A 72,089-nucleotide genomic window follows, 5' to 3' on the forward strand; every position below is an offset into this window, starting at 1 on the left:
AAGAAACTGAACTGACAGAAGAATAAGATTTGGACTTCAGAATCGGACAAGACCCTGGATTGGATTTGGATGAAAAGTAGACAGAGGAACCGGTGGATGTGAACCAAGGAAGAAGATACCCTCTAAGAGAGAGAAGCCCCCCCCAGAGATTTCCGGATGCAGAGCATGTGCTGCTGACCGACGAGGGGGAGCCGGAAAGCTTCGAAGAAGCAAAGAAAGACACCCACAATCGCAACTGGTTAAGTGCCAATGCAGGATGAGATGGATTCCCTGCATGAAACCCACACATATGAATTGATGGAGCTGCCAAAAGGAAAGAGAGCACTTCGGAACAAGTGGGTGTACAAGCTGGAACCGGGAGATGCAGGAAATCCACCAAGGTACAAAGCCCGCATTCTGGTGAAGGGCTTCCAACAGAAGAAAGGAGTGGATTTTGATGAAATATTTGCCCCAGTAGTAAAGCTGACATCCATCCGGGCCGTGTTGAGCATAGAGGCAAGCATGGACCTTGAGGTAGAGCAACTAGACGTCAAGACGGCGTTCCTACATGGCAACCTCGAAGAAGAGATCTACATGTAACAACCGGAAAGGTTCATCAAGAAAGGGAAGGAGCACCTGGTATGCCGATTGAAGAAGAGCTTATACAGACTGAAGCAAGCTCCTTGACAATGGTATTGGAAGTTTGACTCCTTCAGGACCAACCAAGGATACCACAAGACGCAGGCCGACAACTGCGTATTTGTGAAGAAGTTCGATGGAGGAGACTTCTTGATACTACTGTTGTATGTGGATGACATGTTGATCGTCAAACGGGACCGTATCAAAATCGGAATGCTGAAGAAGTATTTGAGCCAATCATTCGCAATGAAAGATATGGGTCCAGCGAGACAGATCCTAGGGATGCACATAATCCGGAACCGGTCGAAGAAGTAGTTGTGGCTGTCACAGGTAAAGTATGTGACAAAGGTGCTTAAACGGTTCAACATGTTGGATGTTAAGCTAGTCAAGTCGACACTTCCGGGAAACTGCAAGTTGTTTGGGAAGTAGAGCCCGAAGACAGAGGTAGAGAAGTTAGAGATGATGAAGATACCATACGTCTCTATTGTCGGAAGCTTGATGTACGCAATGGTGTGTACCCGGCTGGATATCGAATATGCAGTCGGAGTGGTTAGCCGGTTCATGAGCAATCCGAGATGAGAACACTGGACCACGGTCAAGTGGATACTCCGATTCTTGAAAGGAACCTCGAGTATTTGTCTCCGACTTGGCTCAGGGAAACCCCAACTTGAAGGATTCACGGATTCGGATATGTCGGCTGATGCGGATACTAGTCGGTCTACATTTGGATATGTCATGACTTATGCAAGGGGAGCCGTTGTCGTAGTGTGAATCACACACTACGTGAAATATGTAAAATACTATATTTGATTTAAAGTACATATAATAAATAAAATAAAATATTAAAAATATTTATTACGTGCATAAGGCAAAATTCAAATCCTATACCTCTACATAGACAAACCCCAACCTTACCATTGAACTAACTTATCCTTATTGTTTTAAATATAGATTTAATACCTATAAGACCTTTATTTACGCCTACCTTTATTAAAAAGGTAAGTCATGCATTTTTAGAGTACGTGAATGTAAACCAATAAAATATTACTCATGCACATCTAGCGTGCATGAGCACTATATTTAGCAAATAAAAGCAAGGTTAAAAAAAAAAGCATCACATGCACATTTAGTGTGCATGAACACTTTTAGGGAAAGCAGGAAGCCATGCTTAGCCTCTCCCATCCTTATATAAGGAGGAGAGAAATATGTATAAGGTTGTTGATTATTTACAAGGGTTGATTAATATAATATATTCGTGGGATTCACAAATTTGCTAACTATTTTTCTCTCTTAATCTGAGTACTCACTAATACACTATACTCGTGGGATTCACGAGTTTTTTTCATATCTTTCTTTCTTACAATATATTTCATATTCTTAATTGCCTTAGAATTTTCTTTTCTCCTAGTCCAAAACCTTAGTGGTTCCCACCCGACTCACGCAACGATCCAGAGCCGAAAGGCACGACACATTTGGTGAACCCGACGTGAACACGGGTGGCAAGGAGATGGAAAATAAACCGGAGGCTAATAACATGATGATGATGTTCGAGCGGATGCTTCAAGAACAACGTGCGATGTCGGAGATAGCGGCGACAGTAGAGCGGCTCATGCAACGGATCGAGCAATTCAACGGAAAGGACGTATCACGCTATCTTTGGGACTACAAGGGGGAAATGCTATGGTGCGGGATTTCGGAAGGACTGCAAGTGACATCCTTCAACCGGGTGGCTACCGACGGGCTTCAACAAAGTATCCACGGGCTACGACAACAAAATTTGACGTGGGAAGCGTTTGAAGAGGCGCTAAAGACCACGTTCGCTATCGAGGACTCCTCCAAGGCAACGCGGAGAGGATTCGTGGATTGGGTGGAAATGCCGGACAAGGGGATGAAGGTCCTCGATGTATTTTCGGCATTCGAAAGTCAGTTCGAGAGGTTGTATGCGAGAGATCAAGCTATCCTCGCACCGGACAAAGTTATCATGTTCTTACGAGCCGTAGATGTCCGGGACCAAAAGGATCTTGGAGTGCTTCTAGAGGACACGACTACCGAGAGTGACCTCACCGAAACATGGGAAAGCGTGCGGGATATTGTCGCGTGATACACAAAGAGGGGGAAATGGCTTGCCAACGAAGAAAAGAGGGTTTCAGAACCAATTCCGAAACCGAGATCCGGATCAAAAGACCATCAACCGCGGGCTCGGGAAGCTACGACCGAGAAGGGAATCGACGCAACTACGGTGGAGCATTTGTTGAAGGAGATGGAGAATCTAAAAATCGCGATGGTGAAGAAGTCGGATGACCGTCCCACAAGTTCCAAGTATATGGACCGTCGGTGCATATGGTGCGATAGCACCGAACATGATCGGAGGGATTGCGACAAGCACAAGGAAGCGCTACGATGGGATCTTATCTACTACGAGGGAAATCGGATTCATACGATGGACTCTCGGAAGCCACTCCGATCGAACTTCCGAAAAGGCGAAATGAAGAAGGTCCTAGAGGAGGAAATAGCGGCGAAGAGCAATTACACGACAACCGCGGGAATACGTGTCGGGGAGTCATCGGGAGTAAAGGTGTCTTTTTGGCCGGAAGTGGTAGAAAACACCGAGAAAATCGACTCCAACGAGATCCGAAGCACTGCAGAAGGCATCCGGGAAGCTATGGGATGGGAGTGCCCTGTCGATAAGAATAGCGTATACGCCCTATGTCAATTACATGAGGTGTATGTGGACAAGAAGCGACGATGCATGGAGGATGCGGCCAGACCATCGAAGACACCGGAGAGCTGGAACTCCGACAGAAGAGGGAAAGGAAAAACGATTCCGACATTCAAACTCGCTTCGGACATCGAGCAACGGACGGACATAAAGAAAGTGTTTGAGGAGAGAATGCTCGACAGCCGGGTAGATTTTTCGCTTTGGGAACTACTCGGAATAGCAAAAAAGGAGTTCCATGATCTTCTTGTGGAACTCGTGAAAAGAAAAAGACAAACTACGGAGGAAAATGCGCCGATGGTGAATGCAAATACCGTTTTGATGAACGACACCGAAGTGGAGCACGAGCTTCCGAATTCCCACTATACAAAGCCACACTGGACGCATGCAACTACCGAGACTCCGGTCCGAATCGACAACATCAAAGAGCCTGTGCTATCATTGATTGATCACGGATCGGAGATCAATTTGATGTCTAAGGAGTTCTACCGGAAGGGGAAGTGGCCTATTAACACCAATCATGGATGGAAGATCCAGGCGGCCACTAAAGCAACAGAAGATCTATTTACGGCTTGTCCGGATGTGACAGTGAAGATCGGGGATGTCGAGATCGACCAAAATTTCTTCGTACAAGAAGAGGTCTCACACTCCGTGATCCTCGGGCAACCCTTTATCACGGTTTCACGGATGGAGACGAAGGTGCTCAATAGCGGTGCGGCTTTTGCACGAATTCTGAGCCAAAACGGAGGGAAATCCGTCCAATTCCTAACGGTGCCGACAAATCATGAAAGGAACAAGAGAGAGCTCTTGTCCCAAACAAGAATGGATTTTTAGAGCGAACTGTTGCGGAGTGGGGAAGTGATAGTCTGAGAAGCCCTGATACCCCACATAGGAAGAAAACTCTCGGAGCAAAACAAGTACGAATCGGTCCGGATGGGGCATCCACGTACACGACCGTAACCGGAGGAATGAAGAAAGAATACCGAAAAGTGGAGGATAAGTTACGGTCGGCATCAATAATAAAAGAAGACGAAGAAATCGTGGGAATAATCGAAGAAGTGTTCTATGGGAGCACGCTACAACAGCTTGAAGAGCTCACGGAAGATACAAGCCAGGGAAACCGGGTAATTCTGGTTGAATTGGTCGAGATGTACGAGATCATTGCGAAAATGGGGCTGGATGCGCTCCGCAAAGAAGAAGCAATGGTAAGTACGAAATACAAGACTGTGGAGAAGAAGGTGAAACTGGTCGTGGGACCACTACCCGCCGATAGTGAACAAAAGAGGAAAGAAGTCTCAGGAGATCCGACACTTCAGAAGTCCGTGGATATCGGACATGTCTTCACGGATGAGACCCGGAAGAAACTTCCCGATCGGTGGAGGTGGTTTCCTCTTACAAAAAGAAGAAGAACGGTTTCGTGAGATGTTAGAGCAACATGGCAAAGCGTTCACATTCACATCAAGGGAGATAGGATGCATTGATCCGAAGATAGTGGAGCCGATGGTGATCTTCACGATTGACCATGTGCCGTGGAACCTGCCGATTCCGATGCCACGGGCGCATATTCCGAAAGTCATCGACTTGCTCAAGGAGAAGGTGGTGATGGGGATTCTAGAGCCATCAAACTCTCCATACTCAAATCGATGGTTTACGGTTCCGAAGAAGAATGGATAACTCCGATTTATCCAAGACTTGCAACCGGTGAATAAGGTCACGATCCGGAACTCGGGAGTCGGTTCGATAGTGGACGAATTTGCGGAAGCTTTTGCCGGACGCACGATATACTCCATCGGAGACCTATACTCCCGGGTATGACCAATTCCAACTAGCCGTGGAGAGCCGAGACATCACCACCATGCGGACACTGATAGGGTTAGTCCGAATGTGCACACTACCACAAGGAGCGACAAACTCAATTGCACATATGATGAACGCGATGAACAAGGTGCTTCGAGATTGCATCCTGGAGATAACGATGTCGTTCCTAGATGACATTCTGATGAAAGGATGCGTGGTAGAAGAAAAAGATGAAACTATGGATGATCGAGGATGCCGAAAGTTCGTAGTCGACCATATTCGCGATTGCAAGAAAGTGCTACGAAAGTGCTTCGAAAGTTAGAAGATGTGCACCTAACACTTTCCGGGGAGAAATCGACATTTGGGAAAGAGGAGATATTGGTAGTCAGACATCTATGTGGGCCCTACGGCCGAAGATCGTCACCGACCAAGATTGATGCGATTCAAGCTATGAAAGAAATATGCAAGTCACAATCCAAAGTCCAAAGGTTTCTCGGAGCATGTGCATTCTACCACATATGGATTCCACACTATGCACATATTGCCGACCCACTCTATCACTTGTTGCGGAAGGGTAAGAAGTTCGAATGGAAACCGGAGCATACCAAAGCCGTGAAGAAGCTCAAGAAATCACTACGGAGGGCAAAAGCACTAAAGAAGCCGAACTATGACCGACCGATCATAGTAATGGTTGACACAAGTCCAACCGGAATCGGATGGGTCATCAATCAAGCTGATCCGGATGGTTCGCGATATCCGATCCGATTCGAAGCAAAGGCTCTCAACGAAAGGCAATGTGGGTATGCACAAGTCAAAAGAGAATTATGGGGAGTCGTGTCGACAATCAAATCGGATCGAGATCATTTGATCGGAGCCGAAGTAGTGATCGAAATAGATTGTCTTCCGATACTTGGGATGATGCGGTGTTGCATGATACCAGATGTGGCTATGCTAAGATGGATTGCATATGTTAAGTCGCTTAGCGGATATGCTATCAAGGGCTCGGTTCGGAGACGACATAGCCGATAATCACGAAGTTTCTGAAGACTACTTTGCTTCGGAGCACATATGCCGAGTAAACGTAATCCGAGAATTTCGAGAAGAAGAATACGAGGGAGAAAGCTTGACGATCAGGAAGATGCTACAAGAGATCGAGGTGTCAATGAACAATAAAGAAAAGAGAGCCGAGATCCGAAGTAAGAAGTGACAAGTCCGAAAGTTCTTCTTGAAAAATGGATTAATATGGAAGGAGCCGAAAAGACCGGATGGCATACCACTTCGGGTAGTCGGGACGAAAGGGCAACGAAACTGGATAATATCCGACTTTCATGAATCCGATTGGGCTGGACATCGAGGAACATGGGCAACTTTTGTGAAAATCAAACAAAAATATTGGTGGAAGAATATGTACAAAGGTGTAGCGGAGTTCACGGGAAGCTGCGAGAAGTGTCAAGTCTACTCCGGGGTTCGACACCGAGATGAATTACATCCGACATTTTCACCAACAATCAACTTCAAGTGGATGGTCGACATTGTAGCCATGCCAACCGGGATCGGACAAAAGAAGTACTTGGTGTTAGCTCGGGAAGATCTCACAAACCAAGTAGAAGGTTGAGCACTACGAAGGAAAACGTGTTTTGCGGTATGCCAATTTCTTTTGGAGGAGGTGTTTTGCAGGTACGGGTTCGTAGGACAAGTGATTGCGGATCAGGGAGAACTTGACTCTGACAAAGCTAGGGGATTCTTCGCCAAACATGGAGTTCGGTTAACACTGACAACGGCATACAATCCGGAAGCCAACGGGAAAATCAAACGAGGACATAGTCTGATCGTCAAAGCACTTGCGAAGGCATGTGATGGAAGGGTGAAGGATTGGCCACAGATGCTTCCGTATGCACTATGGGCGGATCGGACGATGCATAGCTCCGTAACCGGTTACATGCCGACAGAACTCATGACCGGACAAGCACCGGTAATGCCAACGGAAACCATGATCACGACATGGAAAGTGCTACTGTGGAAGGAAGAGATGAGCTAGGAAGAACTACTAGCGGTTCGGATATGACAACTAGAGGGAAGATTGGAAGACATAGCGGAAGCAATACGTCGACAACAAGAAGTACGATTCCGGAATAAAAGCCGGTTCGACACAGCACCGACTACGACCAGGGAAGATTGAAGAAGGAGATTGGGTGATTGTCTAAGACAGTAGTTTGGATCATCAACATACAACGATGCAAAAGTTTGTGAAAAGGTGGTTCGGGCTATACGAGGTTTGGAAAGTTTTCGACAACGGAACTTACCGACTATGTGAGTTGGATGGAACGATGCTATGAGTGCCTATAGCCGGGAAACGGGTGAAGATTTTCAAGAAGCAGACTGATGAAGGACCCTATGTGATCCTAGACAAGACCGACAAGGAGGAGCAATCAGACGAAGATCGCGATGATGCGGTGATGCGGTGATCGCGGTATATCGGAGGATGTGCGGGTTCAGAGGGGGCAAGTGTCGTAATGTGAATCACACACTATGTGAAATATGTAAAATACTATATCTAATTTAAAGTACGCATAATAAATAAAATAAAATATTAAAATTATTTATTACATGCATAGGGCAAGATTCAAACCCTGTACCTCCATGTAGACAAACCCCAACCTTACCATTAAACTAACTTATCCTTAATGTTTTAAATATAGATTTAATACCTATAAGACCTTTATTTACGCCTACCTGTATTAAAAAGGTAAGTCATGCATTTTTAGAGTACGTGAATACTTTATTTATAAGAAAAGTGTAAACCAATAAAATATTGCTCATGCACATCTAGCGTGCATGAACACTATATTTAGCAAATAAAAGCAAGGTTAAAAAAAAAAGCATCACATGCACATTTAGTGTGCACGAACACTTTTAGGGAAAGTAGGAAGCCATGCTTAGCCTCTCCCATCCTTATATAAGGAGGAGAGAAATATGTATAAGGTTGTTGATTATTTACAAGGGTTGATTAATATAATATATTCGTGGGATTCACGAATTTGCTAACTATTTTTCTCTCTTAATCTGAGTACTCACTAATACACTATACTCGTGGGATTCACGAGTTTTTTTCATATCTTTCTTTCTTACAATATATTTCATATTCTTAATTGCCTTAGAATTTTCTTTTCTCCTAGTCCAAAACCTTAGTGGTTCCCGCCCGACTCACGCAACGATCCGGAGCCGAAAGGCACGTCACCATATCGTGGCAATCGAGGTTGCAGAAGTTCGTTGCACTATCGACAACGAAAGCGGAGTACATGGCGGTCGTAGAAGCCGGTAAAGAGGTAATCTGGATGAAGGACTTCATCGGAGAGCTAGGGATCTGACTGGAGGAATTCCGGCTCTACTATGACAGTCAAAGTGCCATCCACCTTGCAAAGAACGTGGCGTACCACTCCAGGACAAAGAACATCTAGTGTAGATACCACTAGCTCCGGGAGAGTAGAAGATCAGGACTTCGCGCTGTTGAAGATCCACATGGAGGAGAACGGGTCAGACATGCTGACCAAAGTGTTGTTAGCCAACAAGCTTGCCGTGTGCAAGAGACGGATCGTATTGGCAAGACATCCCATGCCGGAGTGAAGGGGGAGCTTGTTAGGAATTTAGTCTCTCCAGATGGGATTCAGATGAGATCTGGAAACTGGATCGGATGGATCTGGTATGAACCGGATCCAGGGACATATCTGTAAATATGTGGTTGACATATTTGTAAATAGCCCTAAAGTCATATAAGTATAAATATGACTTAAGGCAATCACTTTGGTTGTCATTATTACTATTGTATAGACACACACAGAGAGCGTGAGAGAGAGAGAGAGAGAGAGAGAGAGAGAGAGAGAGAGAGAGAGAGAGCGAGATACAGAAAGTTTTTTTGTTTTAACTGATGGCTGGCGAAGACATAGGTCTTGAGGTCATTGCCTCTGAGTCTCACATTGTATCATCTTCTTATAGTGATAGTTGGGGTCTGTGGGCTCCCGTGGTTTTTCCGTATTAGGGTTTTCCACGTTAACATCATGTGTCCTTTTTTGTTGTCTGTGTAAGTGTATTAATATCCTTTTCTTTTTTTCTTCCATAGAGTGTTTAAGGCTCGGTCGTGGTCGAGCACAATTTTCGCACAAGGGGCCAATGGGTCGAGGGGCGCCAACACCGTGACAACAAGGGAGATGATAAGGGCCGAAGGAGCAGACAAGCCAACCAAGAAGGTCGAGGTGCACAGAACCGGACACATCAGGAAAAGTAGGACCGGACCGGACGAGGAGCGGGAGCCAAGCGGGAGGACGTCAGGGGGAACCGGAGGAGAGGACCGGCTACCACAGATATAGACACGGCAATCCGACCTCAAGTTGAGCTTGAGGGCAGCGTTGAGCTGACAAGCTCAACCGGATCCGGATCGGTTGAATAAGCCAGAGCCGGATTGGTATCTGGATTGAAGAACTGTATCGGTGTCCGGAACCAGGAGCCAGGTCGGAGTGCTGGATTGTAATCCAGATCGGATTGTAAATGGTAGGAAGTTAGAGGCCTACGAATCTAGCCTAATACGTAGGCATATTTTTAGGAGTCAGTGTCAGTACACAACAACAAAATAGGACATTAGCGATGGAAAAACATGTTGCTAATTGTGTTACTTTCATACTATTGCGTTGCACTAAGATGTTATTTACACATCATCACATGATGTTTCTTGACACATCACATAATGACATTGTCACAAAGTTACACGCATTCTTGTGAAACTTGAACAAGACCACCATGGAACTCAACTAGAGAGGATGGTTGGGTTGAGATGTTGCTATCGGAGTGCTCAAAGATGTGGATTTCCACACTCATTTTTCTTTCGAAGAGTTGAATTTCACTTTTCCGAAATTCTTATGCATGTGTAGAACTTTCGTGTACATATTTGTGTGAGTATTATGTTATATATATGTATATGTTTGTAACTAAGTAGAGAAGTGTGTATATGTATTTGTAGGATTAGATGTGCAAGTATGCTAATGTGTGTGGATGAATGTTTAAAGTTTGTTATAAGGCTTTCAATATACATATGTGCGTATTTGAATGTTGGAAGGGGCAATGGGTATTTAGGAAAACTAGCCTTGTCCTCTTCTCTTGGATTGTGGGATAGATAGTTTTTTTAAGTTTGAATGGGAAACAAAGGAACTAAGAGGAAAAGGGAAGAGAGAAGACATTAGAGGTAGAGAAGGTTCCATGAGGAGAAAGTTCGAGGTGAAGGTTCAAGATGGAGAAGGTTGGAGGAGGTGACAGATGGAGGAAGTAAAGACTCTAGGAAGTGAAGTTTTGAAGTGGAGAAGGTTCGAGGAGGAGGAGAAGGTTCGAGGAGATGGAGATGGAAAAGGTTAAAGGAGGAGAAAAAGGTTCCAATTTATCACTCGGTGGTCGGAATCACAACCTGAAATATCCAACACAAACCTCCCAATAAATTCTTCACTTCGACAGTATGAGTTTATCAATGTGGTGATTTGAGAACTTGTCTTTTTGCCAAATTGTGAAAATTTATGTTCCAAGCTCAGATTTCGAAGCCAAAAAGAAGAATAAATCAAAGGATTAATTTGAATGATATACAACATGATTATCTCAACTCTCTCACATGGAGTGGCTTACAAGGAGTAGATAGATAAAGAAGTTAGAGATGTAGGATTTGCGAGAAGAGTTTTAGAGAGATATCCTTGAGATTTTGTTTAGAGGACCATCGAGACGACTTCATTGCCTCTTGTCATCGTTGATCTCTAATGCCCTGCCCTATTCATTCACTACACCAAACTCTTTTCTTGCAATGAGCTCTCCCCTCATTTTTATAGGCCTTGGGAGCACCTCATGCTAATAAAAGTAGTATATATATTTTTATAGTATGCATAATGCACCTTGCTAATAATTACTGTCTTTTATAGTATGCACCTCACTTTTTCACCTTGCATACACTCCTTTTTCTTGAGCACCGAGTGTGAGTAAAATGTCGTTCACCATGTCGTCCATTCGCATTCCACTTGTTCATCCAATTTATGTTACGTTTGCTTGACCTTTTGTGGTTCAAATAAAACTTGAACTCCTAAACTATGCATTTTTGTTGTTTTAACTTGATCTCATTTTGTATCCTTATGGTCATAGATTTTCCCTATCCTTCAATCTAATATATATACATATATATATAGTTTTAAGCCATTTCCTCATGTGCACTCGTCACATCATGACAATTCCTTGGAATGGTCCAAACATATATACATATATAATATGAAATTTCTCTTGTCATTGAAGCTCTTTGTCTATACCTAGCTCATGTTCACACTCTCGCTCTCTGAAACTCCCTATAGACATAATTTCCAACTCTCCATCGACTTGTGTTCTCGTTCACAATGAAAATGTTGGGAAGACAACTAAATTTGGTCAAATAAATTTTTTATTAGTAAGTATCACGAATTAAATATAGACACAGTGTCCATATATTTGCAATTATCGAATTATAAACAAAATTGAGATGATGTGATAATTCGTCATCACTACCAGAAGAGGAATTATCATTCTCTCCTCTTGAGTATTCAGTTGGATCATCGATTGGATTTAGAACACCGGTTGACCTCAACAACGTATTCGGTTCCATGAACTTCTTGAACATATAGGTGTACGAGTCAAAATTTTTATGAGAGAATGAAATGCTAGTTAATTAGGGCTTTATAAAATTAAGCGTTTTGTAAAATGGGTGATAGATGGTTGTAAATTTTTACAACCTTTATATTTTTGCTCATCCATCTTAGGTGAGTGCCCATAATATTTCATCTAGAAAAATAAAACACTTGCATTACGACTACTTAAATATTGTATGCTTTCTAAAGAAAAATCTCAGAACACATATTTACACTTACGAAATGGGCCTTCAACCCTTTTATGCTACCTCTTGCCAAGTGGGAAGCATGGCTTGTGTGTATAGGAATCACAATGGCTTCCTATTTTAGGACACAAACTCACCCGAATTAGTGATACAAAGAATCTAACATCTAATTATATAGAAGAAACTAAACCAACATGATAAATAATTGAGGAGAAATACATTTTGCTGTGGGGATTGCACATTTAAACACACTTCTTTACGAAAATGTGGCTTGATGGCCTTGTCCATAGCCGGTGGCCTCATGACACCTTTTCCCGATTTGCAATCCTCTTGTTATTCATGTGAAAACCTATTCTAGATTGGCTCTAATTAATTCTTTTTATCTTATGTAAAATAATAATTCAAATTCAAGTGCATGAGCACCATCTCCACGTCATTGTCATATACTACCCCCCGTTCTTGAGGTTCCAACGCATGAAATTATTGAGGATAGATGCATCACACTCAAATGCTTGAATGATACAACATTTCCTAGAAGAGAGGATAATATGTCAGTGTTCTTTATGTCAAAGCATGATCACTTGGTCATGAATCCCAGTTCGTGTCATGACTATCAAAATGGACAGGATCTAAATGCACCACCATCACATTGACTCAGAGGGTTGGTCTGTTAGAATCTAAATTATCGTTAAAGGAAATTAAAGATGGAAAATAAGGAAGAAAGGGTGCCAATCTGCCCCACCATCCCCTAGTGAAGGGGAGAAACAATTTAAAGCTACAACTCTACCGCATTGTTAGAGTCTCTATCTCAAAACAATAAAGAAAAGAGAACCCCCTTCATGAAGATAGTTAGCCTTCTTATGTAGGCAGAAACCCTAGGCCCTTGCAAGGTGATGAAACACTCTCTTTATGACCCATTCATGGAATGAACACATAATAACTCGAGAGAGTCTTCGCGAGCATATTCGGATACACCTGCTTGTTTAAATGCATCTCAATCCAAACTATGCAATGTTAATACTTCATGAATTCTACAACTCTTAACTCTACGTTTGCTAATTTGACTATATAATATCATGTGGTAAGATTGTACCGTTGTATTCTATACATGTGGATAAAGTGTGAGGGTAGGTTAATCGAAAGTGTAAAGAAGGGAGGATTACATTTAATCGTAGGGATTGAGACAACCCATTAAGGCCAAGTGCGAACTTGACTGGGGGCCTTAGGTCTGGCTATAAATATGAGGCCTAGCTACCCTCATTTGAACATTATCGACTACGTCGAGTATTAGAGATATGATCTAATGTAAGCGTATGATAAGGAGAAAAGAATGATAGATAACAAGGAGAGAGAGAAAGAAGGGTGCCGATCCACCCGACCACCCCCGAGCGAAGGGATCGAGACGGACTTGGGCCTTGATCGGCGTCCCATACCACCACCGTGGCGTCGAGTCGTACCTGGTGCTGGCGCGCTCACTACACAAGAGTTGAACCACCACGAAACGGAGTCTCGATGTAGTCAAAAGATGATGAAATGAGGGTAGCTAGGCCTCTTATTTATAGCGATACCGAAGGCCCCCAGGCAAGTTCACACTTGGCCTAATGGGTTGTCTCAATCCCGAGGATTAAAAGTAATCCTCCCCTTCTTTACACTCTCGTTTAACCCTCACACTTATCCACGTGTATAGAATACTATGGTAAATTCTCACCACGGGATATTATATGGTCATGCCCGTTCCATCTGTCCATCAGATTGAGGATGATCCATGGAGCTCATGGTCAACAAAGTTTCTAACTTCTTAAAGACTTGCATCCAGAAGTCACTAGTAAAATTTGGATCTCGATCACTCACAATATCCATCGGTAACCCATAAAAACGAAATAACTCGTCAACGAATTGGTAAGCCAATTCAGGAGTTGTTATCGTGGTTTTAGTAGCAATAAATCTGGCCATTTTAGCTAGTCTATAAACCACAACCCAGATGGCATCATGGCCTTTTTGGGTGTGAGGAAGGCTAACAATAAAATCCATGGATATACTTTCCCACTTATTATTGGGAATGTCCAAGGGATGTAAAAGTCCTGCGGTTCTAAGCCGCTCGGCTTTGTTAACCTAACATTGGTGACATTTAGTCACATAGCTATGTATGTCAGGATGCATCTTAGGCCAATAGAATTGAGTGGAGATGAGAACGAGTGTACGATGTATTCAAGGATGCCCTACTGAGGGTGCATCATGGCATTAAAAAAGAATTCTCTTTTTGACCTCATGCAATTCTGGAACACAGACCTTCCCATTACGGTAGAGCAGACCGTTAGCAAAGTGGAAGTATTCCTTCGAGGATGTGGTGGTGTCTGTTCCAGACTCAACTCTTGCCCAGTATTTCGCAAAATAACTGTCATCAGGATACTTTCCTCAAAAGTGATCATAAAGATCTGATGTTATTTCAATGAAGCTAAGCATGTTAACTTCACGGATGCGACTTAGTGCATCAGCGACAATGTTCATGGAATCTTTACGATATCGTATGGAAAAATCAAAATCCTGGATAAGATCAACCCATCGAGCCTTATGACCTTTCAGGTCTTGTTGGTCACAAAAATATTTCAAGGACTTGTGGTTCATAGTTACCACAAAGCGATTTCCATAAAGATAATGGTGCCATGTTTTGAGCACATGTATAACTGTAAATAATTCATTTTCTTGAACGGTATACCGACATTGAGCAGAATCAAGTTTCGTACTCTCGAATGCTATTGGTTTACCATCTTGATATAAGATAGCACCTATAGCATAATCGCTTGCATCGGTTTCAACCTCAAAAGGTTTTGAAGGATCGGGTAAAAGAAGTGAAGGAGCCTTGCACACTAGGTCCTTGAGTTCCTTAAAGACGAGGTCTAGTGTAGCATTCCACACAATAGCTTTTGTAGACTTACACGTTTGACCTTTTAGAAGATCAGTAAACGACGTTGTGAATTGGGAGTAATTACGAAGGGATTTTTGCAAAAACTCGACAAAACCAAGGAATGATCGAACTTCTCGAATATTCTGAAGAGTGGGCCAAAGCTTGATTTTCTTGATGCGAGAATGATCAATTTCAACTCCTCGTTTGGTTATGAGATGTCCAAGATAAGTAATTGATTTTTTCAAGAACTCGCATTTTGAGATCTTCGCATAAAACTGTTTGTCACGCATTTTGAGATCTTCGCATGTTCTTGTAATGTACAACTATAGACTAAAATATCATCCAAGAAAATAACGACAAATTTTCCAAGTTGTTCTCGGAAAATGTCATTCATTTCTTGTTGAAATGTAGCCGGAGCATCGGTCAAATAAAAAGGCATAACCAAAAACTCATAGCGGCCAAAGCACGTACGAAATGCCGGTTTAGGTACATCGTCCTCACTTATACAAATTTGATGGTAGCCAATATGGAGATCAAGTTTCGTAAAATACCGAGCTCCCTGGAGACAGTCAATTAGATCATCAACCTGGGGCAATGGATACGAATTCTTGATCGTTACTTTATTCAAGCGTCGGTAATTAATACACATACGCCATGTGCCCTCTTTCTTTTTAACCAAGAGAACTGGTGCACCCCATGGAGATTTACTATAACGTATATAACCCATTCGTAATAGTCATTGAGTTGCTTAGATACCTCATCCTCTTCGGATTGACTTAAGTGATAATGAGGTATACTTATTGGTGCAACGCCAGGCACAATATATATACGATGGTCTATATTATGTTTAGGAGGTAACCCATATGGTAGTTCACTTTGAAAAACATCACGAAAATCATTTAAGATTTCATGAAGTTGTTATTCAAAATATGTTAATTGAACTGAGACATTATTGATATTGTAAACGTGAATGTCCAGATCAAGTACACAATAAAATAGAGTAGAACAAGACAACTCAGATATTGATGGAGAGGAAACAATCGAGAGGGATTGTTTTTTTACACATTGAAGAAAATGAGTACAATCGTTCAGTACAAAAGTTATTGAATGATGAACCCAATCAATAGATAAAGAAGAGTTTTTATTATAGAACCAAGGATAACCCAGTATTACATCAGTGGTACAAAGATTCATTACATGGAAGTCTACTTCCTCTATATAACTATCAATAGAAAATCCTAATGAATGAATCGCTCCGTTGATGTATTGTACTCTTCTATCAGCCAAGCGCATCGTTGTCGTGCCTTTCGGCACCAGATCGTTGCGTGGGTCAGGTGGGAACCGCTGGGGTTTTGGACTAGGAGGAGGAAGAATTTGAGACGATTCTAATTATGAATAGATTATTAGAAACTTGTGAATCCCACAAGTAAAATGTATTTTATTGATTAATATTTATGTAAGAATATGTATTTAGATTGATAGATGTTGAGAGACAAGCTCAACATCGACCGGATCGGCTGAGCAAGCTGAGGATTGGATCGGTTGGAACCGATCGGTTAGGCCGTACCGGTGCGTAAAATGGATGCGTAATCTGGTACGCAAACCGGTGCGTAACGAAAGGCCGTATCGGTGCGTAAACCGAAAGGCCGTTAGAGAGATATTACTCGTAAAGGAATAATTTTGGGAGTGAGTGTCGAGGCTCACTTATGAATAGTCAAGTACTGTCAGTACTTGTGTCAGCCCGATTGTCAGGGCTTGTATAAAAGTGCTCACTGAGCACATCCTATGCACAGAGTTAGTATTTTTTGAATTGTTTTCTTTTTCCATTCTCTCTCTGTCTCTCCCGCGTATTGTGTATATTCAAGCTCTCCATTAAACCTGTGTATTTTCTCTGTGTTCGTTTGCTATTGCTTCCGCACATAATCTTTCACATGGTATCAGAGCGCGAGGGTTGAGAACCTCTGCAGCCGACATAGCTTGAAAAGAAAAACCAACCGACAAGAACAGGTAAAACCGATGGATAGAGGCATGGCTAGCTCGCTTCCGAAGAAGAAGCTCGATAGAAACAACTACGCATCTTGGTCCTACAAGATGCACCAGTACCTGCTGTTAGGAAACAGGTCCCTCCGGATGGAAGTAAAAAGAACCGGATGACGAGTAACCCGGCAACAGTCGGATGGTGAAGACCCGGTGAGAACCGGATGACGTGTGCCCAGCAAGCGTCGGATGATGCAGGCCCGGTGAGGAGTGCTCACCGGATGAAGGGACATATTCGTAAATATGTTTCTGAGAGTCCATCGGGGCTATATTTGTAAATACCCGAAAAGTCATATTAGTATAAATATGACTTAGGGCAAACTTAGTAGAGGGGTTGTTGTCATTCTTGTTGGGACAAGATTAGAGCGCAACAGTGTACAAAGAGAGAGAGAAAGAGACGAAGAGTTCGTATCTCTGTTGTAACCGCCGCCTGTGGTGAAGATAGCAAGCTCGAGGTCGTTGCCTCGGTGCTCCACTATTGTACATTCTTATATAGTGATAGTTTGAAGTCTTCGGGCTGCCGTGGTTTTTCCCCTAGTTTGGGTTTTCCACGTTAACATCCTGTGTACTCTTCTCTCCATTGTGTCGTGCGTTTCATTACCCGTTTTCTGTGTTTTGATTCTAGGCTCGGTTGTGGCCGAGTGTTGTTCATAGGGAGCGTGTAGTTCCTGTCAAAGTGGTATCAGAGCAAAACGACACAGAAAATGGACGAATCGTTGGGAGGCATGTTCAAGCTCACCGGCTCCAACTATTCGGTGTGGAAGTCGAAGATGAGGGAGGGACATGCTCGTGGTTAAAGATCTTTGGCTGCCGGTTCAGTTCGGGGACAAGAGACCGGAGAAAATCGACGCCACGATATGGGAGGTGATGCACATGAAGACAACGGCGTACATATGGTGCTTCATCGACATGAGTCTATACAACAACTTCAATGAAGAGAGCAAGGCTCATGAGCTCTGGGAGAAGATTGGCATTATGTTTCAAAACAAAAATGCTGTTAATCAGGTTTCGGTATTTCGGAAGCTAGTAAGACTCCGGTACCAAGATGGATCCAACATAGCGGACCACATGAATGCCTTCCAGGGGCTGATCCACCAGATAACATCATTGGAAGTACCTCTTGCCGATGAGGTACTAGCGCTACTCCTGCTCGGTTCCCTCCCAGATAGCTGGGAGACGTTGGTTGTCACTTTAGGCAACGCCAGGCTGGAAGGGAAACGGTTATCCCTAGCAAGAGTGAAGTCGAGCTTGCTAGATGAGGAGGCGCGTCGGAAAGATAAGGATACGAGGTCCGACTCCAAAGCGCTCCTTACCGAATCAGAACGCGGAAGACAAAGGAACTGTAGCCCCCAAAACCGGGAAAAGTCGGGGACACGGTCAAAGTCAAGGGGGAGGCCTACTTGCTTCTATTGCGGCAAGTCGGGACACTTCCAGAAGAACTGTCGGCACTTCCGAAAAGACAAGGAAACCAATGGTACCGATTCGAAGCGGACACCGGACTAGAACGGTAAAGACCGGAGGGGGCAGACCGGAAGGGAACGACGGAAATTGCGGCAAGTGAAGAAGAGTTGATGCTCATCACCGAGGAGAGTGAGCTAAACCTTGCCGGCGACGGAGCGTCGTTCCACCTTACCCCGAACCGGAAATGCTTCTCATCCTACTCAACCGGTGATCACGGTTGTGTCCAGATGGGGAATGAAGGTACATGCCGAATTATCGGCATAGGAGATGTGTGGTTGACAACGTCAACCGGATGCAAGCTGATGCTGAAGGATTTCCGACACGTTCCGGAGGTTCGTCTGAACCTGATATCAACCGGTCGGCTAGATGATGAAGGCTACACAGGTAGCATCCAGAACGGTGTTATGAACTTCAGCAAAGGGAGCCTGATTGTGGCTCGGGCCCGGAAGGTCAACACTCTGTACCTCATGAATGCCCGGTTATGCCTGGAAAAAGTGAACGTGGCATCCAACACTGCCGGTGAGTTGTGGCACAAGAGGCTGTGTCACATGAGCGAGAAGGGGATGAAGAGGGTTGTAGATGACAACCTCATTCCAGTGAAGAACGTGCACTTGGAGAAGTGCATTGATTGTCTGGACGGTAAACAAAACTAGACCTCCTTCCGATCAAGGCCACCGATGAGACGTAATGCACCACTGGGGTTGGTGCATACTCATGTATGTCAAGTGGACACGAAGTCACATGCCGGATCGCAGTACTTCGTGACGTTCATAGATGACCACAGCTGGAAGCTGTGGGCCACATCGTTCAAGACGAAGGATCAGGTGTTATCCGTCTTCAAAGAGCTCCACGCAAGAGTGGAAAGAGAAACCAGCCGGAAGCTGAAGGTGGTTCGAGTAGATAACGGAGGTGAATACCGGGGGTAGTTTGAGGAGTACTATCGCTCGAAGGGAATCCGGCTCGAATTTACCGTGCCGAAGACGCCGGAACTAAACGGGTTGGACGAGAGGATGAACCGGACCATAATGGAGAGGGTCTAGAGTATGCTGGCGCATGCAAAATTACCCAAGACGTTTTGGGCTGAGGCGCTGTCGACAACGACGTATGTGATAAACATATCACCCTCAGTGCCCTTGGATGGAGACACATCGCAGAAGGTGTGGACCGGTAAGGAAGTGTCCTACCGGCATCTGAAGGTGTTCGGGTGTCTCGTGTACGTGCATGTTGCTAAGGACCGTAGAGGAAAGTTGGATCCAAAGACCCGGCCATGCATATTTCTCGGATATGGCGATGATGAGTTCGGCTACCAAGTGTGGGATCCGGTTGACAAGAAGGTTTTCCGGAGTCGAGATATTATCTTCATGGAGGACAAGACCCTTGCCGACTGGGAGTCGAAGAAGAAGATAATGAACTCCGATGAGATTTGGACACATCCGGCTAAGAGCTGGTTGACACTCGAGGAACCAGTCAGTTACGGTGAGAATACCAAACTGGCAGAAGAAGAAGTAGAGGAAGCTGAAATCGGAACCGGCCAAGATCTCGAATCGGATTCGGATGAAGAACAAATAGAGGAGCCAGTTGCCGAAAGCCAAAGACGGAGATATCCTCTCAGAGAGAGAAGGGCCCTCCGGAGATTTCTGGATGCAGAACATGTGCTGCTAACCGATGAGGGGGAGCCAGAAAGCTTCGAAGAAGCGAAGGATGTCACCCACAACCGCAAATGATTAAGTGCCATGCAGGATGAGATGCATTCCCTACACGAGAACCATACGTACGAATTGGTGGAGTTGCCGAAAGGAAAGTGGGCACTTCGAAACAAGTGGGTGTACATGTTGAAACCGGGAGCGTGCAGTTCCTGTCACCTCCTCGGGCACGGTTACTGGAGCTATGTTGACGGAGCAAATGGCACAGCACCCGAATTGACACACAAAGATTTCCTGGTGTGGGAACAGTCGGTGAGCAGAGTACTGTACTGCTTCGCGTCTTGTGTGGGCGAACAACTATTAAGCTACGTTCGGGATGCAAAAACGCCGAAGGGTGCGTGGGAAAATCTAAAGAAGAACTTCACCGCGAGCACCACAACTAGGAAGCTTCAGCTCCGACAGGAGTTGAGCAACTTACAACAACGCGATTTGTCGGTGGCTGACTATACCTCGAAGATCAAGGACATATGCGACTCCTTAGCTTCCATCGATGTGAACATTAAGGAAAGCGAGATGGTGCAGGTTTGTCTCGGGGGTTTGGCGTCGAAGTTCGGGGCGTTCCGAACTGTTGTGTGTACCCGGGAGAATACGCCGTCCTTTTTCGACTTACAGTCGATGCTCCTGGTAGAGGAGAACCACGCGGGTGCGTCAATGAGCACACACACCGACAACAAGATGCTATACACGGAGGGAGATAGGCCCCATGGATGTGGAGGACGAGGCGAGTCGGTGCGCAATGCAGGCGACCGACGAGATCAAGGAAGGAGGCACCAAAATGATGCCGACATCAATTCCGGACCCTCCGGAAACAGGGGGAGTCGAGGCGATGAGAACCGGCAAGGGAAACTCACCACGGAATGCTGGTACTGTGGCAAGAAAGGCCACAGGGAGAGCGAGTGCTGGAAAAAGTGCGCCGAGTCGGAGAGGACCAGTTCCGGATCTGGTTCCAGACATACCGACAAAGGAAACCGGCAGCGATCGCACTACGCCGAAGGATCCGGAAAAGCCGGAAAAGGGTCTGCCTTCGTGACGAGACACGAAGTAAACTCAATAAAGTAGACCACCCCGAAATCGGACGAGGTGTGGCACGTCGCGTCCGGCACGTCAAATCACATGATGAGCCATAAGGAGTGGTTCTCGTACCTAGAAAAACCAACGCAATCGGGAGTAGTCGCAACCGGAGACAACACTCCGCATCTGATCGCGAATGTTGGAGAAGTTCCCCTGAGCCATGTCGGGCAGAAAGGGAAACTCATGAACGTGCTACACGTTTTGACAATCACGAAGAACTTGATGTCGGTCAGACAGATCGTCGACCAAGGGATGGAGGTCCGGTTTACACATCTTAGGTGCTTCATTGAGGAAGACGTTCATCCTCGACTCTACTGACGGTGGCATCGCAATGTTCGCGAAGGGACAAAAAGTCTAGTCGGAATCGACTTATGGCACAAGCGGATAGGCCACGTCAACTACCAGCGGCTTCAAGACATGCAATCGAAACAAGTGGTGTTCGGATTGCCCAAATTTAGTGACCGGAAGGCACAAATTTGTGAAGCCAGCCAGCTTGGGAAGCATGGCCGAGATGCCTCTGGATGAGCCTGAAATCGGGACCCGCGAAGAGAGTCTAATTTTGTTTCGGTTAAGTGGACCGCATGGACGACTCAGTTGGTTTGACCATTCCGATGAAGAGCCGGCGAGTAGTGGAGACTCGGCCGTGCATTCCCCGCACAGGAAGCCGAGGAGACGGCTTATGCGCAAAGAGAAAGGGAAGAAGAAGGTGTCGGATTCTGGGACGGATAGGAACGAGTTAGACCGACGTGAGTCCGACTCCGAGGGAAGCGGTGATGGGTCTTCAAAAGCAAAGTCCGCGTCGGCCGAGAAGACCTCGACATCGGCTAATGACCGATTATGCCGATCTACCCGCCAGAAGAACCCAGTTGTGCAGTTCGGATACAACGAGTACATGGCGCATCATTATGCGTACATGACCCGTGTAGCGGAAGTGCGTGAGCCGGAGAGCTATGTAGAAGCGGCTAAGGATGGGAATTGGCGCGCCGCGATGGAGGAAGAGATGCACACATTGGCGGAAAACGAGACCTGGGACTTGGTTGACGCACCGAAGGGTGTGAAGCCGATTGGATGTAGGTGGGTGTACAAGGTCAAGTACAACACCGACAGCTCGGTCAACTGATACAAGGGCCGGTTAGTGGCAAAAGGCTACGTGCAGAAACGCGGCATCGACTACAATGAGACGTTTGCGCCACTTGCGAAGATGACGACCGTCCCTGTGTTGCTCGCGGTAGCTGCGGCAAAGGGGTGGAACTTACATCAGATGGATGTAAAGAATGCGTTCCTGCAAGGTGAGCTTGAGGAATAGGTGCACATGGTACAACCCCCCGGATTTCACTCCGGACAGAACATGTCGGTAGTGTGCCGATTGAAGAAGTCCCTTTACAGACTGAAGCAAGCCCCGTGTGCCTGGAACGCGAAGATCACCCATCAATTGCGTGGATGGGCTTTGCAACGTCAAAATCAGACTCTTCCCTGTTCATCCGGAAAGGTCGACTCGGTCCGGTCAGTATTTTACTATATGTTGATGACTTGGTCATCACCGACGCCGACCTAGGTGAAATTGACCGCGTGAAGCTCCGGCTTGCGGCATCGTTCGACATGAAGGATCTGGGGGATCTTCATTACTTCCTGGGGATCGAAGTGATCCGTACCCCCGAAGGCATATTGATCAGCCAACGCCATTATGTGTTGAGTATGCGCTTCAAATTTGGGATGGCCGACTGTAAGTTCGTCTCGACTCCTATGGATAGAACCGTCAAGCCCCTTGGTCTGGACAAGTTGTGGTAGTTCTCGGGTGCGCTTGGGTTGCGTCACCTCGACGTGCCGAACTTGAGGGGGAGAGACGTCCCATATGACCACGAAAGGGAGTAGGAAAGGAGTGGAAAAGACCGTGACGCCGAGTCAGATGACGAATTCGACTTCGGATCGGCTAAAGAAGCCGAGGGCGGATCCGCGGAAGAGTCCGGATGCGGACATAAGGGGAACAACCGAAAGAAAGAGCCGAAGCAAGGGGGAGATGATGCCGTCAAGGGCGAGAAGACCGAAGACGAGTTGGAGACAGCCAACTCGAACGAGAGCGAAAACCGATCGGAGGTAGCCAAGTCGGTTCAGATGTTTGATTCGGATACACTGAATCAACCGAGGGCCAAGCGGAAAAGAAGGCAGCAGGAGAAGCGCCAACACTGTGACAACAAGGGAGCTGTGAAGGGCCGTGGGAGCAGACAAGCCGACTGGAAGGGTCGAAGCGCGTGGAGTCGAACAGGCCGAGGAGCGCGAGCGAGGCGTGGAGCCAAGAGGAACCGGAGCGGTGATCCGGAAGATCCTGAAGAGCCTCAAGTTGAGCTTGAGGGGGAGTGTTGAGAGACAAGCTCAACATCGGCCGTATCGGTTAAGCAAGCCGAGGACCGGATCGGTTGGGACCGATCGGTTAGGCCGGACCGGTGCGTAAAACGGATGCGTAATCTGGTACGCAAACCTGTACGTAACGAAAGGCCGTATCGGTGCGTAAACCGAAAGGCCGTTAGAGAGATATTCCTCGTAAAGGAATAATTTTGGGAGTGAGTGTCGAGGCTCACTTATGAGCAGTCAAGTACTGTCAGTACTTGTGTCAGCCCGATTGTCAGGGCTTGTATAAAAGTGCTCACTAAGCACATCCTATGCACAGAGTTAGTATTTTTTGAATTGTTTTCTTTTTCCGTTCTCTCTCTGTCTCTCCCGCGTACTGTGTATATTCAAGCTCTCCATTAAACCTACGTATTTTCTCTGTGTTCGTTTTCTATTGCTTCCGCACATAATCTTTCACAATAGAGAAAGATATAGAAATCTCGTGAATCCCACGATTATATTGTGGGGTCACGTGGTAAAACCACAGGATAAAACCCCTCACTTAACCCAAGTAGCTATAACCAGGGTTAGGGGGTTAGACATTGGGTTAGTTAGTTAGGCTATAGTTAGTAAAGGGTTAGTTAGAAGTAAGTAAATAGAAGTGTGCTGAGATAACCGAATGGATCTTGGAATGTATTACCATGGTGTATAAATACATTCAGATGAAATAGAAAATGAGGAGAGTTTAGAGGCATTTCACACACTTTGGTGGAGAAGACAAGCAACAATCAACACACCAACTCAAGAAAAAGCTGAAACAAAAACAAGATGCTACTCCAACAGATTAGACACCACCATATCAAGAAGAAGGCGCCGCAACGCTGCCCCAACACAACAAGACACAACAGTAACAAGCTGAAACAACCATACCCAACACAACAAGACGCAACAACAACAGGTTGAAACCAGCATACAAATGGCATCTCCAATACAGAACAATAGTGCAATAGAATGCACCAACATGAATCCTGAATTTCTGCAATAGCACCAAGAAAATCGTCAAACTTTTCAGATGGATCAACTAATACAAGCGGTATCTAACATAGCAATACAATCCAATTTGACTAATCAGGACAATCTGTCTTTTTTCTCTTCGCAGACAGATAGGCACGCTAATCGCCCAGATCCACGAGTACGACCTAAGTCCTTCTCAGGTCTGCCGTCTGAGGACATCCTTTCTTGGCTCGATCATTTTGAGATGGCGGCAAGCTATCATTAGTGGCCCGAAGCATGGAAAGCACTAGAGATGCGAACTTTATTAGAGGGCATTGCAGCCACATGGTTCATACAGCAACCTGAGGAGTCCAAGAACAATTGGTTGATACTTAAATCCCTCATGATCGGGAATTTTGCTCACCATGACTCAACTTAGACAGTTCTACAGCAACTAGAGACTATCAAACAACAACAACATGAGCCAGTAACACAATTCGCAATCCGATTACAACAATTACTTACTCGCACAAATCCAACAATGCCTGAATCGATGAAGCTATTCTTCTTATGTCCATGGCTACGCCTAGAATATATCGTTGAGTGCGCGACCAAGGCCCCAAAACATTTCAAGAAGCCATCCTCATTGCGCAACGCATTGAAGCAGCAACACAAATAGAACTCCAGATGAGCTGGTCATCCAATGTCAATTCCGAGAAGTAGTACAACAACAACGCCACGCCGATGGAAATCGATATCCTGAATGCTCAACTACAAGCAAGAAGGAACCTGGTGTTTTTTTTTTGCAACAACTATGGGCACGTGAAGAAACACTGTCGAAAATGGAACAACCAAAAACAGAAGCAGAATGTGCAAGTACAGTTGGCTGACAATAGTTACCGGGCCAACCTGTCGGAAAACTGAGTCGTGGGGTGTTGAAGGGAGCACAACCCCCGCATATACAAGCATCCACATCCTCAAGTTCTCCCGTGTGCACGACCATGGCCACAATTCTCCATAGCCTGCAGGAAGTTCTCTTCGATTTCGGTAGTAGCATATCTTCCATCAGCCAAGATCTGGTTGCCCACCTCAATCTTTCAACCTCCAAAGCCCCCCATCAGGGTGTTGTTCGGCGATCACCAACGCCTATATAAGTCCGACACCACAACTGCATGCACACTCAAGCTAGGCTCCACCACAATCACGCACACCTTCTACATACTTCCACATCAATTGTTTCCACTCACGCTCGGATGTGATTGGTTCATTAAGAGCAGGGCCCAACTCGATTTCCATACGCATCGCCTCATGTTACCACAAGCAAGTTCAGTTCCCCTGTTCACAAGCAAATGCAACCACCAAATCAGCAATGCACGGGTAGCATTAAGCAAGGAGGTTCGCCTAAATGCTATCTGATAGGGTGTATAAGATAATAGATAGTTATACACTATATGAGGGCTTGACCAAACCGATTAGATGGAGTTGAAAATCATAATATATTATATAGCTCTAGGTAATTATGATTAGAGAGTATAACTCAAGAAACTAAGAAAAAAGATAGAGAAAGCGAGCAAGAAATAAGAATGTTCTGATATTCCAACATCAAGAGAATACAAAGGAGACAAACTCCACATTGAACTAAAACCAAAGACCTTCCTCTTCTAAGACACTTCCTCTTCCACAAAGACACTTCTTCCTAACACTCCTCATCCACTCTTTGGCCTTCACTCTTAGCCCCCCTCCTCACTAATATCACTTCTTCTTTTATAACCTTCCTCTTCTTATCCACGTTCATGCTATTTTTAGAAGCTTTTTATCTCCCTATTTTTAGCTATGACACATCGACCTTCTAATCGTCATATCTCCCTCATCCGATATCCAAATTAAGCGATTTAAAAAGCTATAGAAAGCTCTTTTTACAAGCTTTCTAATACATATTTAAACGTGATATTTGGATAAACAACGAGGGAGTTATGACCATTCTATTTTTACTGTTTTTTATAGTCTGCGTTTTCTCTTTTTACTTTTCTCTTGGTCTCGTACTTTTACTTTTGACTTCTTCCCTAAGGTCTTAGTTCGTGTTCTTATCCTCAAAAGGTGAATTATCTATACTTTATTTTCTCCTAATGTTCAATGGCTTAGATTCTAAAAACACTTTCACACTATCCACAAGATTTTAACTCAATACCCCGAGCTAATCAACTCATCTGACAAGCCCACTACAGTCTCATTTCCGGTCCAACATATCATCAACACTGGAAGCACAACATCTGTCCGGACAACAGCAAGACGACGTTCTCCTTTAGATCATGCACGCATCGACCAAGCAGTGAATGAGATGCTTAAAAAGGGGATCATCTTGTTGGGAGACAGGTCCCTCCGGATGGGAAGGGAGAAGAACAGTGCTGATGAACAAACTCAGCCGAGGCCTGTCGGCCTCGGCCGAAACCGTATGACGAGTACCCGGCTACGGAGAGCCGGATGGTGCAGACCCAGTGAGAACCGGATGAGGAGTACCCGGCTACGGAGAGTCGGATGTTGCAGACCCGGTGAGAACCGAATGAGGAGTACCCGGCTACAGAGAGCCGGATGGTGCAGAACCGGTGAGAACTGGATGAGGAGTACCCGGCTACGGAGAGCCGGATGGTGTAGACCCGGTGAGGAGTGCTCACCGGATGAAGAGACATATTCGTAAATATGTTTCTGAGAGTCCATCATGGCTACATTTGTAAATAGCTGAAAAGTCATATTAGTATAAATATGACTTAGGGCAAACTTTTAGTAGTTGTAGTTATTTTCTTCTCTGCGTGAGATCAGAGCGCGTAACTGTGTACAAAGAGAGAGAGAGAGAGGAAGAGGTCGTTGCCTCAGTTGTAACCGCCGCCTATGGCGAAGATTGTGAGCACGAGATCGTTGCCTCCGTGAACTCACTGTTGTATATTCTAACATAGTGATAGTTTGCAGCCTGTGGGCTGCCGTGCTTTTTCCCTTAGTTTGGGTTTTCCACGTAAACATCTTGCATACTCTTCTCTTCTTCGTGTCGTACATTTATTTCCCGTTTTTCTGTGTATGATTCTAAGCTTGGTTGTGGCCGAGCCTTGCGTATAGGGAGCGTGCAGTTCCCGTCACATCTCACCCTCACATAGTGATTGGGTATCATAACCACACATGGTCAAAAAGGATGATGGCACATACCGATTTTCTGTGGACTTTCGCAAGCTCAATCAAGTGACCATCCATGACCTTTACCCTCTGTCGTGAATAGATGACCTCTTGGACCAGTTGGGATGCTCAAAGTACTTCATCTCTATCGATCTTGTGGCCGTATTGGCAGATTCCAATGGACCCAAGAGATGCACATAAGACAACTTTCAGAACACGCATAGGCCTATTCCAGTTCAACAAGATGCCATTTGACTTGTCTGATGCAGGCATCACCTTTCAACGAATGGCAAATTCAATCTTCGCTGACCTGATCGCTGATGGTATGGTGCTTGTCTACCTAGATGACATTCTAATTCATATTTCCACATGGCCACAACATCTTCAGGTATTACAATCAGTTCTACAACGAATACAACAACACAATTTGAAATTACAGTGGAAAAAATGCAGATGGGGTAGCGCACAACTAAAGTTTTTGAACTACATAATTTCTGCCGAAGGCCTCCAGATGGACCCAAAGAAGACCGAGGCCGTGACTAATTTTCCTCGACCAACCACAATCAAGTCCTTGCAGCGTTTCTTAGGCATGTCGACTTTTTCACTCCGATTCATTCCAAATATGGCCACCATGACAACACCCCTATGACACCTATTGTGAAAAGGCTCCAAGTTTGAGTGGACAACAGAATGTGAAAACAACTTCATCCAATTAAAAAATACATTACACCACGCAGGTCAGTTGGCTCACCCAGATTTCTCACGCCCCTTTCTTTTGCAGACAGACACATCCAATCATGGATTGGGAGCCGTCCTACAAGAAACGGATGCGACAGGAGTGGAGCGCCCAATCGCCTATATAAGTCGATCCCTTACCCCTGCAGAAAAGAATTACTCCACAACAGAAAAGGAATGGTTAGCAATCGTATGGGCTTTCACAAAGTTCCATCCCTATTTACACGGCACCCACGTCAACGTCGAAACAAACCACCAACCCCTAGTCCATCTAATTAACAAGCCCCACTCACTAGGTCACCTATTAAGATGGGCAATGGCTTTACAGGAGTATCGGTACACATTAACTTATAAAAAAGGAGTCCAAAATGTGATCGCCAATGGGTTGTCAAGAGTAGAAACACAATGTGGTCAATTCAACCCTACAGTAGTCCAATTACCCACAACGATGGCCCAGATAGCAGCCCTACAACAAGCCGACAAACAAATATGACAAATCACCCACGACATCCAATTGACCACAAGCAACAAGGTACACAACCATTTCCAATTGCAAAATAATGTCGTATACTTTATACAAACAGGAAAAGAGCCACGAATCTACATACCACAAAGCTTGAGGAATTTATATATGTAATTTTTTCACGATCACCCGATGTTTGGCCACCTCGGATTCCACAAGGTGCTGGACAAGATCCGTCTCCGATATTATTGGCCACAAATGCGTACAACAATCGCAATCTACATCAAACAATGTCACTCATGTCAACAAATTAAGCCACCCCATTCCAATGATGGCTTACTCCAGCCTATTACTGTTTCTAAACCCTTTGAATTAATAGGATGGGATATCATCGACCCTTTTCCCGAATCCTAGGCAGGAAACAGGTATATCTTAGTCATATCGGAATACTTGACGCGATGGACCGAAACCGTCGCACTTCTGGATGCACGAGCTGTCACCATAGCAACAAAGTTGATGGAGCGGATCATTTTCCCACATGGCTGCCCAACTCGCATCTTGTCAGATCAAGGCCCACAATTTAGGAGAGGTATTGCAAGCATTAGCCACACAATTAGGCATTCAACAAATTTTTACCTCCCCAAACAAATGGATTGACAGAACGGATGAACAAGACGATTAAACAACAACTTACCGCATTCATCGATCCACTACACACAACGTGGGACTTGATCCTACCATTCATCACACATGCGTATAATACTTCGGTGCAGGCCTCGACTTGAATCAATCCTTTTCGAGCACTATATGGAAGAGGCCCTCGTTTACCCCCCAACATCAAGGTGGATCTGCCCAAAAAACATACTCGAACTAATGCAATGGATTGGTGGTTGCACTTGCAGCAGGTCCAACCTATCTTACGGACGAGCATACACAAGAATCTGCAATTGGCTCAGGCATGAGAAAACGGTGCTATGATAAGCGCCGTCAGGCGGTAGAATATGCAATCGGCACAAAGGTCCTAGTCTATTTTCCAATCCGGCGACAAGGACTTAGTGAATCAATGATGCATCGATGGATTGGCCCTTTTACGGTCATCCATTCATGAGGGCCAACACCTATTCTCTCCGTCGAGATGCTAATGGACGGATTACCTATGCGCACGTGATCCGGATGAAGCCATATCTACTCCCATCCACAACTAAATCAGCCCATGAGGAGGAAACTCACCATGATGACCCCTGTGAAGAGGACTCCGGAAACCCTTCAGTCGCAGCCAGCCAACAAGATGACGCAGAGCCGCCATCACACACGAGCAAGCAAGACGACGTAGAGCCGCCATCGCACATGAGCAAGTGCGACACATTCTACCATAGCAATGCGACGGCGGTAGCTCCCACAATAAAGGAACAAAGACTGCATCAGACACAGTCAACAAGCTCTAATTTTTTCGAAGGGGGGAGCTGTGGGGTCACGTGGTAAAACCACAGGATAAAACCCCTCACCTAACCCAAGTAGCTATAACCAGCGTTAGGGGGTTAGACCTTGGGTTAGTTAGTTAGGCTATAGTTAGTAAAGGCTTAGTTAGAAGTAAGTAAATAGACGTGTGCCAAGATAACCGAATGGATCTTGGAATGTATTACCATGCTATATAAATACATTCAGATGAAATGGAAAATGAGGAGAGTTTAGAGGCATTTCACAATATTAATTGGTGTTTTAGGAAATATATCCAATTTCCCAAATATTTCACACACCCCATTCCATTGTGCTCCTCATCCTTATATAGTGATGAGAGAGTCTTCACAATCCATGCTTTTTCTCTAACTATAGACTATATGCTTTATCTAACATGCTTTTTCTAACTTTAGTTTTCATGCACACTACATGTGCATGATTAGCTTTCTATCCCATCTTTTCTTTTAACTCGAGTGTGTATGCATGAGTAACTTTTTGTACCATGCATATCTAGAATATTTACATGGGATAAAGTTTAGTATAACTTTAAAATTCATAATATGCTAGTATAGTGGTAAGGCTTAACATTATTAACATGGAGGTACAGGGTTTGAATCCTGCCCTATGTATGTAATATGTATTTTTTTTTAATATTCTCTCCTATTTACAAATATGTCTCTTCATCCGGTTCCATCCGGTTATCTTTACCGGGTCCTCCTTACCGGTTCCTCCTTGTCCCATCCGTAGGAACCAAACTGCAATTTTCCATGTAGTGTACGAAATACACTACGACACCGTATAGGTGTGATCACTTATGGTGGGGTGGATTCCCCATATCTGAACCAAACGATCATTCACAAAGTTGTGTGAGCTTCCTGAATCAAACAAAAATTGTACGTGAGATCCATTGATATACCCGTTTGCACGTAGTAAATCATTGGGACCCAATACATAGTGAGGGAAAGAACATTGACAATTAGTTAAATGATGTGTATAGACTTGAAGGACACTAGGAATCAGACCTTTATGGTCTGCAACTTTAGCTTTGTTGTCGTGCTCTTTCCGTTGGAGCTTTCGACATTGCTCTTTTGTATGACCCTTCTTTTTGGAGAATACGCAAAAAGGATGTTGTCGCTTACAATCGTGATCCATGAATTCGTTGGGTGTCTTGTATTGGCCGGCAAAGACTTGAAAGCCGGATAAAGTTCAGAATGGGAAATGGATAATTAATCTATAATTATTATTATTTTGAGAAGTGAACGGATGGACCCGGAATTGGTATGCTGATCTGTATCCGGACTGGTTCGTAGCTAGTTGCCGGTTGGCACCGGTTTGTACCCAGAGCCGATGACCCATAAAAGGACCCGGTCTGTTTGTAATGAAATAACGGTTTATTAATGAAAGTGACGTTCTGCTACATCTTGTTAATCTTTAAAGATCTTAGTTAATTACTATTCTGTGCTTAATATAACGTATCTTACGCGTGTATTATGATCAATAACCAAACCGGTTAACATCCGGTTAGGAATACGTTTGCATTACGGTCTACGCCTACCCCACTTGCACCACCCTTTGGTGAAGTGTCCTAGAGGAACACCCTGTGTTAGGGCTAGTACGGCCCCAAAGGAGTAACACAGTTTTTGTCCTGCTCAAGCACAATGAACAACGGGGGCATGGATGACTAGACCAACAAATGACCTAGCAACAGAGCGCGTGAGACGACTCGCCGAAAGACTACGGAAGCGTGAAGCGTACCACTAGGTGGTGGAAGAAATCCGCGCGGATCGATCCTTTTCCAAGGTGATCCGACGAGTGACCGCGGAGTCACTCCGTTTGCAGTAAAATTCCCATCCAGATGAAGGAAGCAGTTTACGTAGTCTAAAGGAAGCGGAATCCATCTTGTAGGCATTAGCAGCGGGAGAAGGCGATTTGGAACCATTTTCGGCGTTCGAATTAGATTCGGACAATGAGTACAATGCACATTCGAATTACCGCAGCAGTCATGACACCCCGGACGGACCGGAGGACGAGGAATTGGATAATATACCGACACCGGAACCAACGATAACAGAATTGGAAGCTTCAGGAAGGCATGAGGCGGATCAACCTTAGACACCACCACGAGAGCGTCCGATGGAGGATGAGGGAAGACCTTCGCCACCGAAAAAAGAGGAGGAAAGACCTCCAATACCACCTCCAATAGAAGAGGAGGAGAGACCTCTCTCACCACCAGCTCGAATTCTGACACCGGACGACGATATGTCGTTCCAAAATCCCAAGTACCGGGATGATCCTGATGCTGAAGGCCATGTGTATGCATTTCTACAAACATGGGAAGCAAACCATGTGTCGCAACGTTTAACCACTGCGGAAGTAGAACGCTCGAAGATTGCAGAGTTCAGCATGACTTTGGAAGGACTAGCCGCGCGATGGCGCTTGACGCACCTTCCCGGCACCATCACTACGTTTGAGGACATGAAAACCAGATTTTTACAATTCTTCAATAAGGAGGTGGATCAACGGGAGATGGTTGGCATATTCTACACCATACGGCAGGAACCTACAAAAACCATTCAACAATTCGTAATTCAGTTACAGTGAATCACAACCAACTAAATCGGGCACCACCGAAAGCAAAGGCTAAAGCAATATTCCTAGCAGCACTCCGGGAACCCCTACGTACGGTGTGCGCAGTCATTGATTTCCACACCAACACGATTGTCCAGGTCATAGACCGGGTCAGGGAGATGGAGAAAACAAGCTCGTGGCTAACAATGGGGGCACTCCAGCGTGCCTTTCTGATAGACGAAGACCTACATTTTCGGCAAGCCATACAATGTACGACTTGTCTCAATGCCGGGCATTCTGCAATAGAATGTACCATGTGGTCCCAGCGCATGTTATGTCACTCCAAGTCGCGCACAATGGACTGATGCGAATATAGTTTACTGAACCGGAAATCGGCACCAGTAAGACAAATCGATACTCGCAGTGACCGGGAAGAGGAAGAAGAACGTTGGCATCAAGACGAGCGTTACCGGACAATATAGGATATCCGATACACCGACAAAGGGACACTTATGACTGGGACCGGTACAACAAGTATCGGGATTATAATGGTGATCGTTCTGATCGCGATCACTCTTCAAATTACAACCGGAGGAGAGAAGATCAGTGTGGGATTTCGAAGATCGCCGCTGATAGGGATACAAGAACCACCGACGCTTCAATAGGAAACGAAACAACCGAAAGGAGGAGCGTCGGGAACCGGCAAAGGAATACCCACGAGAGCCGGAGAGAGGCTTGAGTGGCACCTAGCTAGAACAAAGACGAACGAAAGAGCCTAATAGACCAACAATAGGATTTCAACCAAGTACTGGGCCACAGGCAGAATCAACCTCCGTACTTGTGATACCCTAGGAATCCAGGAGTGGGAGCCTTGCCCGTTTTGGCTCTGGGTGGCAGATACGAGTTCGGTAAGACCCACCGGTTTAATACGGGATATGGAGGTAACAATTGCGGGACATGCATTCCGCATTTTTGCGGTGGTTCTCCAGTTAAACACCCAAGGGGCTTACCCACTATTGCTTGGACGACCTTGGTTGTGGACGGTGCACATTAACCAAAACTGGAGAAAGAACGTGATTACGTTCCGTCGAGGCAAAACCAAGGTACGGGAACCGGCAAAGAGCTAACACCATTATATGCTGAGAGTGTTAATATGTTGGAAGGGCTCGCCGACGAGGAAGTCGATCGGTATCTTGAGGATAATCCAAAACTCGTACCTTTGTTTGAAATAGATGTGGCCGAAGCAGTCTCTCTGTATATTGCACAACTGGAAGATGCCGGAGAGGAACCGGATAGAGATGTCGTCAGAGAACTACGTCAAGCCTAGGAGGCCCTAAAATCGGAAATGGTGGTGTTTCAAAGGGTAAAGGCGTCCCAGCTAGAGGAAGTAAACTTGGGAACTGGAGAGGAAGCACGAGCTCCAGTAAATATTGCCAAAGAAATGTCACCGGAAAACAAAGCGGCAATGATTACATTATTGAAAGAGTTTTGGGATGTATTTGCCTGGTCCTATGAGGATATGTGAGGGGTGGATCCGTAGCTGTATCAACACCAAATACATCTAAGCAAAGACGCCAAACTAGTGGCACAAAGGCGCTACCGAATGAGTAGGATAAAAGAAGAGATCAACAAGCTACTCAGAGTCGGTTTTATCCGGCCAGTGAAGAAAGCCACATGGTTAAGTCCGATAGTAGTCATGCCGAAGAAGAACGGGAAGATCCAAGTGTGCATCGATTACTAGAAACTGAATGCCGCGACGGTGACCGATGGCTTTCCACTTCCATTCATAGATGGAGTTCTAGATGCGGTAGCCGGTCATGATGTATATAGCTTCCTAGACGGATTTAGCGGTTACAATCAAATATGGATGCACCCCGATGATCAGGAAAAGACGGCGTTTGTTACCGAGTGGGGAGTTTTTGTTGCCGTAGTGATGATGTTTGGACTCAAGACGGCGTCGGCTACCTTTTAGCGGATAATCATGGAAATATTTGGAGAGTTCATCCCGTCATTTATGCAGGTGTTCCTTGACGACTTCGGGGTGTATAGCCGGGAAGGGGAGCACCTGGACCATGTCCGGTTATGCCTAGAAAAATGCAGGGGGTACCGGCTAAGCTTGAACCCGGAAAAGTGTGTGTTCAGGGTGGCCAGTGCTATGCTATTGGGCCATATTGTCAGCAAAGACGGGATAGCAGTAGACCCGGACAAAGTCAAGGCAATTCTAGAGGCACCGGCACCAACGACGGCCAAAGCATTAAGCAGATTCTTAGGACAAATCCGGTGGCATAGCCGGATGCTTCGGTATGCAGCTGACCGAACCCAAGTGGTACCGCCCGGTATAATATGCGAGCCAGAAACTGTCACAAGCGGAACAGAATTACTCCACAACGGAAAGAGAGGCATTGGGGATGATTTATAGTGTCACGAAGTTCCAACACTATTTGTTGGGCCGAAAATTTTCATTCCACGTAGACCACTCTACACTGTTATACTTGGTCTCTAAGGCATCCCTCACAGGTAAGCTGGCCCAATGGACATTGCTACTACAGGAATTCGAGTTCGAAATTTATCACCGCCCGGGTATACAACATGCGGTGGCCGACTATTTGAGCCATTTAGAAACCGGCGAGACCGGTGACGGCATACCAGATGAGTTTCTGGACGCTGAACTGTTTAAAATCACGGCAGAAACCACGGTGGATAAGACAGTTCTGGACGAGGAAAAATGGCTAACAAACATGCATCAGTTCTTAAGCATGGGAGTACCCCTGAAAGAGATGAACAAAGACGAGCGGAAACGATTGGCGGTCCAAAGCCGACATTTTTGTTTATTACAGGACACCTTATACCACAAGGGAGCCGATGGAATATGGCGGAGAGCAATGCAGAGCGATGAAAAGGACACCATATTACGGGAAAGAGAGGCACTTTGAAAAGGTGTGGTTGGTGGCTAATTAAAGCCTCTTTAAAAGCCCTCCAGGTGTCAACCGACTGCTATAATAGTACATGACGTGCATGCGCGGGAATCAAGAAAAGGCGCCAAGCATGGAGAAACAAAACCTCTGCCTCATAGAATCCCTCTCATTTTGCGAGAACAAAGCACTAACCACACACAACCGATTATGAGTGATCAGACGAACGCAAGAGAATCACACAAACGTCATAATCCTACCAAGTCCCACAGACTCAGACGGCGAGATGGAACACATGGTACTCTCGGAAGCGGCCAAGAAATGGTTCAAGCAACACAACTTGGAAGGGTTCCTAAGAATCGTCGAGGCACCTCCACACAGCGACGTGGAGAAAGTCATGCAGGAGATGATACGGAGGTCATCACAAAAGAGGCCATCCGTGCCATGACCGGCCTGCCAGAGGGCGGATTATTCTCGATCGACAACCCTTCACCGGAGATGCTCACGAAGTTCTTCGGTGAGTACTCCTTTGCCAGCAAGGCATACTGCACGCAAGGCAGCGAGGACGTTCTATTCCGAGAGGTTGCTCGTGTGTTTCATGAGTATGGGCATGTACACCCTCGACCCCCAGCTATGCCAAAGAACAGAGCCGGCTTTATTATAGCAACTTATGAGGGGGTACAGATGGATTGGCCGGTGATCATCGCTGATAGTCTAGTGCGGCCATAGCTTCAGTAAAGGATGGCAAGAAGATGTGGACGGTGGTGGCGCAATGGCTCACTCTTTTAGCACCGCCGGTAGAGCCAATGCAGCCGAAGAAGCGGGGTAGACCGACTGAATCAACCCCCAACACCTCGTCAAAAAGAGAAATAGACAACTAAATGTCAAGATATGAGGGTATAAAGTTTGTGAAAGGAAAAGAGAAAATTGTGATATATCCCACATAGGCACGACAAATATGGCTCTCATCATATATAAGGTAGAGCAAAAGATATTATCTTTGTGTCTGTGTGTGGAGCATAGAGAGTTCAAGGTAACTTGAACTAAGAGTGGAGGTGGGCTACCAAAACCGGACCGGCGATGGAGCCGGTGATCCGGCACCAGTGAGACACCGGCATCCGACGGCAATCCGGCGCCGGTGAGACGACGGCATCAGGCGAGGCACCGGTAACCGACGGCATCCGGTGGCGGCACCGGTATCCGGTAATGGCATCCAGCGCCGGTTAGATGACGACATCATCCGGCGGCGGCACCGGTATCCGGCGAGGCACTGGTAACCGACGACATCCGACGAACTGGCGTCCGACGACTAGATAAATAAATATATAAATATATATACATATATACATATACAAGGAAGGCAAGTAAGGATTTGAACCTTGCACCTCCGAGTTAGGAGTCAATTTACTTACCATTAAGCCATGCCATTTAGTTGAATTTATATTTCTATCATTGTAGTTTTACGTGTAAATTCTCATACATGAGAGCTAAAATGAGTGACATGGTTATCATGCACCAAATGTAATACATAAGCGCCAAATGGCAAGCATGCATTTTATGCATGTCTTGTACCCTCACATGCATCATATGCATGAGAGCATTTGTAAAAGAAGGAAGGGGGAGGAGAAAAAACGGGTTTTTTTTTGGTTATGAAATTAAGAAGATGAAATTCGTTATCAAATTGATCATGTAACTTGTTTCTTAAATCCAAAGATAAAAGTTCAATCAATCTCTCTCAATCATTTAATCTCAACTTCTCTCTTTCACAATCTATCTTAAGTACTTTCTCGCCAAAGCTTGCACCAAAGCTTGTACCGACTTTGAATCCTTCCGGTCCAGAACCCCGGCGGTTCCGCCTCACGATCCGCGCGTAGTGACGGATCTTCACGACATAATTAAGTGGTGAACCCGACGTGAAAGAGGCGGTAGGAAGGATCAAGTCGAGGTTAATACTTGGAGATGGCGTCCTCAAGCAACCAAGCGGGAGAGCTCGAAAGGATGATGCTAATCGTCGAGCAAATGATGAGATCTCGGGACAACGACGCGAGCGTGGAGAAGGCTATCGATCGTGTCGTAGAGCTCGAGGGCCAATTCGATGGAAGGAACGTTACGAAGTTCCTTGATGCATATAGAAGTGAGATGAATCAGAGGGACGTGTCCGAGGCACGTCAAATCGCAAGCTCCAAGAGAGTTGTCGCCAACAACATCCAAAGACGCGTCATCGAGCTTCAAGAAGGTAAGACAACATGGTCTGAGTTAAAGAAAACGATACTAGCGGAGTTTGTGACTGAAGACTCAACGAGGATGACTCGACATGCCCTGATGAAGTGGATAGAGAAGAAGAATAAGAAGATGAGCGTCTCGAGGGTGTACGACGAATTCGACCAGATGTTTAGTCGTCTCCCCAATACGGACCAAGTGTTGCTTGAAGAGGACAAGACTTTGTACTTCTTGAAGGCCGTGGACATAAAGGATAGACGGGAGTTGGGGACTCTTCTCGAAGATGATACCCAAGCAAATGGGCTTGTAGCGAACTGGATCGCGGTGAAGCGGGCATGCAATAGGCTCGACAAGCGTCGCCAATGGGTTGATGACACCGACTTGACGGGATCGACTACCACGGAGAAAGCAAGACCGCCGAAAGTAGCTGAGCCACCAAGACAAAGTAACGTGGAAGAAAAGAAGATTGATGAAGACATCATTGAAGAGCTAGCGAAGAAGTTCGAGAAGGTCACGCTAGCCAACATGAATCGTCGGGGCCCTAAAGGAAAAGAACCCTTTAGATGCGTGTGGTGCGATAGCATGGACCACATGAGAAGGGATTGTGCGAGCCTTCGAGAGGCGATTCGACAAAATATCGTATACATAGAGGACAACATGATCTGCTCAAGCGAGACTAGAAGATCCCTATGGGTGAATTTCGGAAGAGGAGGAATGAAGAAATCTATGGAGGATGCCGATGCGACTCATGTGGATGCGATGCACTATGCTGCGTCAGCCGGAATAAGAGTCGGGAAAGACAAGACTGAAGCTGCTAGAGCGGGAGCAAAGTTTTGGACTTCCGTTCTCGAATATGAGAAGAAGGGAAAAGTCACATCGAACGGGGTAGAGCTTGCGGACCGAAGCGTGCAAAGCATAACCGGGTGGCCGGATCTAGTGGATGACAACACCATACTCCCAGAGGTGATGTGCAACAACCACGAGGTGTTCGTCGAAGAAAAGAGAAAGAGAATAGAAGAGCAAGGCCCATAAAAAAGACATGAAACAAGGAACGCGAAAAAGAAGGACGATGCGGAGACGAATCGACCTTTACAAACGGAGGAACGAGAATCAAGCCGAAAAGGGGAGCCGAGCATACGAGTTGAAGAAACGGTTCGTCCCGTGAAGGTTGGTGTCGAAGACCCCACTTGGAGGACAAGGACTATACCTACCTATAAGCTAAGGTCGGACATAGAGCAGACGACGGACCTAAAGAAGATTCTCGAAGAACGAGTTCTTGATAGCCACGTAACTTTGTCCTTGAGGGAATTGCTTGGCATTACGAAGAAGGAGTTCCATGACACGATCGTGGACCTTGTAAAGAGAAAGAGACAACAATCGGACGAGGAAGAAGAGAAGCCGCAAAAAACAAAAACGAATGCCATAACAATGGCAAGAGACGAAGTCGATGAAGATATGGTGGACAGCCACTATACTCGACCTCATTGGGCACGAGCGACAACGGAGACGCCAGTGAAGATCGGGGAGAAGAAAGAGACCGTCGTAGCCTTGATCGACCACGTCTCGGAGATCAACCTCATGTCAACCGACTTCTACAAAAAAGGAAGATGGCCAATCAATACAAACCACGGATGGAAGATTCGTGCGACAACAAAGTCTACGGAGGACTTGTACGGAGCTTGTCCCAATATCAAAGTCACAATCGGGGATGTGGAGATGGATCAACACTTCTTCGTACAAGAATTGGCGTCGCATCCTGTCATCCTAGGGCAACCTTATATCACATCATCTCGGATGGAGACCAAAGTGTTCAATAATGGAGCAGCCTTCGCACGAATAAAGAGTCTTGACAACCAAAGATCGGTCCAATTCCTAACGGTGCGAGCCAATCATGAAAGGAATCGAGATAGTCTCGGAGGCGAATCCTCAGATTTTTAGAGCGGACTATTGAAGCATGGGGCACAAATAGTCCGAGCAATCACAAGACCCCACAAGAAAGAAGAGTGCGTGGATTGCGAGGAGAAGCAACATGTGTCACACCTAGTGGCGCATGTAAGCTAGTACTACTCGACAAGAAGCACAAGCACCGGATACAAGAATTCGAGAAGATGTTGAAAGAAGAAAACATAATAGAAGAAGGAGAGTTCGTGACTCATATTATGGAAGAAGCCTCATTTAACGACACCATCGGTGAAATCGAGGACGTTGTGGACTTGAGCTATCTTCACAACCAACGCGTTGTCGCGTTGGTACGCGCGTGCGTGGAGAACAAGGCGGGACCACTGGGGTCTTGGACCGAGGAATAGGTGAGAAGAGGGAGAGAGAGATAGATAGATAGATTATATTATCGTCTTCGGAGGTCAAATATGACCTATGAGACCAAAAATATTACATTTCACGTGATACGTGTGAAAGTGAGTAGTGACTCTCGATGTTCAAGAACTTTACCAATGAATGTTGCAATCGAGAGTGCACATTGTGGTTGTGAGAGGAATTCATGCAAAGATTGGGCTCGATCGAAGAGATGTGGAAAGCATGGTCGAATATGATCAAAGGTAGAGCATTGTATCAAAGTGTGATATTCAGACTCGCGAACTTGTTTAGGGCAAAGTGTGCATAGCCGACCACTCTCATCACTTGTACCCCAACGCCCTGTTTCACATCGCAATGCATGTGAGCTAAGTCGCATGGAAGCAATGGTTCGAATGAAAGATAACGGTATGGGCTCTAACATGTATGGATGTGTACGATTTCCCCGTTCCGCAAAGAATAGCGGGAGACGCTCACACACGTATAGACAAAGAAGCGCACGGGGACGCGGCCCAACAACACAGGAGACACGAGTTGAGAACGCTAGCGTGTGTATATAAATATGTATGCAGACGACTCGAATGGTTACAACCGATCAGGTCGGCGAGATGGATGCCGGCGCCTGATCACCCACGCACACAGGAGAGCAAGATGGAGATTCAGCTGGAAGCACACGGGCGTTCCGCGGAGCAGGATTAGCCTCCTGAGAACCTGCACAAAAGAAAGCTATGGAGAACGACAGAGAAGAAGAGCTCGGTCCCAGTCCGACAACACTTCGTCCCCTCTAGCGTGCGATACCTTCTCTCCCCCGTCTCCCTCTCCTTTATAGCTCAAGGAGGGAGGCCGTTTCACCCGTTTACATCACATTAATTCTCTGTCCTTTCGGACAGAGATACTCCTCGATTTCCCCTATAGAATATTGCTATCTAGGATTTGACCTTTGTGCCTACCTATCCATTATACAACAAGGGGCGTGCCCACGTGTAAGGGCCGGTTCACACACACTATACACGGTTTGCGCCTGGGGACGGTTTTCTTCACGACATCCGCCCCCACCTAACCGCGCATCCACCGGTATGAGCCAAAATTGGGTTCCTACGGGAGAAAACCGATTCTTGCTTTATTCCTCGTTTACCGGTTCATCCTCCGCCTCGGGCTGCTCGTCATTGCTGTCCATGTCCCCTAGCTCCGGCTCACCGTCGTGTCATTTCTTGAACGCTTTGATCCTCTTCCCTGCTACTGGTATCACCATTCTCGTACCGTCGAGCTCCACGAGATGGTACGTCCCATTGCCGTTGGCGCCTGTTACTATGTAAGGCCTGAACCACCTCCTCGCAAACTTCCGCGTGGCCCTATGCTGATTGTTGAGGCTGCTGTCGCAGATTAGCACCCAGTCGCCTTCCTCGATCTTCCTTGGCCGGAGCCGGTGTGTTTGGTCGAACCGGGCTTTGTTCCTTATCCTCGCTACCCGAAGTTTCTCCGCGGCACGCTCTACGTCCTCCGGCCTTCGCTCGAGCTGTCGAATCCGCGCCGCCAACAGTTCCTCCCGGCTCATCTCATCCCTCCAGTCCACCATGGCCCACGAGGAGATCGTTCGCTCTGTTGTCATGATCGGCTTCTGTCCAAACATAAGCTCAGCCGGCATGAACCCGGTATAGTCCCGGCCACCAGTACTTCCCTTTTAGCTTTTCGAACGTGGCCCACGTTCCACGGTGTCTAGCCCAAGGACTATCGTGGTACGCCGCCAGCAAATCCTCTTGTTCCTCCTTCTACGCCACCACTCGGAGCGGGATGTCGTTCCTCTTCTTTGGGTGCTTCCATATGTACCCGTCCCGGAGAAAGAATCGGTAGGCTTTCTTCCGAATCCGGTTGGCCTCGTCCGTTGTCCATGCCGCGTCCGGTGTCATTGTTTTCAGGAACCCGCCGATCTGCAGCCACTCCCCATCGTACTTGCTCTCGTCAAAATCATTAAGCGTTGGAGTGCATTCCCTGCCGGTTGTTACGTGAGCCGCCTTGAAGAAGTCCACACCGACTTCCTCGTCCTCCGAAACCATGCCGCCCTCGTTTTCGAACCTCGCCCTTGAAAGCATGTCGGCCATGGCATTGTCTTCCCCGGAAATGTGTCATATTTCCGGATTCAGGGACTTGATGTACGCTATCCACCTGAGCATTGCCAGGTTTGGCGTCGCGCATCCGGAAACCATGCCAAGAATTGGCAGACAGTCCGTCTCGATAATTACCTCTGCCCCGATCAGGTAGTCTTTATCGGCCTTTACTGCCGAAACGATACCCTAGAGCTCGCGTTTAACCTGGGCGTATCCTCGATGCCGCTCGTTGAGGACCTTCGCACCGAACCGGATCGGGAAACGCATGTCGTCCTCGTCCTCTTGGTTGACGACCCATCCGATCCCGGTCGGACTCGTGTCTATCGTTACGTAAATCGGAGTGTCCTTTCCGTAGACAGCCTTTCGGAGTGCCGGAGTTGCGGCAAGTGCTTCTTTCATCTTTCGGACAGACTCCGTATGCTCGTCTCTCCACTCGAAATTTTGCCCCTTTTTCAGCAACCCGTATAACGGCTCCGCGACGTGAGCGTAATGCGGGATCCAAATGTGGTAGAACGCGCACGCTCCCAAGAACCTCCGAACCTCCGTGACCGAGCTACAATCGTCCTTCATCGCGGAGATGGCTTCTACCTTAGCCGGAGACGGTTTCCAACCGTACGACCCGCATAGGTGTCCGACGACCATGATCTCTGATTGCCCGAAGGCCGATTTTCCCCCGGAGAAGGTGAGCCTCGTGCCCTCCAACCTCTGCAGCACCTTCTTGCAGTCATCAATGTGCGTCGCGACGAATTTCCGGCACCCGTCCGGTCCGATCGTCTCGTCCCTTTCCTCCACCGGGCATCCCTTGATCGGGACGTCGTCCAGAAACGGCATGGTGATGTCCGGTATACAATCCCTCAGGACCTTGTTCATTGCGTTCACCATGTGAGCCACCGAGTTCGTCCCTCCTTGTGGTAGGGTACACATCCGTACTAGGCCGAGAGGAGTTCGCATTGTCGTGATGTCTCTGCTCTCTATGGCTAGCTGGAACTGATCGTACCCCGAGTAGAGATCACCGACCAAGTAAATCGACCTTCCGGCGAAGGCCTCCGCGAACTCGTCTATTGTCGGTCTGATTCCTGCGTTTCGAATGGTCACCTTGTTGACCGGCTGCAGGTCTTGAATAAAGCGCAGTGTGCTGTCCTTCTTCGGCACGGTAAACCACCGATTCGAGTATGGGGCACTCGACGGTTCGAGGATTCCCATCTCGACCTTCTGCTTTAACAGCTCCATCAGCTTCAGGATGTGAACTCTGGGTACTGGAATCGGTTTGAGACTCCACGGCACATGCGGTACCGTGAATATCACCATCGGTTCCACGATTGTCGGGTCTACGCACCCGATCTCCTCCGGTGAGAATGCGAAAGCCTTCCCGTGCCTTCCGAGCATTCCCCGAAAACGGTCCTCTTCCGCTAGTAGTAGGAAGCCGCCCCCACTGATTTTGAGCTCGCACAACGTTATGTCGGTGAACGTGTGTCCTATGCGGGCCGGATTTCGTAAACTCGGGTCCGACACAACCCCCTTTATTCGCAACTCGCTGCCTTCCGGCAAGGGAGCCGCGACTGGCCTCACCTTCCAGTCCACAGTCTTGTACCTCGTGTCCACCTGGGCCGTCCGATCCGACTCGAGCCCTCTACCGAAGTCCGCGATGACTTCGTACATCCTTTCCGAACATACCAGAATTGTCCGGTCCTCTTTAAGGACTCTTCCGACTACCTCTCGCAGCTCCCCCAAGGTATCAACAAAAGAAACCGCCTCCACGGCTCCGTTGATTTCCTCTCCAAGGCCGAGGATACCACATGCCTGAAGTTGCTCCTCCGCCCTTTTCTTCTTCCGGCCAACAACGTCGACTATCGTACACCCTCCGTTGTCGGAGAACCAAAATGTCCTACTTATAGTACAGGTCTTCTTTGCTATCGTACACTTGTGGGGTTTTCCCGGAGTGTACGGACTATCGCGGCCCCGCGCCTTGATAGCCCTCTCTAAAAATCCTCTCGGCTTTCGCCCCCGAGGGTCTCGCGGTTCCGCTCATGGTTCGGTCTCACCGTCAGGAACTGGACCGAGTGACGCCCATCCTGGCTCTTGACGCTTGCATAGGCCGAGCCATTGTCCAGCACCTTGGTCTCCATCCGTGCTGCCGTGATGTACGGTTCTCCTAGTATAACCGGATGTGAGGACGTCTCCTGCACGAAGAAGTGCTGGTCAATCTCGACATCGCCGATCTTTACTTGTACATTCGGGCAGGCTCCATGCAGTTCTTCGGTGGCACGCGTCACTGCCCGTATTTTCCACCCATGCTTGGTGTTAATCGGCCATTTCCCTTTCTTATAGAAGTCCATGGACATCAAATTGATTTCTGAACCGTGGTCCACCAACGCCACCACCGGTTCATGAACATCTCCGATCTTCACGGGGGTCTCCGTGGTCGCTCTGGCCCAGTGCAGCTGCGAATAGTGGCTCTCCGCCAACTCGTCTTCCAGCGCCATGCCCTCTATGTGCGTCATCTGCACCTCCACCAGCTTCTCCGGTTCTGTCTCCGTCGACAGCCTCTTCCTCTTCACCAAGTCTACGATGGAGTCGTGGAACTCCTTCTTGGCGATCCCGAGCACTTCCCTCAGCGACAGTTCCACCTTGCTGTCAAGGATTCGTTCTTCCAGGACCTTTCGCAGGTCCGTGGATCTTTCGATTTCAGTGCCCAGCCGCTACCCGCCCCTCTTGGGATTATCCTGGGCGCCGGTTACACCGGCCTCATTTCGTTTTTGCCCGAATCGAGTTTCATATCGTTGTGAGGGCCCGACCCCTCTGGTTTTCCCTACCCGCTTGTCCTCCACCAGAGCCTCGTAGTTTTGACAAGTGGCTTTGGCGAAGCCCATCTTTTCTTCCACCGGGTCACTCCACCGGGTCACCTCCCGGACCCATTTTTCCGCGCGGTCCGCCTCTTCTTTCCTTAGTCGTGCGCCGGCGAGGCCTTCTAGCATCGTCGGCTAGAACCCGACTTTTTTCGTCTTCTGGGCCTCGCCACCTCCGACCCGAATACCAGCTGACGCCGAGTAGTGGACGGTCTCCGCGTGACGAGCCGCCGCCTCCTCCATCAGCCTTTTCATACCCCCTCGCCCGACGTTCAAGTCTAGGGGCCTTCGGGTTTCGCCGGCGTGCACCTGACCGTTCCACAGGTACACCACGTTTCTTCTCATCGCCTCAGCGAAGTCCCCGCAGTCCTTCCGGATGTGGCCAACCGCGTCACACCACATGCACCTGTTTCCAGCCAGAGGTCGTCGGTCATGGCCCTGTTCACTACCGTCCCTCCGTGCCTAGGCGATCTGGAGATCCTTTACCATCCGCGTCAGTTCCTCCAGAGTTGCTCCCCCGGACGAGCCCTTGACCATGCCGGTCGAAGCCGATCCGGTCTCGAGCCAATCTCGGGTCTCTTCCCTTCGCGTTGGTGGCGTTGGCTCGAGCTTCCTCGCTATGACAAAGCCCGCCCCTGTTGATCCTTTGTCAACCCATTCCCGTCGTTTGTCGAAACGGCCACACACCCTTTTCACCACGGCCCAGTCGGCCGTCAGCCCGTCATCAGTCTCCAATAGGAGGCCTACCTGCTCCCGATCCCGCTCATCAACTGACTTAACAAACAATAGGACATGGCTTGTGTCCAGAATGGTCCGGTCAAGCACCGAGAGGCGCGTGAAGCGTTCCTCAAACTCCCGGAGGAGCACCGACACGTTCCTTCCTTTGTCGGGAGTCTGCACCCACTCCATGAAGTCCCGCTTCGAAAGTCGAAGCGCATCTTCAAGCCCGTATTTTTCGAGGAGCCAACCTTCGAACTCCTCCCAGGTCCGGCTCTCGGCCTGTACCTCGAGCACCTCCGTATGGATACCCGACATCGCCACTCGAGGGAATCCGGCTAGACGCCTCTCTTCCGGAATGTCCCTCATTACCATCTCAGCCCGGTAGGACGCCAAGTAGCTCGTGGCATCCTTCCCACTAAACCAACCGATCATACCGACAACCGCCTCGATAGCCCTATCAAGGGCGCGGGTGCCTTCGCGCGCACTCACTATACGGTCCACAACCGAACCCATGGCTTCTGCAAGGTCCGACCCCCTCATCTTCTACTCCTCTGCCGCCTGTTCACGTCGGGTTCACCAAATATGTCGCGTTGGTACGCGCGTGCGTGGAGAACAAGGCGGGACCACTGGGGTCTTGGATCGAGGAATAGGTGAGAAGAGGGAGAGAGAGAGAGGGAGAGCGGGAGACGCTCACACACGTATAGACAAAGAAGTGCACGGGGACGCGGCCCAACAACACAGGAGACACGAGTTGAGAACGCTAGCGTGTGTATATAAATATGTATGTAGAGGACTCGAACGGTTACAGTCGATCAGGTCGGCGAGATGGATGCCGGCGCCTGATCACCCACGCACACAGGAGAGCAAGATGGAGATTCAGCTGGAAGCACACGGGCGTTCCGCGGAGCAGGATCAGCCTCCTGAGAACCTGCACAAAAGAAAGCTATGGAGAACGACAGAGAAGAAGAGCTCGGTCCCAGTCCGACAACACTTCGTCCCCTCTAGCGCGCGATACCTTCTCTCCCCCGTCTCCCTCTCTTTTATAGCTCAAGGAGGGAGGCCGTTTCACCCGTTTACATCACATTAATTCTCTGTCCTTTCGGACAGAGATACTCCTCGATTTCCCCTATAGAATATTGCTACCTAGGATTTGACCTTTGTGCCTACCTATCCATTATACAACAAGGGGCGTGCCCACGTGTAAGGGCCGGTTCACACACACTATACACGGTTTGCGCCTGGGGACGGTTTTCTTCACGACAACGTGATTTCGGTTAACTCCGTCAACATGTACGCTATCATCGATGAATACCGTCGTGGCATCTCGATGAAGGAAGCTGACATCAACACGAAATATAAAACGGTGGATAAGAAGATCAAGCCAGTTGCAGTTCCGCTACTAGAAGATAGCTGGCAAAAGATGAAGGAATTCGCTAACGATCCAAGCTTAAGAGATCCGAAGAAGATAGGTCATGTCTTCACCAAAGAGAAGAAGGGGAAGCTACGAGTTGGAAAGGAGGATTTCCTTCTCCCTGAAGAGGAGCGAATGTTTCGCGATATGCTTGAGAGACATGGGAAGGCTTTCGCATTCTTCCCACGAGAAATCGGATGCGCCGACCCAAAGGTTATAGAGCCGATGGTGATCTTCATGGTGCCTCATGTGCCTTGGAATTTGAAACCGATACCGGTTCCGAGAGCACACCTTCCGAAGCTGATCGATCTCTTAAAGGAGAAGGTGAGTATGGGAATTCTAGAACCGTCGAATGCTCCTTATTCCAATAGGTGGTTCACGGTGCTGAAGAAGAATGGATCATTGCGATTCATCCAAGATCTTCAACCCGTCAACAAGGTGACAATTCGAAATGCCGGAATCGGTCCGAGCGTGCACGAATTTGCCGAAGCGTTTGCGGGCCGGTCCATCTACTCCATTGGCGATCTCTACTCCGGATATGACCAATTCCAATTGGCGATCGACAGTCGGGACATTACAACCATGAGGACTCCGATCGGGCTTGTGCGGATGTGTACCTTACCCCAAGGCGCAATGAACTCGGTGGCTCATATGGTGAATGCCATGAATAAAGTCTTGAAGGATTGCATCCCGGACATCACGATGCCATTCTTGGATGATATTCCGATAAAAGGATGTTCGGATGAGGAGAAAGATGAATCGAAAGATAAGGAAGGTTGTAGAATGTTCGTTGCGGATCATATGAAAGATTGCGAGAAGGTGCTTCAAAGGCTCGAAGATGCGAATTTGACATTTTTGGGAGAAAAATCCGCATTCAGGCAACCAAAGATTTTGGTGGTAGGTCACTTGTGTGGAGCATACGGCCGGAATCCCTTGCCATCCAAAGTGAATGCAATCCAAGACATGAAAGAAGAATGTGAAAACCAAACAGAGGTTCGAAGGTTCCTTGGAGCGTGCGCGTTTTATCATATATGAATTCCTCACTACGCTCATGTCGCCGAACCGTTATATGGACTACTAAAGAAAAGAATGAAGTTCGAATGGCGAGATGAGCACACAAATGCGATGCGAAGATTAACGAAACTGGTTCTTGAAGCTCCGGCACTAAGGAAGGCGGACTATGCCGAAGGAAAACCAATTTACGTGACCGTAGATATGAGCCCAACTGGAATCGGGTGGGTCATCAATCAAGAAGGTGAAGATAATGCACGATATGCCGTCAAGTTCGGAGCAAAGGTTCTCAGTGAACGGCAACAAAGATATGCCCAAGTCAAGCGGGAACTTTGGGGTATTGTGTCGGCAGTGAAGACGGACAAAGATTACCTGATCGGGTCAGAAGTGATAATAGCGACAGATTGTCTCCCAATTCTTGGAATGGTCTCGGGATGTGCGACCCCAGATCTTGCTATGCTAAGGTGGATCGCCTACATCAAGTCTTTAAACCCAGAGATCCGTCACATTGCAGGGAAGAAGAACGCCATGGCTGACAAGTTGTCGAGGGCAAGATTTTCAAACGAAAGTAACATGGTTTCGGAAGATGAAGATGTCGCCCTCGACTTCTTCAAGATGGCTCGATTGTCGGCAGAAGACCAGGACACAAAAACCCTCCACGCCTTCAACGAGAACGAGTACGAAGGAGAGTGGTTACTCATCAGTAGATTCCTAAGAACATTGACGACAGATGCTTCGTTGACAAAGGAGGAGGCCCTACGAATCCGAAAGAAAGCTTACCGATACTTCTTGAAGGGAGGATTCCTTTGGCGACATCCAAAAAGAAGGACAGGAGTACCACGTCGAGTGGTGGTAAAGAAAGAAGAGCAAGAGACGCTGATGACCGAATTCCACGAGAGTGCTTGGGCAGGTCATAGAGGAACATGGGCGATGTTCGAAAAGTTGAACGAGAAGTACTGGTGGCCAAGCATGTACAAAGATGTACTCCATTTTGTGTCCACATGCGAAACTTGCCAAATATATTCAAATATACGTCATCGTGATGAGTTACAACTAACATACCCACTCACCATACACTTCAAATGGATGGTGGATCTGGTCTCGATGCCAATGGGAGTGGGACAAATGAAGTACTTAGCGCTGGCAAGGGAAGACTTGACAAATCAAGTGGAAGGACGAGCCTTGACAAATAAGACGACTTCAGCCGTTTGCAAATTTCTGCTTGAAGAGGTTGTTTGCCGATATGGATGTGTAGGGAAGATAGTGGCCGACCGAGGGGAGTTGGACGCGCACGAAGCGACGAAGCTCTTCGAAAGACTAGGCGTGAAGCTCTCCCTCACGACTGCCTACAATCCGGAAGCGAATGGGAAGATCGAGCGAGGGCATGGACCTATCATTAAAGCCATCGTACGGGCATGCAATGGTTGAGTCGGGAATTGGCCATGACTATTACCCTATGCCTTGTGGGCCGATAGAACGACACATAGCTCGGTGACAGGGTATATGCCGACAGAGCTTATGTATGGACAAAAGCCGATTATGCCCATCGAAAGGACGATCGCCTCATGGGTAGCGATACCGTGGGAGAACGAGATGAGCTGAGAAGAGTTATTAGCGGCGCAGATAAGGCAACTTGAAAGAAGACCTGAAGATTTAGAAAAAGCGCGAAAGATGATGGAGGCAGCCTGAGTAAAGAACAAAGTTCGGTTCGACAACACGCATCGACTTCGTCCCAAGAAGATTAAAGAAGGGGATTGGGTTTTGGTTTACGACAGCACCCTTGATCTTCAACACAGTACAACAAGGAAGTTCGCAAGAAGATGGTTCAGGCCGTATGTGGTGATAAGTGCCAACGATAATGCCACATACCACCTTGCGGAACTAGACGGATCAAGGTTGGTCGTACCCATTGCGGGAAAAAGAGTAAAGATTTTCAAGAAAAGACAAAACAAGGATCTTGACCTCGATTACCTCGGTAATGAACATAATAGGGCGGATATAAATGAAGACATGGAGGAATCTAATTGATCATCGTAGCCGAAATCTCACTTTCTCTCTTCTTGGCACGTACCGGAGGACGTGCGGTTTGGTGGGGGTGGATGTCGTGAAGATTTTCGGCAATAGTGTGAAAATCCCATAAAACGTACAAAATCGAGTATGAATTATATAATACAATAATTGTGAAGATAACATTTTAAATCAATTTAATAACTAAGTACAAAATGATGGAGGTTTCGAATGCACTTTATTACACGAGAAACGGACAACTAAATGTCAAGATATGAGGGTATAAAGTTTGTGAAAGGAAAAGAGAAAATTGTGATATATCCCACATAGGCACGACAAATACGGCTCTCATCATATATAAGGTAGAGCAAAAGATATTATCTTTCTGTCTATGTGTGGAGCATAGAGAGTTTAAGGTAACTTGAACTAAGACTGGAGGTGCGCTAGCTACTCATAAAGGGTTTTCGCCAACCAAAACCGGACTGGCGATGGAGCCGGTGATTCGGCGGCATCCGGCGCCGGTGAGACGACGACATCCGGTGAGGCACCGGTAACCGACGGCATCCGGTGGCGGCACCGGTATCCGGCCACGGCGAGGCGGCGGCATCCGGTGCCGGTGAGATGACGGCATCCAGCGAGGCACCGGTAACCGACGGCATTCGGCGGCGGCACTGGTATCCGGCGGCAACCGGTGACGGCATCCGGCGAGGCACTGGTAACCGACGGCATCCGACGAACCGACGTCCGGCGACTAGATAAATAAATATATAAATATATATACATATATACATATACAAGGAGGGCAAGTAAAGATTCAAACCTTGCACCTCCGAGGTAGGAGTCAATTGACTTACCATTAAGCCATGCCATTTAGTTGAATTTATATTTCTATCATTGTAGTTTTACGTGTAAATTCTCATACACGAGAGCTAAAATGAGTGACATGGTTATCATGCACCACATGTAATACATAAGCGCCAAATGGCAAGCATGCATTTTATGCATGTCTTGTACCCTCACATGCATATGCATGAGAGCATCTATAAAAGAAGGAAGGGGGAGGAGAAAAAACGCGTCTTTTTTTTGTTATGAAATTAAGAAGAAGAAATTCGTTATCAAATTGATCGTGTAACTTGTTTCTTAAATCCAAAGATAAAAGTTCAATCAATCTCTCTCAATTGTTTAATCTCAACTTCTGTCTTTCCCAATCTATCTTAAGTACTTGCTCGCCAAAGCTCGCACCAAAGCTTGTACCGACTTTGAATCCTTCCGGTCCAAAACCCCGGCGGTTCCGCCTCACGATCCGCGCGTAGTGACGGATCTTCACGACACCGATTCTCACCGGGTCTTGCGTTTCCGGGTACTCATCATCCGGTTCTCACCGGGTCTGCACCATCCGGCTCTCCGTAGCCGGGTACTCGTCATCCAGTTCTCACCGGGTCTGCAACATCCGGCTCTCCATAGCCGGGTACTCGTCATCCGGTTTTCACCGGGTCTTCCGTAGCTGGGTATTCCTCATCCGGTTTCGGCCTCGGCCTATCAGCCTCAGCCGAGTTTGCTCATCAATACTGTTCTTCTAACTTTCCATCCGGAGGGACCTGTTTCCTAACATAAAGGTCATCAAGCATATGACCGGCTGAAGGAAGAAAAAGAAAAACTCCTGCAGGAAAAGCACAAACTCCGGCGCTCGGCGGAAGCAGAGATTGAGCGACTCAATGAAAGCTCTGACAACAAAAGGACCGGGAAGACCATGCTCGCTGTTTGATCAACCAATAGTTGAAACAAAAAACTGACGACTTTGATTGGCTGCATTGGGATCACAAACACTTGGATGTAGAACACAAGAAATTGATCACCGAAAGTGACCGGCACCAGGAGAAGTTATGGGAACTTCGGGATGAGGTTAACTGGACCGTGGCAGCTTTGGTAGAGGAACAATCGAAGGGGGCTGAAGCAGTGAAACGATTGGTACAAGCGGCGAAAGAACAAGTAGAGTTGACCCGATAGCACTCAGAGGCAATGGAGCGCGCTACAATGGCTCTTAACAAAGTTCAGATGACCTATCAGACCCAACTCATGCACTACAGAAGCCAAGAAGCAGCAACCGCGAGCCTAATCAAACAATTGAAGGACGAAAAACAGGTCGCGGAGAACAAGTCGAAGATGGGACTGGGGCGAATTCGTGATCTGGTGCGGACATGGAGAGATCAGACAAAACGACTGGTGGAAGAAAGTTCGGTTCAATGGTGGTCTCAATGGGCTAAGCAGGTAGCAACGTTACAATTGCTGAGAGCGGATGTGGAGAACCGACGGAAGGACGACGACGATTTCTATAAACTGGACGAAGAAAACATTGTAGTTATAAGGGAGGAAATTTCAGACGACTTCCTATCATTAGCCGGGGACCAATTGGCGGCGGTGAGGCAATTGGTGGAACAACTGGACAACGACCAGTTGGATACCCAACTCCAACTCGAGCGGTATGAACGAGAACGGCGACAACAAGAAGTGGTCTGAAGAATTGCGGCGATCAATATCAGTGATGAGGAGCAGTCTTCGGAGCAGGTGCCAAATGAAGCCGAAGTTGGGGGAAAGTAGCCGAACATAACTCCGAAGGAGAAGCCGAAAAATGGAAGCCTGCACACAGGAAACCATCAACAAGAGGAGCCCAAACCAATAGAACCAGAACCGGAAGCCTCGGGACCGGTGGAACCGGAGACACCAGCGGAACCGGAGAGTCTAGTGGAACCTTAGAAACCAGTGGAACCGGAGAGACAAGTGGAACCGGAGAGACTGGTGGAACTAGAGAGACAAGTGGAACTGGAAAGACCAGTGAAACCGGAGAGACCAGAGGAGCAGGAGTAGAAGGAGGAGCGGGAGCAGGAGCAGCAACAGACGACGAAGTGTTTACCCGATGAGCCTTTAGAACCCTTAGACCAGAGCATTCTGGAAATTTTGGAGGAAGAGTGAAGGGCGAACCGTGGGATTCGACGTACAAGGTACTGTCCCACGGGCGTGCCATGTGTTGGCCGACAAAGACTTGAAAGCCAGATAAAGTCTAGAATGGGAAAGGGATAATTAATCTATAATTATTATTATTTTGAGAAGCGAACGGAGGGATCCGGAATTGGTATGCCGATCTAGATCCAGACCGGTTCGTAGCCGGTTGCCGGTTGGCACTGGTTTGTACCCATAGCCGGTGACTTATAAAAGGACCCGGTGTCGTGATGTTTTTAACACATAGTGTGAAACCACCACAAAAAAAGAAAGAAAGAATAAAGTAGGAGTTGAAATAAACTAATATTGTGAAGTCAACTTTTGTAATAAATGATGAAAAGATAAGAAGGTAGAAGCGAATTTTTAAAAGTAGAAAAAATAGAAAAAGTAAAAATAATAAAAATAAAAAGAAAACGCAAGGCGTGGAATTGAGGAGCAAGGTAGAGAAAAAAGCTCATAATTTCCTCAATCGATGTCCAAATTAGACAAGAAAACATTTATAAGAAAGCTAACTCAAAGCACTGTCCAAAAATAGCTTTCATGTCTAATTTGGGCTTACAAAAATAAGATAGTGATAGAAATAAAACGAAACTCATATAGACAAGCTTTTTTTTAGGAGAAAAATAAAGCAAACCATAGTAAACCTATAAATAAGAGCTTATTTTAAGAAGAAGGGATATATAGAGACGGGGATTGAATAAGAAAAGATTTATATTTCTTCTCTCATACTCTTATACCCCAAAAGGGGAGATAGAAAAAAATAAAATCATGTATCAAAACAAGTCCATTATATTGATGATTTAGTAATAAAAACTTTCCATATTTCTTTTCTTATGCTCTCATATTTTAAACATTGCTTATGTATAAAGATAATTAAGTGTCATTCATACTCCCGTAATCTAAGCTTTTCTTACTCATAAGCATAATTAATCATTATTCAATCTCACATAATCTCCTACTTGAAGATTTGCTTATGCATAAATGTAATTAACTATTATTCGATCTCTTATACTACCAATTTACTCTTATTAGAGGGAAATTGCTCATCTTTAAGCCTAAAATACATTAAGTGTTAAGCCCTAAATCCTTCTGGTCCAGAACCTCGGCGGTTCCGCCTCACGATCCGCACTTATTGGCGAATTTTCACGATATAATCAAGTGGTGAACCCGACGTGAAACGAGGCGGCAAGAGGATATCTCATGGAGGCATAAAGATACAAAGAGCCAAAGAGATGAAAGTCTATACGAATTCGACCAATGGGTATCATCATTAAAGACCCACCAAAGTGCCATGCATGCTTTCATTGAGTTCGAGTGTCGCTTTGCACAACTCTCGGAGCGGGATTAAAGACTGGTGGGGGTGGAAAAAGTCCTAATGTTTGTGAAGTCAATTGATCGGAAGGAAAGGAAGGCCATTGGAATCCGACTTGAGGATGACGATGGAGCAAATGGCCTCACCGAGGATTGGACGAAAGTGGAAAGAGTATGTCAACTGCACGATAAGAGGAAGACAGGATTCTCATAAGCAACAATACAACCCATGACAGATGGTGAAAGGAGGACGGGAAGCAACTACAAACTACCACCTAAAGAAGAGAGCTTGAAGAGGGAAGGTTTGATGGTACTCGACATGGAGGCCTTCATAAACCAAGCATATGAGAATTTAAAGGTGCTAGTGGAGGCCAAAGAGAATCTTATAATGGAACCAAAACCAATTAAAATGGTTATCAAGGAAGAAGAGACCTCCAAACAAAGGTGGAGTCATGATATGACCAATACGAAGGCCCAAGTTCGGTACGACAACACCACGGGAGAAGATGTGGAACAAGACGCCTTCTCGTCTTGCAAAGAAACAATCATGAAGAATGAAACAAATGAATCAAGGGTGGCGACGACGATCATGAAGAGACTTTCCTCACAAAAGTTCTTGAGACTTGGGCATTAACCGATGTAAGACTCAAGAGACGAGAGGTGGCGGTGAGGAAACAAAGATCAATGCCAATGCGAACAACCATAAGGTGGAAGTAGCTAAAGGTAGCACGACAAAGGCAATGCCAAACTACAAAATTCCTCCACACTCGTTTGAGAGACTTGGCCATTAACCGATGTAAGACCCAAGCGAAGGACGATGACGGCAAGGAAGCAAGGGTTAAAGCCAATGTGTGCAACAAGGACGTAAAGCAAAGAAAAATGACGAAAGTCCATGCGTGTGACAAAGAGGTCAAGCAAAGCACGAAGACAAAAGCTAATGTGTGCAACAAAGAGACCAAGCAAACCTCAAAAAGAAAAGATATGGGCCAAGTGGGCCAAGCGGATATGAAAGATGTGATCACAAAATCTAACAAGGATAATACTAGTGTCGAAGTCAGAGTCAACTCCAAGACAAGAGTATACCACAAAAGTAGACATAGTGGGAAGCATGTGATGTGGTCACTTAAGGACCTAGAGGAGAAAATGCCGCTAAAGAACAAATCGCTAAGAGTGCTCAAGAATAGTATTTCGATAAGGCCTTCGAAAGGCATGCATGGAACAAGAAAGAATGATAAAAGAAAATTAGATGACCCAGGAGATGGCTGAGATGAAGGTGGCACATGCATAAGGAGTGAAGCATTCTGCTCTAGAGGAGCAAAGAGAGCCATGACAATTGGTCATGGAAAAGCAAAAAGTGGACGAAGAATATGGTGGATCCGATGGCAATGGAAATTCGGGTACATCGATGGAAAAGTATAGTAAACAAAAGTGGAACCTCACCAAAATTGGCACATACTAGTGGATGTGCAGGTTTCGTGGGGGTGGATGTCGTGATGTTTTTCAACACATAGTGTGAAACCACCACCAAAAAAGAAAGAAAGAATAAAGTAGTAGTTGAAAAAAACTAATATTGTGAAGTCAACTTTAGTAATAAATGATGAAAAGATAAAAAGGTAGAAGCGAATTTTCAAAAGTAAAAAAAAATAGAAAAAGTAAAAAAAATAAAAATAAAAATAAAATGCAAGGCGTGGAATTGAGGAGCAAGGTAGAGAAAAAAGCTCACAATTTCCTCATCCAATGTCCAAATTAGACAAGAAAACATTCATAAGAAAGCTAACTCAAAGAAAACATTCATAAGAAAGCTAACTCAAAGGGCTTTCATGTCTAATTTGGGCTTACAAAAATAAGATAGTGATAGAAAAAAAACGAAACTCATATAGACAAGCTTTTTTTTAGGAGAAAAATAAAGCAAACCATAGTAAACCTATAAATAAGAGCTTATTTTAAGAAGAAGGGATATATAGAGATGGGATTGAATAAGAAAATATTTATATTTCTTCTCTCATATCTTATACCCCAAAAGGGGAGATAGAAAAATAAATAAATCATGTATCAAAACAAGTCCATTCTATTGATGATTTAGTAATAAAAACTTTCCATATTTCTTCTCTTATGCTCTCTTACGCGTGTATTCTGTGCTTAATATAACCTATCTTACGCGTGTATTATGATCAATAACCAAACCGGTTAACATCCAGTTAGGAATACGTTTGCATTACGGTCTACGCCTACCCCACTTGCACCATCCGTTGGTGAAGTGTCCTAGACGGAGACCCTGTGTTAGGGCTAGTCCGGCCCCAAAGGAGTAACATCTTGTGTTTGCCAGCGAATTGCAACTGCTTAGTCCCAGGCACTTCGTTGGGTTTGTTGTGGTCCTTCTTCGAAGTTCGTTGATAGCGAAGAACTATTTCAAGGGCCTCTTCAAAGGATTTTGGATCCTTATCGTGCACTATCCAGTGATAGTTCGAATTGGCGATGCCATTGACAAAACGAGATATTAACTAATTGTCCCCTTCTAGACCCAATTTTTGGATTTGGGTTCTAACATGGTGGACATAGTCTTCTAGCGAAGAAAATTTCCTGCTAGAGAGGATCATTAAAGCTTGAGCTGTGTCGGTTCGAGAGGGAGGTTTCAGAAATTGGCCCTTAAAAACCGTGACAAAATCTGTCTAGGTATCGGGCAATTTACCCAATGTTCGAAGCCCAGGCCACCAGGCGGCAGCCTTACCCCCTAGTTCTCGGCCGACATATGCAATCTTCGTACTATCTAGCGTAGGATAGAGCTCAAAATGAGACTCCCATCGGCCCAACCACATGCAGATTGCTTCTACGGTTCTTTCCTTTTTTTCTTCCGTAAATGGCTTCACGACAAGCAATGGTTCACCTTGTCGCTCATCAGGTCTATTAGTCTCACTTTGTAAACTAATGACACATACCTCGAGAGCACTTTGAGATTGCCGATGTTCGGTCATTTGTTGAGCAGTGAAACTAAGGTACTAGCTTATTTGTGAAAAATACATCTCCATGGACATTTGTCTAGGAGGATTTCCTTGAGTTCCTTCCGCTTGAGCGGATGACACTGGGTCATTATTTTGAGCCATTGAATGATTATTTTTGGCAAAGAAATAGGATAAGGTTAGACAAATAGTCATAACATCATGTTGTGATGTAAACATATCATGGGCAAACATTAATCGATATCATGATCTCATGTCAATAACCCTCTAGACGTATGAGATGAGGTTCAAGATCAGGTTATTATGGTAACACGAAGGTGTTTTAAAAACCATGGGGGTGACAAATTAATGTCTTTCCCTGATCTCTATATCGATTTTTTCATGGAGGCTCCCCGAGGCTCAACCATGTATGTTCGCATCATGAATAGTTAATACATGAAAAAAATGTTAACAATAAATTATGTTTCGGTGCCCACATATGTGGTTTTGGCTCTTTAAGTGTGTTATAGTCATATGTATCAACAATGTTGTATCGTCTTGGTCATATTTGAACTCGACACCTCAAGAACAAATGGATTAAACACTTGAGCCAACCAAGTAGGTTTCGCTTCTTGAATATTTAATATTTAATGTGTATAAGAGATATGCGAAGCATTTGCCCATATATGTTTTTTTAAAAGAAACATATATGTCAAGAGTCCTTATTTCCCCCTCGTTTACCACAAACTTTGTTGGTACGCTACCTAACCTCAAGTCTCATAATTACGATGGCATACGCCAAAGTGCAACCTAATGGTCAAGCCAAATGAGCCATGTTTTCGTAGTAGGCCCACGCGGCCCATCACATGGTTACGTCATTACGAATGCCTTTCGTAAGAATGAGCTCACGGTGGCATCGTATCCATGTAATGAGGGAGGGATGTTAGATATGTGTGTCATAAGAGTGACCTCACATCAAGTGGTTCAAGCCCTACGTTCTCAACACCATTGTGGCTAAGATTGTTTCATTACGTAACGAAATCGAAGTCAACAATGGGGATGTCAACAATAAAAATTTGTTGATAAAGGGATGGTGACAACGCCATTCTCACAAAAATGTGAGGACGGCCACCAAAATCCTTTCCCCGAAAAGGAAAACATTTGATATTGAAATCACGTAATATCAAATATACACATATGTTTATTTATCACATATATATGATAAAATACGTATACACGTGACCACATAGGCGTATATTAAAAAAAATCGTAACATCAAATAGCCAGCATATGATGAAATCGAGACACGTAATCGAGGCATATAGCCTCTACGCACACAAAACATCCAAAAATAAGGGTTAATTGTGCAATTGAGGTATTGACCTCTTACGCATACAACACCGAACACATATCATTTACATAGAAATCATGATATTGACGTCATACGCAAACGTAACATATGTTTGTGAATGTAATATGTAATTGAGGTATTAACGTTGTATGCATACGACACTAATCACATATAAAATGTATGTCAAATGAGGTATTGACCTTGTGCACATATGTAAACACTTTACATAACCAATTAATTACCACTACAACATTAAAAAAATGGCATATGATCATACACATGATGAGAAGGGAGAAGAAAAAATAGAAAAAAAAAACAAGAAAGATTACCGAAGTTCCTTTGTTGATCGTTGTCTAGATCAAGGCCAACCGCACATCGATCGATTACCATCAATCAAGAACACAAAAGACAACAAAAGAAACATTAGAACATGAGCTCTGATATGAACTATTAGAGATATGATCTAATGTAAGTGTATGATAAGGAGAAAAGAATGATAGATAGAAAGGAGAGAGAAAGAAGGTTGCCGATCCACCCGACCACCCCCAAGCGAAGGGATCGAGATGCACTCGAGCCTCGATTGGCGTCCCATACCACTGTTGTGGCATCGAGTCGTACCTGGTGCTGCCGCGCTCGTTACAAGAGTTGAACCACAACGAAATAGAGTCTCGACGTTGTCAAAAGATGATGAAATGAGGGTAGCTAGGCCTCTTATTTATAGCAATACCTAAGGCCCCCAGGCAAGTTCACACTTGGCCTAATGGGTTGTCTCAATCCTGAGGATTAAAAGTAATCCTCCCCTTCTTAAAACACTCGTTTAACCCTCACACTTATCCACGTGTATAGAATACTACGGTAAATTCTCACCACGGGATATTATATGGTCATGCCCGTAACATCGAGACTCTGATCATGTGGGAATCAACTTTTGTAGTGAGCACACCAACACTAGGTACGACTCGATGCCACGACGGTGGTATGGGATGCCGATTGAGGCTTGAGTCCGTCTCTATTCCTTCGATTGGGGGTGGTCAGGTGGATTGGAACTCTTCTTTCTCTCTCCTCTCTCCTCTATCTATCTATTATTTCCTTATCGCATGCTTACATTAGGATTAAGCTCTAACATACAAATTCGGCACAACTGAACAAAATGGTATACCACCGTAGGACAATAAAACAAAAAACAGAGATGGAGATTACGCACAAAAGACTAAGACCTTCATTAGCAAAAATGGTGCACTAAATACAACATTCTCTGTAAGCATCTTTTATGCAAAAGACCTCTTTTTCTCTCATAAAGAAGTGGGTTGACATAAGTACAATAACTGGCTCATTCATGAGCATTGAATTCTAGCCTACACTAAATTCTAGTCTAACTAGAATATTTCGAAGTCAATATTAAAAGGGGTTGAGCTTGACAACTCAACAATCCCCCGGAAGCTCAGACTGATGTTGACTTTCGGCCCTATCGTCCCTCATTAGTTTACAATCCTTCGTCTCTCAGTTGTTTCGGCTCTTGTCTACTTCGACCCTTTCGGCCCTTAGCCATTTCGGCTCTTGTCCCTTTCTCCTTTTTTCCACTCGTGTTATGTACACATAACGTAGACGAGGGTAGGTCACTAATATTTACATAAGTGAATGGTATGTTCAATAATGTTAGGAAGGTACTAATGTGTTTGGATAGAAGGAATGATAGGTGCATGCACTATCATGATCTTGACAACCAATGAATGGAGAGTCTTTTTAGAGAATCACATATATTCAAGGGGCCTAGGAAGAGGTATAAATATGAGGCTTAGCTACCCAAAAATGTACATCTCGATCTAATTAACCGGAATTTTCTAGTTCTCGGTTAGACCTCCCACGAACACCTTCTCGATCTCTCTGAGGGTGTCATCGAATGAGACTGCCTCCACGGCGCCACTGATCTAGTCATCGGGGCCCATGGATCCGCATGACCTAAAGCGCCCCTTGACTCGTCGTCTTGCCTGGTTGTTGATGTTGATTACTATACAACCTCCATTATCAGAGAGCCAAAATTTCCTAACTATTGTACAAGTGTGTGGGGTTTCGACTGGTTGTCCGAACTATCACAACCCCACACCTTGACGACCCTCTTCAAAAATCCTCTCAGCCTACGTCACTGAGAGAGTCCCGGTTACGCTCGTGGTTCAGCTTCATTGTCAGGAACTGAATGGAGTGGTTCCTGCCTTGGCTCTTCACTCGTGCGTAGTCTGAACCATTGTCAAGAACCTTCATCTCCATCAAGGCCGTTGTAATGTAGGGCTTGCCCAAGATCACCGGATGGGATGATGACTCCTACACGAAGAAGTGCTGGTTGATTTCGATGTCACTGACCTTCACTCGGACATTCGGGCATGCTCCGTGCAGCTCCTCTGTAGCTCGGGTCGCTGCACGTATATTCCACCCATGCTTTGTGTTGATCAGCCACTTCCCTTTCTTATAGAAGTCCATGTACATTAGGTTGGTCTCCGATACGTGGTCAATCAATGCCACCACCGGCTCCTTCACATACCTATCCGGACCAAAGTCTTTGTTGTAACCCTTACCCAGTGTGGCCTCATATAGTGGCTATCACCATATTCTTCCTCTACCACCAATTCGTCGATAACCGTCGTGCTTACATCAACCTATTTCACATTCTCTGGCTTTGTCGAGAGCCGCATTGCCTTTACGAGTTTGATGATTGTGTCGTGAAACTCTTACTTGGGAATAGCCAATACCTCTTGCAGCGTGAGTTCCACATGGCTGTCGAGGATTCGTTCCTCTAGGACCTTCCTTAGGTCTATCGATTTCTCTATCTCCGAGGTCCGCTAGAATCTCGGAAATTTTCCTGTCTCCTTCTCCCGTGGGTCGTTCGGTTGGTTCACCATCACCTCTTTTTGGCCTGCTCCAGGTGTCGTACTTGCCCCTCTCGTCTTCCCGAACCGCTTTTCTTCGACTAGAACCTCGTAGATCTAACACGCAGCTTCCACAAAGTTTGTCTTCTCCTCCATTCGATCATTCCATACTGTGACCTCCCGGATCCATCTCTCTACGCGGTCCGCCTCTTCCTTCATAAGCTTCATTCCGGAGAAGCCCTCTGATACCACCAACCAAAATCCAGTGTCGTTTCCCATCCGGACGCTCTTATCGCGTCCAACCTGGATGTCGGCCGATGCCTAGTATTGGATGGCCTTGACGTTGTCGAGGAAATCCTCGTGTGTTCACAAAATGAAGCAGAACCATTGGAGTCCTGAATTGGAAGGATTTATAGTTTGTACTAGCTTTAGCGAGAAAGTATTTAAGATAGATTGAGAGAGAGAGAGAGATAGAGATTGAACCCTTGACTTCAATTTTTAGAGATGAGATACATCACCAGTAGGATAACTAGATTTATTATTATTATTTTCTTGATCAGTATATAGTTCGCTTGATTAATTGATTGATTCTTTTTCTTTTTCCTCCACTCTTTTATAGATGCCCCCATGCATATGATGCATGCGAGGGTGCAAGACATGCATGCAATGCATGTAACACATGAAATGTATGCGATACGTGTTTGCCATTTGGCGCTTATGCATTACATGTGATGCATGATAACCATGTCAGTCATGCAAGCTCTCATATATGAGAATTTACATATGAAAAAGTATAATGATGGAAATACAACTTTTAAAGAAATGACTTGGCTTTGTGGTAAGTCAATTGTCAATTGGCTTTAAAGAAAAATTGAAACGAGAATCGGCAGGCCAAAATCAGTCAGAAAGCCGAAACAAGAGTCAGCTGGCTGAAATCGACCGAAAAGTTGAAATGGGAGTCGGCTGCCAAAATCGGTCAGAAAATCGAAACAGGATTCGGTCGAGTGATAGTCGACCGAATAGAAGTTCAGACGAATATACAAATATATATATACACAATCATATATATATTTGAGATAACTTGGAATATATATAGAGAGAGTCGTATTAGCTGCATATATATGTGGGATGACTCACTGAGAAAAAACAGTGAGGGAAGCGCGAAAGTGAACCCTTCTTGGTTTTCTCCTTTTCAAGTGATTTTCACACCGTTGCCGAAAATCTTCACGACAATGTGCCCCGTCACCGCCTCCTCCATTATCCTCTTCATTCCACCCTGACCAGTGTTCATTTCTAGGGGCCTTCGCATTTCGCTCGCGTGTACCACATTGTTCCTTAGCGCCTTGACGAGGCCCACACAATCCATCCGGATGTGGTCAACACCATCACACCACATGCACCTAAGGCCATTAGGCGGGTGCCGGTCATGCGATTGACCCTCACCATTACTTTGAGCTTGAGCAATTTGAAGGTTGTGCACCACCTTCATTAGCTCGTCCAGCTGCACACCCCCGGATAGTCCCTCGACCACGTTGGTCGGTACTAGGCCCAAGTCGGCGGCCCGCCTTCTCGCCTTGTTCGACCAAGTCGGCACCTCCCTTGTTACTCCTATAGTGGTTGGGCTGGTTGATGTCAATCCTTCATTGTTCCATTCATGCCGTTTCTCATAATGGTTGCACACCCTCTTGACCACGACCGAGTCGGTCGTAAGGCCATCGTTCGTTTCCAAGAGGAGACCCACCTTCTCATGATCGTGTGAGTTGAACGACTTGATGAATAATAGGATCTTTCTTGTATCAAGAATGGTCTAGTCTAGCACCGAGAGTCGTGCGAATTGTTTCTCGAATTCGAGGAGAAGCCATGTTGTATTTCGTCCTTTTCCCTAGAGCTCGATCCACTCCATTAGCTCCTTCGTCGACAATCGACACGAGTCGTCGAAGTCGTACCTTTCAAGGAGGCAATCCTTGAACTCCAACCAATTGCAACAGTTGGTCTGAATCTCGAGCACCTCAGCGTGGATGTTCAATATGATGTTTCGGGCAAATTTGGACAATGAACTATCGTCTGGAATGTTCCTCATTAGCATTTCGGCCTTGAAGGCCTCTAGCTAACTTGTGACGCCCTCTCTGCTGAATCAGCCTGTCGTGCCGATGATGGTTTCGATGGCCCTATCGAGGCAAGTTGAGCTCTCCCAAGCATTCTTAAGGCGGTCAACTCCTACCGCCATGGCCTTTGCTAGCTCACCTCCCCTCATTGTAGCTACCCTATCGCCATTTCACGTCGAGTTCACCAATAGATGTCACGGAAATTGGCTGGTTGTGGGTCGGCTACGGCGGGACTTTCAGAACCAAGAATAAAAGATAGAGTGATGGAAGAAGGATATAAGGGAACATGAGAAGAAAGGAATGAAATGCTAAGAGAATAATGGGTGTATTAAGATAGAGAAAGAAAGAGAATGGATACAACATATGTAATGAGAGTTAAAGATTGGTGTTGATTCGAATTGATTTGAGAATACATGTATGCCCTTATTTATAGGTTCCTATAGAATAGCTTAGAGATTTCTATAATGTTCTAGAATGTTCTAGGACATTCTAGAATATTCTAGAATGATCTAAAGTTTTTACAATAATCAATCTAATACTAAAGTAGCTTTTATCCTCTCATATGACAATCAACTATCTTAATGGTTGAGGTTTTCAATTATGGATTACAAGGTTTGAGGTTCAAGTGCGGGCGATGCCATAATGGTCATGTGTCCATGACAGGGACCATCGGGGGGGTCTCAGACCAAGGAGCCTAAGAATAAGCAGATACTAAGCTTGCGGTGACCTATCCGGCTCCGTCTCTAGAGTCCGTTCTTGAGCAAACGGGCACGTAGGACCATTTCCGATTTGGCCTTGTCGTCGGATTCTGGAAGATGAGCTCATGGGATCACAAGCTCAAGTAGGTATGTGCTGAACAGAGGAGGGAAGAGACAACACTTTCGCGAATGAGAAGACGGAGAGAGGATTGTGAATGCAACCGGATAGACCATAACCGGAGCAGAGGCCTCCCACCCACTATCTGACTGAGCAAAACAAGAAGCTTGCACTACTTCAGAGACCAATTTGGCAACACCTTCCCCTCCTAAAATGATGATCACCTCACACCAACACATTCCCTCCTTTTTATATCACCCAAGGAGTGGGAGGGGTGATGTTACATCAGGCTATTATGACAACCGTTTTTGTCAAAGATTCTCCCACGATTTTCTCGTCTCACACACTATCATTCCCCTCTTTTTGTAGGATCATAAAAGTACCTATTAAATATTCTACCTTGTACTTATTTATACTTCAATATTTACATTTGTTTGTACAATAGACCACGTTCATGCGCATACATGCACTCCATGTGTTCACACACCCGAAGGACCTTTCTCCTAGTGGCCGGAATCCTCCATGATAGTGCAGTGGATGTCGATTTTGGATATGCCTATTCTAGCATTAAAGGCAACAAAGGAAAAAGTGGGCACGCGAGATGTCGAAACATCTGACATGACAATGACTACTAGAGATCCCAGAAGAAAAGTGCTAGGAAGAGATCCCTCCAAGAGCTGAACCATAAACAATTGTATCAATGGTAGAGCCAATCGTAGGGAATGCCATAGCACCATAGGTAATAGAGGGGCTATGGCATTCTAGAATGATCTAGGACATTTTAGAACATTCTAGAATGATCTTGGACATTCTAGAACATTCTAGAATGATGTAGAGTCTTTACAATAATCAATCAATACAGAAAGTAGCTTTTATCCTCTCATATGACAATAAGCTATCTTAATGGTTGAGGTTTTCAATTATGGGTTACAAGGTTGAGGTTCAATTAATCGAGCTTAGCACATGGGCGGGTAGTCTTGACGTGACGACGAAGCAACCATACTTGGTCACCAACCTTGAAAGGAGACTTAAGACGATGTTGATCGACATTGGTCTTATGGTGTGCTTGCGATTTTTGAAGATGTGAAGATAAATCAAACTGGATTTGTTGTAGTCGGTGGAGGTGATGCGCCACACTAGGGTTTTGTGACACCTCAAGGAGATCCAGGATACACCATCGAAGGTGGTTGCTAGTGTAGGCAAAGAAAGATGTAACTTTGGTAGAAGAGTGTACCGTGTTGTTGTAGGCAAACTCGGCAAGATGTAAAATATTGCTCCAATTGTCTTGTTGATAACTGATGAAACATCAAAGATATTGCTCTAGTGTTTGATTTGTGCACTCTGTTTGTCCGTCAGTTTGTGGATGATATGCGAAGAGAGTTTGTAGGAGATTTTGAGGCCTGCCTATACGTGGTAAGTCCAAAAGTGTGAGATAAATTAAGGACCTCGATCACTAATAATATCATTTGGGAGACCATGATGGCGAAACACCTGACCCATAATGAGATCTGTAGTTTCTTCACTACTAATGGTCTTTACACGGTACAAAACGTGCCATCTTTGTGAACCGATCCACTAATGTTAAAATACTATCAAAGCCTTTGGAAGGTGGCAGATCCGTAATGAAATCCATAGAATAGACTGCCATGTCTTGCTGGGAGGTGGTAATGGTTGTAGTAAGCCATAAGGATGATGCTTGGGTATTTTGGCACGATAACATGTGTCACATGTGCGAACGTAATCTTCGACAAATTTTTGCATGTGAGGCCACCAAAATGAATGTTTCACGAGCTCAACGGTCTTGGCAATACCAAAATGTCCAGCCATGGGGGCATCATGACAATGTTCTAACACTTGAAGTCGGGGTGATCTGTTAGGGACGTAAAGGAGATTCTTGTAGAAGAGTAAGCCATCTTGTGACTTGAAGTCCTGATAATTGTGAGATGACCCTTGCAATGTGGAGCAAGTTGGACGGCTTGAACCAATGTGGGCTAAGACATCCTTAACGAAATCATTAGAGTGAAGTTGTTGCCGAATAGTGTCAAGAACGCTAGAACCAAGTGGCGTGGCATAAATTATTGTTGTTTGTATCTTTGATGACCCGAGGAGAATCTGCTTTTGATTGTCAAAGGCCGAACCTCTAGGTCGAAGAGCTAGATACGAACGCCGAGACAAAGCATCTGCTTTCCCTTGTTGTTTTCGGGGGTGAAAAATGATCTTGAAATCGAAACGCGTTAGAAATTGGGCCCACCGAGCTTGTCATCTATTTAATGCTCGAGCTGTTTGAAAATATGTGAGATTTTTATGATCACTATCAATGATAATCTGATGAGGCGATCCTTCTAGAAAATGACGCCATTGATGGAATGAGTTGACCACAACTAGTAACTCCTTGTCATGCACCTCACAGTTTATCTCCGAAACAATAAATTTTCTCGAGTGAAACGCGACTGGATGAGTCTGCCCATCCTTGCTTGGTTGCGATAGGATACTCCCCAATGCAAAGTCTAATGCATCCGCCTCAATGGTAAATGGCTTTTCGGGATCAATATGCGCTAGGATAAGTGTTGATGTGAATGCCTCTTTCAGCTGAGTAAAAGCCTTGTTCGCTTCAATACTCCAAAAAAATGCTTGATTTTTCTTTGTGAGCTGGGTGAGGGGCAATTCACAATTCATTGTAGCTCCCCTACCGCCATTTCACGTCGGGTTCACCAATAGATGTCACGGAAATCGGCTGGTTGCGGGTCGGCTGTGGCGGGACTCTTAGAACCAAGAATAAAAGATAGAGTGATGGAAGAAGTATATAAGGGAACACGAGAAGAAAGGAATGAAATGCTAAGAGAAGAATGGGTGTATTAAGATAGAGAAAGAAAGAGAATGGATACAAGATATGTAATGAGAGCTAAAGATTGGTGTTGATTCGAATTGATTTGACAATACATGTATGCCCTTATTTATAGGTTCCTATAAAATAGCTTAGAGATTTCTATAATGTTCTAGAATGTTCTAGGACATTCTAGAACATTCTAGAATGATCTAAAGTTTTTACAATAATCAATCTAATACAAAAAGCAACTTTTATCCTCTCATATGACAATAAGCTATCTTAATGGTTGAGGTTTTCAATTATGGATTATAAGGTTCGAGGTTCAAGTGTGGGTGATGCCATAATGGTCATGTGTCCATGACAGGGACCAATGAGTCTAAGAATAAGCAGCTACTAAGCTTGCGGTGACCTATCCGGCTAGGTCTCTAGAGTCTGTTATTGAGCACACGGGCTCGTAGGACCATTTCCAATTTGGCCTTGTCATCGAATTCTGGAAGATGAGCTCATGGGCTGACAAGCTCAAGTAGGTATGCGCTGAACAGAGGCGGGAAGAGACAACACCTTCCCGGATGAGAAGACAAAGAGAGGATTGTGAACGCAACCGGATAGACCATAACAAACTTATGTACACACAACACACTAGACACAACAATACCAAGTAATCGATTAAATACTGTGAAAGAATACAAGGTCAGCTTCGGGCCGAGAAACAGACATTTGAGCTTAGGAAACACTCCGAATGGTGAGTCTCTTGTCGGGAGCACACGGGGGCTTCCTTCGCGAGCAGAGGCCTCCCACCCACTAACCGATTGAGCAAAACAAGAAACTTGCACTACTCCAGAACCCGATCTAGCAACACCTTCCCCTCGTAAATGAAGATCGCCTCACACCAACAGATTACCTCCTTTTTATATTACCCAAGGAGAGGGAGGGGTGACGTTACATCAGGCTGTTATGACAACCGTTTCTGTCAGAGATTCTCCCACGAGTAGGATCATAAAAGTATCTATTAAATATTCTACCTTGTACTTATTTATACTTCAATATTTACATTTGTTTGTACAATAGACCAAGTTCATGCGCATACATGCACTCCATGTGTTCATACACACCCAGAGGACCATTCCCCTAGTGCCCGGAGTCCTCCATGATAGTGTAGTGCATGTCGATTTTGGATATGCCTATTTTGGCATTAAAGGCAACAAAGGAAAAAGCGGGCATGGGAAATGTTGAAGCATCCGATATGACAACGACTACTAGAGATCCCAAAAGAAGAGTGCTAGGAAGAGATCCCTCCAAGAGCCGAACTAGAAACAACTGTATCAATGGTAAAGCCAATCGTAGGGAATGCCATAGCACCATAGGTAGAAGAGGGCTTATCAATTGCACACTTTCAATTACAATTGCAAAATTATGAAGCGCAACCTCAATTGGCAATAGCCAAAATGAAGCAGCTCAAACAGGAGTAGGCGGCACAAACAAAAGCCTAAGTAATATAGAAAGAATAAAGGCCATTGTGGAATGACATAGGAGTCGACTAGAGAAGAGAGTAGAAGACAGTTCAACGAGTATATGGTGGGAGTGCTCAGTGCCGATTACAAAAGTCGAAAAAAGTCAGGAAAAGGATTTTACTAAATGGATGAGTACAACATTAATGGGATTAGAGAAGATTTAAGAGAAGATTTGTATTCACTAGCTCAAATCCATTCTACAGAGATACGAAAAATGCTTGAGGAATATGAGGATGATCAAATGCAATTCATGATGGATCTCAAAGCATATGAGAAGGAACAGACACAACCAACCAGTGAACAATTGGAAAAAGCCCAAACCGAATGTGTGATGATTAGTGACGCCGATGAGGAAGAGCCGATTGCAAAGCAAACTGAAGAAAAACCATCTAAACCAGGATCGGATAATCGGGAGCAGCCCATTGTTGTTGAAGAAGAACAACCGGAGACGATAGCGTCGATCCAAGACGTAGAGGAAAAGTAGCCGATAAAGGAATCTGAAGGAGAAAATGTTGCGGAAGAGCCATTACAACTTGAAGTAGAAGATGAGCCAAGGACGAATGTCCGAAGGGACGAGTTGGTTCCCCAAGAGCTGAGCATTTTGAGTATATTTGGAGGATTGTTGAAGGCCACAGGGGGTTTGGTCTTGTAGAGCACTGTCCCACGGGTGTTCCATGTGTTACCCATAGGTAGTGATAGTCCAAATGTTGGCCGGTTAGAGTTCAGAGTGTGAAAGGGGTATTTAATTAGGGATAGGGAGTTATAATTAATAAGTATTATGTTATTTTGAGAAGCTTCAAAATGACAACAACTCCTAGCCAAGCATACGCTTGGATGGAAAGAGGGCAGTACCTCGCAACAAAGGAAAGAACCAAGGAAAGAACCCCTTAGCCAGAAGAGGCAAGCAGAGACTGAGACATTGGTGGAGCCACAAGTAAGGCCCCTTTAAATCTAGTTGCGCCGACAGGAACAAGAGTCGGACCCCTTGTCAACGAAGATCAATATCAGAACCCAAGAGGAGGAGACAGAGGAAGACCCCGTCGATGACCTCCTACATCGCCAGAAGCGTAGCGACGCGGAACGGAAGGGGGAGGAATCAAGTCCGGTGAAGGACATCGCACCGTCACCCCGTTCCGAGGGACCAGATCCAAGGAAGGAGGCGGAACCGTTTCAACCAGAACCGATGAAAGAGTTATCTGTGCGGCAAGAAGCAACAGTGTCGGTGGTCCAAGAACCAGTAATCGAATTACCTACCTCACCGGGGCACCAGGCACAGCAAGAGTAGAAGTTGTCGCTACAGTCAACAATCCAAAAAGGGCTTCCGGCGAGAACAAAGGCCATGCCCCAACCAAAACCGGCACGACAAAAAGGCTACGGTGGATCGGCGAGCAGGTGGTCGGGGTTGTTTGCCAAATAGAAATGGAGGAGAAAGCACAGGGGAACTAGTTGTTCACCACAACCGAAGAACTTGAGAAGGCCCGGTCAAGGATCCGGAGCATGGAAGAAGAAATTGCGTAGGCCAAAGCAGAGGTGGTTAAGCAGATCATAGAAGGACAAAGACTACTAGAACCGGTGGCTCCGGTGAATGAACAGACCAATAAGATGCTAGTAACTGAAATAGCACCGGATGCAAATAAGGCACAAGAACAAGAAATCGCCACTCTCAGAGAGGAATTGGTAGCGCAAGAGGCCTTAAGGGCTAGAAAATGAGGCCAGAAAAAGGCGGCAGCGGAGGACCAATGGAAAACGGTAGAGAACCTCCGAAGAGCCGAGGAAAATCTATGGAAGGGTCATCAAGCATATGACCGATTGAAGGAAGAAAAAGAAAAGTTGTTGCAACAAAAGGACAAACTCCGGCGTTCAGCGGAAGTCCAGATCGAGCGACTCCAAGAAGAACTCCGGCAACAGAAGGACCTTGAGGACCGGGCCCGATGCCAAGTCAATCATGACATGAACTACACGCTCCGATGAACAACACTCGGCCACAACCGAGTCTAAAATCAAACACAGAAAACGGATAATGAACGCACGACACAAAGGAGAGAAGAGTACACAGGATGTTTAACGTGGAAAACCCTGAGAGGGAAAAACCACGGGAGTTCACAGACTCCAAACTATCACTATATCACAATGATTACAATCAGTAAGCTCACGGAGGCAACGACCTCGTGCTCACGATCTTCGCCACAGGCGGCAGTTACAACAGAGGCAACGACCTCTTCCTCTCTCTCTCTCTCTCTGTGTACACTGTTATGCGCTCTCTGATCTAGCGCCAACAAGAATGACAACACCTCTCTAAGTTTGCCCTAAGACATATTTATACTAATATGAATTTTCGGCTATTTACAAATATAGCCTCGATGGACTCTCTGAAAACATATTTACGAATATGTCCCTCCATCCGGTGAGCACTCCTCACCAGGCCTGCATCACCCGGCGCTTGCCGGGTACTCCTCATCCGGTTTTCACTGGGTCTTCCGTAGCCGGGTACTCGTCATCCGGTTCTCACCGGGTCTTCATCATCCAGCTCTTGCCAGGTACTCGTCATCCGGTTCTCACCGGGTCTTCATCATCCAGCTCTTGTCGGGTACTCGTCATCCGGTTCTCACCAGGTCTTCCGTAGCCGGGTACTCCTCATCCGGTTCTCACCGGGTCATCCCATCCGGAGGGACCTGTTTCCTAACAAATCAGCAGCTGAAACAGAAAACTGACGGGAACTCAACGCTCCCTTTGCGCAACGCTCGGCCACAACCGAGCTTAGGATCATACACAGAAAACGGGAAACAAATGCATGACACAAAGGAGAGAAAAGGTAGACAGGATGTTTACGTGGAAAATCCAAACTAAGGGAAAAACCACGGCACCCCACAGGCTGCAAACTATCACTATATTGGAATGTACAACACAGTGAGTTCACGGAGGGAACGACCTCGTGCT

At 45.9% G+C, this 72,089-nt stretch overlaps 2 long non-coding RNA genes across 3 annotated transcripts; both read right to left on the bottom strand.

Moving 5' to 3' along the window:
• Positions 1-24,445: 24,445 nt before the first annotated feature.
• Positions 24,446-25,842, bottom strand: LOC147853106 (uncharacterized). Its single transcript, XR_015531298.1, has 3 exons — positions 25,419-25,842; positions 25,035-25,298; positions 24,446-24,954 (listed from the first exon to the last, which is right to left on the bottom strand). It is a non-coding gene; the product is annotated as an uncharacterized LOC147853106 (long non-coding RNA).
• A 2,035-nt stretch (positions 25,843-27,877) lies between these two features.
• On the bottom strand, positions 27,878-29,434 carry LOC147853107 (uncharacterized). Of its 2 annotated transcripts, none has more exons than XR_015531310.1 (4): positions 29,015-29,434; positions 28,423-28,565; positions 28,159-28,323; positions 27,878-28,074 (listed from the first exon to the last, which is right to left on the bottom strand). It is a non-coding gene; the product is annotated as an uncharacterized LOC147853107 (long non-coding RNA). The 2 variants fall into 2 exon arrangements; XR_015531309.1 differs by having other exon boundaries at positions 27,880-28,074; positions 28,423-28,549.
• Between the last annotated feature and the right edge of the window lie 42,655 nt (positions 29,435-72,089).

Source organism: Azolla caroliniana, unplaced genomic scaffold (assembly GCF_043228905.1).
Source record: "Azolla caroliniana isolate FFs.n. ecotype wild unplaced genomic scaffold, voAzoCaro1.0.p SCAF_17, whole genome shotgun sequence".
NCBI lineage: Eukaryota > Viridiplantae > Streptophyta > Polypodiopsida > Salviniales > Salviniaceae > Azolla > Azolla caroliniana.